Source organism: Onychostruthus taczanowskii, unplaced genomic scaffold (genome assembly GCF_017590055.1).
Source record: "Onychostruthus taczanowskii isolate IOZ18803 unplaced genomic scaffold, ASM1759005v1 scaffold3, whole genome shotgun sequence".
Classification (NCBI taxonomy): Eukaryota; Metazoa; Chordata; class Aves; order Passeriformes; family Passeridae; genus Onychostruthus; species Onychostruthus taczanowskii.
Window position 1 is genome coordinate 6,170,914 of NW_024500349.1, and position 59,413 is coordinate 6,230,326.

The 59,413-nt window shown below is 36.9% G+C and overlaps 1 protein-coding gene across 2 annotated transcripts; it reads left to right on the forward strand.

Annotated features, from left to right (window-relative positions):
* The first annotated feature begins 1,190 nt into the window (after nt 1-1,190).
* SLC39A12 (solute carrier family 39 member 12) lies at nt 1,191-34,649 on the forward strand. Of its 2 annotated transcripts, XM_041408624.1 has the most exons (13): nt 1,191-1,371; nt 2,436-2,788; nt 6,141-6,422; nt 8,944-9,151; nt 10,948-11,150; nt 15,591-15,762; nt 19,021-19,193; nt 20,933-21,085; nt 22,288-22,398; nt 24,625-24,688; nt 27,966-28,124; nt 29,445-29,632; nt 34,004-34,603. In XM_041408624.1, the coding sequence occupies exons 2-13, from the start codon at nt 2,519-2,521 to the stop codon at nt 34,130-34,132; spliced, it is 2,112 nt and encodes a 703-aa protein (XP_041264558.1). In that variant the 5' UTR covers nt 1,191-1,371; nt 2,436-2,518; the 3' UTR covers nt 34,133-34,603. The 2 variants fall into 2 exon arrangements, with proteins under 2 accessions (XP_041264558.1, XP_041264559.1); XM_041408625.1 differs by lacking the exons at nt 22,288-22,398; nt 27,966-28,124 and having other exon boundaries at nt 34,004-34,649.
* The last annotated feature ends 24,764 nt before the right edge of the window (nt 34,650-59,413 follow it).

The window sequence follows — 59,413 nt, forward strand, 5'->3', positions numbered from 1 at the left end:
TAGTGGAACAAATCTGGACATGGTTAGCTTCGTTTGACAGAACAAATTATATGAAAGCCAGAGGAAATGCATATTATCATGTGTTTCTGCTTTTCAGTCATTCTTATAAAAATATTTATATGAAAAATTTCTCTAATTCCTGTTTTTTTAAAGTGGTATATTTAGAAATGTTAGATTGATAAATACATGTTGTAATTTATGAAGTAAAATAAAATAGTATTTAAAAGTAGGACTGATTTTTAAAATAGCCTTCATCACACGGGAATCTTTACATGTACTTGTACTTTGTGGTTTTGAGAACGTTTGTTTACATTTTGTATTTCCCTCAAGCTGGCGTTGTCAGTTGAATTCTTTTGTAGTCAGCATCAGTTGTCAGTTCTCAGTCTTGCTAAAACAAGGCTGTTCCCTTTGAGCTTACCACCTTACAGACATTTTAGAACCCTGGATTTTTTGTTAATCTAGCTTTAAAGAGAATTATAATGTTTCTATTACTACAGGCTTACTGCTTCACGGGATTTCTTGAGCCAGCTGATATGATAGTCCTCCATAGCAGCACGGAACGTTTGGAAGGTGGGAGAATGATATGACTGGTGTGCTGGTCTCTGTAGAAATCTGTCAGTTGTGACAGTTTTCACTAACTTCCAGTGCAGTAATATTGTTATAGTGTGGTGATGTAAATGTCAACTTCGTAACAGCGTCCCTCTGGAAAATCTGAGTGGGTGGACGGCAATTTTTTCACCACAGGCTGAGCTATCTCAGCTTTTTCAGTTGGAGCAAATGTGACACAGGATAAGTGGGAATGAAAGAGGCTGTTTTCTATGGGCAGTGTTTTGCCAAGAAAAAAATATAATTTTTCTACGGATGTGCTTGAAAAGATTTCTATTTCTGTTGTGTTCTCATATTTTGAAAAAGTAGTAATATTTTAATAAAAAAAAAAAAATTGAGGTTTGTTGTAGCATTGATCAAATAATTTAGTAACACAGAGAACAGTTATGAGTGCTTGCATATATTGTCCATCACAATGAAATGCATTCTTTAGTAGATTTTATACATCTTGTATTTCTAAAATAGACTGTTTACATAAAAAGATAACTACTAGAAAATGTGAAATAAATTCAATAATGCAAGGCTTAGAACTTGCAAGTACAAGAAGAACATGTACTAATTCCTATCCACCTCCATTGTTACCTTAAGGGCAGCTCTCTCCATAGCAACTGAAAACTTTTCAAGGCAGCAATAAACTAATCCTCTCCAGCTTCCAGAGCACCATCAAGGAATTTTAAAAACATTGGACTTCCAGCAGCTAAATACTTCTGAGGATTCAGAAGGCCACAAACCTAGATACTCGAGCATTCTTTTTCCCTTCAGAAGGTAAGGAAATAACATTTAGAAACAAATGCTCATAATATCCTTGTAACTATGATACATATTCCTAACAGTAAAATATATTTAAACACCAAAAGATTTCCTAATATCTACAAACATACTAACTTTTTTTGGGACTAAATGCCCATTTGAATTTGGCAGTTCTTTTTCAATTTTAAATAATTTGTTAGCAAAGTTTCCTTTAAAATAAGACGTGTATCATATTGCGGTTCAAAGATGAATGTACATGTGGCTGTTTAACATGTGCTTTACTATCTGAATATGTATGTCACTGCCAGCATCTGCCCATCAATAAAATCAAAACTTCTGTGGAAAACAGAAGTGAAACTATTTTATAGATTACTGTTAAAGTAGAAGGAGTGGTTTATTAGGAAGGATTGTGAACAAGAGAGATTTATAGTACAAAATGTCTTTTGCACCTAGAGTTAACAAGTTAAGCTTGTTTGTCTTGTTTATTCACTGAGTTCTTTGAGTGAAATTATAACCTCAGATTTGTAATTCTTCCATCTGAGTAACAATCGCTAATTTTTAAGTACATCTTGTTTTTTCTTTTTTTGTGCAGTATAGCAGGAGTTCAGTGATGTTGGTAAAGTGTTTTGACAATATAACCTTCTTTATATTATTTCTATGTAACATAATTACTGTGCATTCATAATAGTATTAGACTAGCAATATTTATTTACAGCTATTTTTGTTACTAAAGACCTGTTTTCATGATGAAATGAAAACAAAAGCTATGGTGTTTTCCTATTAGAATTAGTAGAGAATGCAATAACATAACACTGAAATGAAAGCCATAGACTTTATTTTTAAGAAGAGGGAAGGGCACTTCGAGACAACCTCTTATTGGTAATTCTAAAGAAGTTTTGAGGCCATAGTTGTCTTAGTTTCCTGCTGTTCTGTGCTGTAAAGTCCTTACAGGCTCCCTGTTGTTCAAAACCAGCTTGTCACTGCAAATCAGCTTAGCCGACCAATTAATAAATCCTTTCGAACATATTGCATTCGCACTAATTAAAGGGTTGGGGTTTTTTTTCCCCTTTACCATTCAGATTCTTCAGATTTCCAGTTTAAGCTGTGCAGCCCAAACAACAATCCAACGTTCAGTGCAGATCACAAACTGCAGGAAGAGGAGATGTGTTTTCTGACCAAGTATCCAGCTCTTGGGGTGGTATGTTCTGCTTTCATATTCAGCGTGCTCATTGCTGAAGGACAGCCTGGGGAAGAGCATGGGCAGGATGGCAGCAATCCTCCCAGCAGAGGCTCTCTGGTGGAAGTTTTACGCATTCTCTCAGCTGAAAACACTGAGCTCCACACGAACCACTCACGAGAACTGGTCAAAATGTTACTGGAGAGAGCTGAGTGCCCACAGCGGATTTATGGCATGCAAGAGGATTGTAACCTGGTTAGTGCTTCAATTAATGAGGGATATCTTTACAGGATCATCAGTGAGTTCTAACATTTGTTTGAGTGATACTGTCCTGAATACGACACCTAAACATGTAAAAATCTTCTTGTTGCAGCAAAAAAAAAAAAATTGTTCATGCTTTGTTTCATTTTGAATTATTATTATTTATTATTTGAGCTCATGAAGAGATATTCCAAACATGACAGACATTCCTTTTAAAGTTCCCAAGTGTTTGTTTTTGAGCAAAAGTTTTTCTGCTGAAACCTGGTGTAACAATAAAAGCATGAGCTTGAATTTGGGGCACAGGATTTCCACTGTGGAAAGACATAGGTAAACACTGGGGACCAGTTTTTCCACTTCTTTTGTTGTTGTTCTGGATTTTACTTCATAAAAATAAAACCCAGACAGGATTGTCTCAGATTTATGTACCACTTCACTGAAATATTCAAGATTAAGGGGAGGGTTTGTAAGCAGTTCAGGTCAAGGAAAATGAAAGGCAGAACAATGAATCTACAAATCAAAATTGAAACTGGAAGTAGTCCAGGGTACAGTTGCACAGAGGGATTGGTTGTCTACTTGAGAATATTTTAAGAACTCAGTCCTGATTCAATGAAGAAAGGACAGGGACAGTGTTACTGAGCAACTTAGCTAAAAGGGACGACAAAGGGCTTGGTCAGCCTTGGCTTTCATTACTCTGGCTCTGGCACTGTTCAGTGACCTACATACAGCAGTGTCATTTTATACCACACTTACGAAGATGGTCTGAAAGGTGAATGTTTTTACAAGGTGCTGTTTTCAGCAATCTGCCAAGCCAAAAAGTAGGAATCTTTTTATCCTGTGCAGTAGGCAGCTGCTCACTTTATTAACCCTTTCTAAAAATGCTCCCATTTTTCATACGAACCCAAATGTGAAATTTCATACATAAATATTGTAGGTGCCTCTCATTGCCTAAATGGATAATTTTTCAGAGATTATTCACACATGGGCAACACATATGCATCAGATACAGGCCCAGACTAAAAATTAACAACATCCTCCCAAACTTCACAAAACAGGGGGCTAAGTTTTTGTTTGTCCTTTTTGTTTTTCTTTTCTAGTGGCATGGTTTTTCCTTGTATTTGTGATGTATTTCTGGAGAGCTTGCTGGTGTCCTTGGATGGACAAAATCTAAGGGAAACTTACCTGAGGCTTACTTTGGTCAGTAATGAAGTAATTATGCTCTGCTCAGGCTTCATCTTGGAAATTTTCTATAGGAAGACTTTGAGGACTCCTACCATTTTCGGTATTCCTCAGTGTAATCTGAGTCAGAAACACTGCACACATCCTGCACTGTCAGTGTTTCTGTGCCAGCACCACAGGCACGTGGTTTTCTGTAGGAAGTCCTTGAGAGAAATGTGGCACTTCAGTCACATGGTGCCCACGTGATACTGTGCTGAAATCTTCCATGATGATTTAACAAGATTTGGTAAACCAAGATAGCAAAAACTGTGCAAGAAGCACTATCCTTCAAGTTCATCAAAATTTGAAACAGAATGTCCCATCTTATATTGGCATTTTCTTCCTCATACTTGCTGCGAATCACTAATTGATTTCAGATTCAATTTCCCTTCTAATTCCAGGATTGGCTTATACCACATGACTTTGTTTTCAGATTTTTTTAATTTTTGTTTTTATGATATCTCTATTGGGCATTTAAAAGCAGTGAAGTTTAACATTTTCTTTAGACTCTCTTCTGGTTTGTTGTTATATAGTGGCCCTAAGACTCTTTGGGCAGGGGCTGGCAACTGTTGAATAGCATCTGACATTTTTTTATCTCCTAAGCAAACAGACGTCATATATTTCTTGCATTGGTAAGCAAAATTTTTTTGGAACTTCTGGCCACTTAAAGAAAAGAAACTCAGACTTCAGTGCCAAAGTTCTGGGCTTCTTTTTTTGTTTAGCTTTTCTAAATCAAGGACAGATGTTTTTTCCTGTAAAAATAATAGTAGCAGCAAAAAACCCCCCAAACTAAAAAACAAACAAACAAAAAAAAACCCCCAACCTAATGACTGACTACTTTATATTCTCTTAATATCACTTCAAGGGTCACTCACCACGGGCTACCCATATACTATGGAGTAACTGCATCTTTTACAATGCATCTGCTTCCTTCTGATTAGCAATTTTCTTTTCAGTCATCTTCCTTGCAAGAGCAAACAATGGACTCACTGATTGCAATTTATCCTCAGTGGATTTTAAAATCTTACAGAAATCTTTGAAAATCTTCCACTTCATGCCATATGTTTATTGTATTACTACTGAGTGTTCATAAAGGCTGGTTGACTGACTTGAGGTCTTTGGGACAGAAAAGAGAATAGACTCCTCCTAGTTGAAAGAGTAATTGTCAGAGACTGAATTAGGAAAAGTTAAAGACCTTAATAAGCAATGAAGGCAGGACAGGACACAGTGAACCATACTGTAATCTAGCTTATTTATGTATATAAATAGTTAATTTGACTATTAGTGTCTGCAATTTTGCACATATTAAAAATCTGTGCTCAGATGTAAAGCCTGCACAGGGTGAATATGTAATTTCAGTCCCTCTTGAAATGCTTTTGAAGGACTAAATGGGGTTGAGACCTTGTGCTGGCTCTGCACTGGATCTCATTGTTGCAGTTAACAGAATTCATTGAGAAACATAAAAATAGCTGTGTGATTACAGGCTCAATTATGTCTCTCAGCAGTGCATTGAATATGGTATAACTTCTGTTTACATAGCCTCAATTAACTACAGTTCAGCAACTGTTTTTATCTCATAATGTAAACACGTATAGAATGCACAGATGAAAATATAAATAGGCCTAGCCCTTATCTAATATATTTGCAAGCAGAAGTATAATCTGCTGAAGCCAGTGGAAGGTTTTCACTCTCTACAATGATTGATCAGAATTATTCCTAATTGTAGCGAGTCTCAAACCACTAAATCATAGAATTACGGAATAGAATCATAGAATGGTTTGAGTTTGAAGGGACCATAAAGGTCACGCGGTTCCATTCCCTCTACCATGAGCAAGGGCACCTCCCAATAGACCAGGTTGCTCAAAGTGCCATCTCTAGGACACTTGACTTTCCTTAAAAATAAAAGGGGCTCTGGAAAAAAAACCCCATGGTGTGATCTTGCAGTCATAGAACTCGAAGAATTACCTACCCCCTCCTCCTGCCATTCTGCCAGCCTGCATTTGTGAAGTTTTGGGTTCGATCCCTTAAATATAGAACTTGTATTCTCTCGTTGTCCTTCCTATCTGTATTTGCAGATGCCTGGCAGGGTGTCAGTTGAGTTGAATTTCCATTTATTTTTATTTCTTCACAGTGCCTTGAACCAGATGCTTTGTTACTGATAACTGGAGGAGATTTAGAAGATCATCTCAGTGAAGAAGTATTTGAGAGAATTTCTCTTATTCTTCTCTACTACATTCTTCATCGTAGAGATATGTGTTCTTCAGAGTTCAGCTTAAATGATAAGGATTATAAATTTTACCTACAGAGTATGCTTAGTTTAAGACATGATGAAGACTGTTATTATTTTTCACGAAATGAAACTGAAGATGTTTTAGCTGCAGTAAGGCAACATTTTAAAACTTCTGAAAACCAGGTAAAGAAAACATATGTAAAAATAACTTCATCTTTATTACAGGTATAATGCCTTTATGCTAGTACAGAGACTGTGCCAGTACCACAGTCCTCCAGAAGACTTGTAGGTGAAAGTGTCCTAGCACAGCTTGAACACTGGGATTGTGTTTTATTTGCTGCTTAATGCTTTTCTTTGAGTTGTTTCTGGCAGGGTCTGTGGAAGTGGTTGGTGAAATACTGCACTTTAGGTACCATTCCTAATGGACAATTCAGATGCAGTTGCTCTGCTTAGGGCAGATGGAAAAGAGCACAGCTGTGTAGATGCAATATTTTGCACGTGGCTCCAAGGACAGAAAATAATTTCTCATAGCTGATATTTGTTAGCATGGATACACTACCAGTGATCTATGAGATCTATTTGAGATAGATCTAAGGATCTATTTAAGATCCTTATCTCAAATAGGATCTATAAAATAACAGAACAATATTATAGAGTTCAAAGTTGAAGTATTCAATGGTATAAAGCAAAACAGTTCCATTACTGGCTGGTATAGGAGAAATAATGAATTCTTTTGCTGTGATGATAATCCCTGCCAGGTTCTACACTTCCCTGTCTATCCAAAGCTGGACAAAATGAGGAATATGAAGATGTGATGGCTTCCTTCAGTAGGAACACATTTGTGACTAATTATCTACCAGCATGGATGTGCCTTGTAGAAAGATTGTTAAAGATAAGCTTAAATTTAAAGTTGAAGAAAAAAAGCATGTTGAGGATTTTTGGCTTAAATCGTCATTTCTAAGTCAGGGAACATGTTGTGAGTTTTCTCACTGCTGTTTAGAATTCCTTATTTCAAATAAGGAATTATTATAAAAAATAATAGAATAATATTCTGGAGTTCAAAGTCGAAGAAGAAACTTTTTCTTGTAATGGGCAATAAAATAGGTTTTAGCCAGATTAGCTAACTCCTAAAGTACAGGTTGACCTCCTGTTTGTAGCTCCTTAGATCTGTTCAATGGATTGAGTTAAATTTGGTTTATACAAAGCTCAAAATTTTCATTTCATTAGATTTTCATTTACAGCATGCTGTAGTAGGTTTTTCTGCGCAAGCAGAAGATGGGTAGGAGACCTGGCTGTGTCCAGAATGTTGAGAGCCTCCAGTTCCTCTCTCTGTCTTCTTTGTGTGGTCATTTCCCTGCATAAATTATTCATTGACCAGTGCTTTTGATTCTGAGTCTTGATGAACGTGCCGATTTCCAAGGACTCCAATGGTATCTGAGCAACTGTAAAGAGGCATTGGAGGGTATTTGGAATGTCAAGATAGAATAACAACGCTAAAATGTTTTACTGAGGGTTCTGTTTGTTTATGCTGGCAGTACAATCAGTTGTCAAGTCTGTCCAGTAACTGAGACTTCACCATTCACTGACTTGAGGGAAAAGAGGTTTCTTTTATGAAAGGTACACAAAACATAATAGCATAATACTTGGAATCACAACACTTGAGTTGTGGAAAAGGGCCAATGGCACAGGGTAGTCATAGAAGAAAAGCATTTTTAGTGGCTCTTTATGTGTTTTGGTTTCACAGAAAATATTCTCTTCTTTAGTCATGGCACCTATTATCTTGTTGGAAATGAGAGATTAAGTTTTGGATTGTGAAAATTTTCATGTATAGTGAATGAGCAGGAAAAGAAATGGCAGCCTCCTCTCTGAAGTGTTTGTGGCCTACATAAGGAGAGATGAGTATGTATGAAATAAATGGCTACTGTGCTGGCTCATCTAGCTGACCTTTTAATTTTGCTAATATGAGTTAGAAAATAATTAAATCAAGTAATTTTTTATTTTTATTGTAGTTTCATTCAAACCCAACTATTTGCAGTGAAAATAAACAAGAAAGGAAAAAAATGGAAGAAAATATAAAAAGGGGGGTAAATTTCCAAGCAACTAAGATAGTTTGCAGACCTCCATACACAGTTGGTATACCACTGACTACTGTTTTTATTTGGTCATCCAGCAGGAAAGTCACCCTTTATCAGCAAAATTATATCTTTCCATATTGTACCCAGATAACTAATCCATAAAAAACTATTGATTCCATTGAATAGGTCAGGAACTAAAAACATTTAAAGAATTCTTTCTGAAGTTTGAGATGAAGAGTTACAGTCTGTATTATTTGAGCCAATTTCTTGTGCCTTAACAAAAATTCCTTCCCTTTCTTCCACTTTCTAGAAGTAGATGTAATTGAGGAGGACACTTGGAACAATAGAAACCGCAGGAAAATAACACTAAGTAAAAATAACCTGAATGAAGGACTGTACTTTTCCCCCATTAGACACTGAGTAAATGTTCAAGATTTTTAATTCTATGCCTGTTCTCCTGAAAATGTCCTTTGATTAGCTGTCCTGCTGGCAATTACAGCTTACATCTTAGCATTTGTTCTACTCTGACTGTCTGTGAAATTGTTCTCCACAGTTTCTCCTCCTGTCACTTTGATTATTTAAATGAAGGTGAGAAGGACTGTCTTCATGCTGTTTTCTCCTGATTTCAGTGTGTTGATGTGAGCACTCTGGAGAAAAATGCTGATATAGTGGACAGAGATGGCGCTGATGAAAACACTCTTCCACGCCTGGCTGCTTTAATCCTTACTCTGGCTCTCCAAGGAGTCTGTATGGGGAAAGCAAGTTTGCCTTCCCCAGAATTCTTTATAAAATATATTTTCAGTTCTCTAAATAGTACCACTGAGCTCCAAGTGACAGGTAAGCTGGAGTATGCAAAGTTAATTTTATTCAGGAAAATTTATTGCTGGACTTATCAGAAATGCTACTTAACCATAAATAAATAGAAGTATAGGAGTGCTCTAACTGGTCCAAAAATAACAAAACAAAAAACCTGAAACAAAACAAAACAAACGCCAAGCTCTCAGCAGCAGCAGCTATTAATTTCTGTAAAAGGTTGTGCCTGCTTGGCAGTTTAAGAAGCTACACCATCAATTCAGAGGCCTGGTATGGGTTTAGAAGATTGTTATAAGACATCAACTTTTCCTTTTTTTGTGGCAATTGCTAACAGCAACAACTTACAAGCTTTTCAGAGCACTTTCTTAAAGTTACATTAAGTATGGGTTAAAACAGATTAAAAAGTTGAATTGAGCATAGCTAAAAATATTTTTAAAATTCATAGGTTACACAGAGGTATATTGAATTGCAGAAATAAATACTAAAAAAATAATAATCCTTAGCCCTAAACTGGGGCTTATAGATTGTATTTAAAAACACTGGTTTGGCAGCAAAGCCCTTCCTTTAAAATTGCCCAGCCAGATCTTGTAAAATAATTCTCACAAGAATGGATGGAGCCATCTCAGCACAGTGCTACTAAATAGCTATATATGGTGAAATCTGGGCCCCAGTGAAGATAACAGCAGGACTGTATGCTTGGTGGAGTTAGGATATCATTGAGAAAAACAAAAATATATTCTTAAGCAGTTTGTTACAGAGTAAGTATATTTTAAGTCTAAGCTCATTATACTGTCCCTTTAAATTTATTTAAATTCTTAACAGTAACTTCAGGAAAGAGTAAGAATCTGAAGCATAGAAAAAGAAAATTAGATTTTACTACATTTAGAAAACAAATATACCTGCAAATATAGCTCCATTCAGATCTGTTTGTTTAAGTAGCCAAAAGAAAGTAGTGAAACATCTTATCAGAAACTTTTTTGTGAGATTTACCGTTAAGATTACACCATTTGCATTTTCTGAGTAACAAGATTAAAAAAATTAAGGATTATTATATTGAAACATTCCCATTAATCTAAATTTATTTAAAGTTAATTTGTGGGCCCCTTTTTAATGGACAGAAATTATCACTATGGTTTTATTTGACAGTGCAGGGGAGAAGGAAGGTGATAAGGAAGATAGGATAGGGGCTGCCTCTCAAATAACCGGGCATTCCATCAGCAGAAGCACCCATTGCACCCCAGCTGTGTCATGATACGTCTGTGCATGATCTCAGATTTGGATTAGGGATCCTGTCTCTCTCCTTCCTGTTTCAGTGCTGTGAGCAGGCATCCTTCCCAGTTAACCAAAGGAGAGAAAAAATTCACTGTCCTGTGCTGCACTTCTGAAGTGCAAGGACAGCACAACATCCTGAAGATTCATTTCAGGACACCCTATGGAGGATGTGTTTTCTGATCTGAATACCTGGCTGTGGCAACTTAGCATGGAGTTCCATTTACACAGGGAAATTTTAAGAACAGTGAAGTTATTTAGCAATTACTAGAAAACTTTGTCAGAGATGCTGATTAAATGAAAGATGAGTTGCCTTCCAGTCACATCTGAGTGTGATATGTAAAGAAGGAAAGGCTGAGGATCTGGGTGTCTGGAACTTCCAGAGTTGTTAAGCAGAAATTGCCTCCAGTACCAAACTGAGAAAAGAGTATTAAAATGAGGAATTGAATCAATGTTGTAACAAACAAAAAGAAAAAAAATGTTTTAAATGTTTTGTCTTTTAAATGTGCATTTTCCTATGGTAACATATCTGTTCTCTAATTAATTACTAGAACTAGAACAACTGCTCAATGTGCTTAGAGCCAAAAAGGCCTGCACTGTAAATGGACAATTTCACAGTCACAAAAGAAGACGTTACAGTATGGCAATCAGAGATATTGGAAGAAGAAATACTTCAGTCAAAGGAAACCATACAAAAGGAGACTATCTGAAAGGCTATTTTGAAGATCGTGAAAGAAACACAGATTGGGACCAGGTTAATTTATTTTTATGTTATTATAATGTTGGTGACAGAATTTCACTGTCAGAAGTTTAAATTGATTTGCAAACCATGCAATATGTCTGAGGTAAAATGTATTAGTTTCAAAAAGGCGTGTAGATATAGATGAAAATATAGATTTATATAGCTATATTTGTTTAAATATTAATTGGGAAAAAAACCTTTGTGGATGTTGAACGTACAATTGAAGTCACTGGGAGGGGCTAACAATGGTTAGTGTTATGTGGCATCAGGTGTTTCTTCAAGACTCAGAGGAGTGGATTAACATGGCTTTGATGTTTCCTTACAGTTATTAGAGATTCCTTGTGGTTTTATATCACAGAGTTTCTAGGACGCCTTAAGTGAACTGGTAGAAAGAGGTATTGTTTTGTACTAAGGAAAACAAAGTAAATTAAAGTTTTTATGTAAGTTGCTTTTAAAAGGCTTCTGTAAATTGAAGATTGGACATTTCCAAACTCTTTTTATAGCCATCAATGGAATCCAGAGGCCTTCTTTAGAAAGTATAAGGTCTGTAAAACAAAGCCTTAGGTATTCAAAGTGTCCTCTCAGAGAACTTTGAAGGACACTGGCTTATTGCAGGCGATTTCATCCTTATCCTAAGAATCTGAAAATAAATAAAATTTGTTTATAACAATGATCAAGATGGTAGTTGACTTCCATCCTTAGAGTGGATATCATTCCTTAGACAAAAAAGGAGACTTCAAAGTATATATTTTGGTATATATTTTGGTGTATACATTTGAAATATATCCTTCAAAGAACACTTTTCTATTGTTTTCAACCCTTTACCATTTATATTAACTCAGTGGCAATGTTTCTTCTCGATTTAGGAGAACTGAGCAATGTGCAATTGACTTTTTCTGTGTGGTCATTTTATCATGGAAAGCTGAGACAAATTTCATCTGGCTAAATGCTATAGATATTTATCTGTGTAATTGTATTGCATTTGAAATGCGTACTCTATCAATACATTTATTTCTTTGCACCACAAAAAAGGATCACTCTGATCAGCATGATGAGGCTTTTAATGGGGTCTCAAAATAATCTTAAATTAAGGTCATTTTAAATGTGTTTCATAAGATTTTTAAATCATGAAGGACAGAAATCAGTAGTGATTCTATCTGTAAAAACAGTGAAATTCTCCAGCAATTGAAGTATTTTTAAAGCTCAGTTTTTTGATGTCTTGAACTTCTAAAACTGACTGTAAATCAAAGGATAAGTGTGCAGGGGCATTATCTGAGTCTTAGGAGTCAACTGAAAGCCAAATATTCTGTATACATTAAAAAAAAATCACAAAGAAACATCTGGACAGAAGATAATTTCTCTTCTTTATGAATATTAGTAGTTTCTAAGGGTATTTTTATTATTTCTGTTCTTTTTAGCTATGTCTATTTTCCTTTACATATTTCATTAGAACACTTCATATTTCACTGCAGTGTTGCTCATTTTCTCTCCTGTTTTCTGCACCTATGATAGCCATTGTGTTTCATTAGTAGCAGATTCTGCTACATACAGGTCATTGACTTGCCTATGGCTTGTGTTTGCTAACTGGTTTAAGATCTGAAATTTAATTTTTATATAGGAATAATTATTTAAAACATTACCACAAAAAAGGGTCACTGCTTTCTTTTAAAGTCATTATTTTCTCTACAATTAAAAATGTCTAAGTAAGTGGCAAATGATCTAATAAGATAAATAATCATAAATTTCATTAAACTATGTCACAATGTCTATGTATTCATTTATCCTTCCTCATTAAACAAACATGGACTTTGGAAACCCAAATCATCCATCCATCCATCCATCCATCCATCCATCCATCCATCCATCCATCCATCCAGTTTTTCACATTAAAACATGCAAAATCAATGTGCTTATTTCTTTGTTATTATCCTCCAGGATGATACACACATAATTGCTTTTCTAATGGAGACAGTTCTCTGCCTCCTTATGTTAAAAAGCTTCAAAGACTGGGGTTTGCAACTAGAAAAGATGCAGGTCCTCATGCCCCACATCTTACAAGAACATTTTACTAAATAGACCTTAATGCTATTTTTATGTAGGGGTGGACAGTTTCTTTTTACAATTGATATTTTGCTTTTCATTGAAAATTAGTGGTAATAAATTCACATTAAAATTTAGATTCATAGTAATCCTGGACCTCATCTTGTCTATTATACTTTTCAAAAAGAGCCAGCTTCAAAATCAGATCAGGTTTCACAGAGCCATGTTCAGTTGAATTCGGAATGTCTCCAAAAACAGTGTTAGACAGTCTTTGGGAAACCTTTACCAGTGCTTTATTGCCTTCATCTTCATGGCCTTCTTTATTATAACAAATTTGAGATTTTTGTTGCTGTAACTAATACCTTTTGCCTCTCATTCTTTTACTGTATGCCTTTGAAAAGATTCTGGTTATCTCTTCCCTCTAAACCACCTTAGACAGTTGAAGACTTAAGATACCCACCTACCCTTCTGTTCCCAAACTGAGCAAACCCAGGTCCCTCAGCCTCTCCTGGCACATCATGTGCCGCAGTTCCCTAGCAATCTTGGTGGCCCTCCACTTCCCTCAATTTGCCAGTGTATTGCACTGCTGGTTATTAAACTGGACATAGTCCAGATGTGGCCTCCCGTGTCCTGAGTTGTGGGCAATATTCTTTCTCCAGTACCTGCTGGCTCTGCTCTTGCTAATGCAGCCAGTGTGCAGTTAGGGGTCATTGCCACAAGGGCACACTGGTGGCTCATGTTCAAGGTTCCTGTCAGGACCCACCCCAAAGGCTTTTTCTGGAAACCTGCCTTCCTTCTGGCCAGTTTTGCCTAGCCTTCATTGACACATGGAGCTATTCTGTGTGAAGCACAATAAGTTTGTCTTGGCTGATCTTCAGGAAAGTCTGGTCAGCCCATTTCTTTGTCTTGTCAAGGTCCCTCTAAATAGCAGCCACACCCATCAGCATACTGACTAGTGGTCCCAGTTGAGTTTCACCTGTGAATGCCATCTGGTGCACTCTGTTCCATCACTCAAGTTGTTCGTGAAGCTGTTAAATAATATCATCCCTGCTCTTACTGGTCAGCAATTCTGCTCATAATGAGCCAAAATCCCAGTCTTCCAACTTAATACCAGATATCAGTGGTCCCTAGTTCTAGAGTCAATATCACTGCCTAGAACAGGCAAAATTAAGGTCTCTTCCAATACAGTAGGTCTTTATTGTCTTCATGCTCTCCTTTGGCTTGAAGGCAGGTCCAGGTGACAAGATCACCCATTGTCCTGAATATTTGAACGTGGTTTTCAGAAAAAAATATATCAGTGCTCAATTAATTCAGTTTCTTAGTGAACCACAGGGCATATTTTACTTCACTAATGGATGAGCAATAGCAGGAATGTGTTGGGTTTTAACTGGGTTATTTAAAGGTAATTATACTTAACAACTTCAGAAGAAGCTTAGGCTTCAGTAATGAGAGAAAGAATATTTAGGAATCCCTTGAGTCTCAGATGCAGACCAATTTAAATGAAAGAAATTTTTTTGTTTCCAAATATTGAATTGCAGCTCATCAGATGAGATTAAGAAATGAAGATTATTAATATGATAACATATTTGTTAAGTAAGATAACATATTTGATCTGAAGTTCTGTTTAAAAATGTATACAGAAATTTCCACTAGAATTTTTCTTGTGTTAACTGTTCATGTTTTTACTAGAAGTTTCATCCTAGAGAGAAAAATACAACTCTTCATGAAAATTTTGGCAATATAAATGCTTCCATGAAAAATTGCTTCTTTTGACAAAGAGATGGTCCAAGCAAGAACAAAAAAAGTAGATGGAATTCTGAAGTACCTGTAATAATACAATTATTAAGCAATCTTTAGACCAGTGTTAGACTATATAACATCTAGTTTGCTGATGTGCACTCATTTAATGAATTTAAAAGGCTAACTTATTTCCATATCTTAGTGAAGATCCAGTACAAGGACAAATCTCAGTGTTGCTTTGATGTAGGCAGTATCTTATATGAATAGCACAATTACTGCAAGTATAGTTTCACAAAAATAGCTAAGAATTTTAATGCTAATATGGTTCATATTAGCATTAAAACATTTTTCTTAGCACATATAACAATAAAATGTTGAGAGATATTATTTTTTAAGATCTTAATGACATTAAGTGGCTTCAATAGAAATTGAGCTGGTTTATCCCAAAGATTCTGGTCTTTCTGAAATATATGGTAGTATCAAGTTTACACAGAAAAAAAGTGAAGTAATTGAAGTAATTAAATTAATTTAAGCAAGAAAGAGTATAGATATATAGCAGTTTTCTTCTAGGACTGGAGTACCCTGTCTTCTTCTAAGATTCTGTATTTAACCTCAAAATTAAATGCAGGTATATGCAACATGTTTAGTAACTCTATATACTTTTCTACAAAGGTTTGTTTCTCTGCCAATGAACTTGTGAAGATATTTTTGAAAAACAGTTCTTCTTCCATTTCTAAGGACCACTTCAAGCAAATCAGTCCAGCTATCATTCAGCAACTTTTAAGTTGTTCATGTCAGCTTCCTGACTTCAAACAGACAAAGCTTCCACCAACAACTGTGGAAAGTAAGTTATGTTCTTGTTAATAAATTAATATTTAATTAATATTAATAAGATTAAAAAGGTGCAAGGACTTCTGGAGACTTTTCATTAATTAATAATCCAGAACATGGGATTTATGTCATCTGTAATTTATGCATTCTATCATTTCTTAGCATACATGTCAGATAATAGTATTATATTGAGAAATGAGGGGATTCAATGGTCAAATTTCATAGTATTTGGAATTTTATTTCCACGTGTAAGATTTTAAGCTTTATTTTCTTCTTTTGTTAGAGGACTGCTTGATATTGCCAGCAGGTGGGCAATAACAGGTCCTCGTTGTGGATTGCTGGGCAGTAAGGGCTTATATTGTGAAAATTGCACCAGGTTTCTGTTGTAATCATTGCATTGCTCTTACATAAAGCTTCAAAGTTACATTAGCTGGCATTTTATACAATGATGTGGCAAATGCTTGATACAGACAAGTTGTGCAGGAGCACTACTGGTGTTTCAGCTTGTGATATTTTATAGCAGAGAAGCTTTGAGGATTTTATTGGGGTTAGAAAAACATCCAGAAAATCCAGGGCAGCAGGACCTGTGTGATAGAGCTGGAACACGAACTGACTGAGGGTATAATTGAGTTGTTTCTTGCAGTTGTAGCCCTCACATGCCTCTGCTTCCAGTGTTTTCTGCTCCATGTGTTCCATGGACTCCACTTCTCCTGTAATCAATCCTTAGTCCACTTTATAAAAGAAAAATCAGAATCTGAGCTGACTCAGATTCAGCGTCAGCTGAATCAGAAATAGGGCTTCTTAATGTGTTTTCTGTTTTTTTTCCTTACTTTAAGCCAATGATATCTGGGTTACAAATCAAAGTGTATTGGTGTAATAACAAAGACATTAATTTTGGTAGGGAATTTGGGAGTCAGGAATGACCAAAAAGGAGTAGACATCTAACCATAATTGCCTGCATCTACAGGAGCACTTTTTAGGCTACAAATCAATGTCTTCAATGCCTTTATCCTAATATCTACTTGGTCAGCTTTAGATGACTAGGTCTTTCTGGAGCTAGTAAGTTTTCCCCACATCCTGCCGCGCAATGATCCTTATGGAACAGCACACAAATTAAAAAGCATGAAAGGACACATGTGAATATCCCAGAAGTAAAAAGCATGGGAGGATACTCATGAATATCCAAAGAATTGTTATAGTAGAAAGAGAATAGGAAGAATCATTATTGGTCTTCAATAGGCAGCAGTCCTTCTTTCTTATCTTACATCTCTGCTCATTACCTGAACACCTTGCAGTCTTTACTGCTTTGATCTTTTCTGTGCTTCACAGATATGACCATTTTTTAGAACAAGAATCAAGGGACAAAGAAAGAAAACAAAGGAACTTACTCAGGTCACATACAAGGTTCATAAAAATTCACTGTTAAGGGGGATTCTTCCAATCTAAAGCCATCAGCCTAATCAATGACATTTTACTGATCTCATAAAGGTGAGAGATGAGAAAAATTGAACTATTCAAGTGCAGAATGGAATTAATAAGAGCCCTTTCTGCAGCCCTTTCCCTGTGTATTTGGACAAAGGAAGGTTTCCATGACCACAGGGACACTTCTGCTGTCTTGATACAGATAAAGGACTCCATGATTGACCTGTGCGTGACCTAGTGACCTGGGCTTAGGCTCATTAGTCTTATTCTGAACTCTATTTTACTGATGGGCTGTGCTGTTTTGGCTGTCACCAAGGCCTGACATTCCATATATATCTACTATACTCTTGTATTTGGATGTGCAGTCTGTGAAATTAGCTGTCTGATTTTATGAGGTGCTAAGCACTTGCAGTGCTGTTGAAGTTTAAAATGTTAAGTAACAGTTTTCAATATTTTGGCATTAATTCCTTTATGTGTGTTTCTCATCAGTGTTTTACCTCCCATTATAAGACTTCCAAAGAAATTTATCAGGATTCATGTTGTGCAAAAGGTTGGAAATGTGAACAGTGAGTAACTCTGAGGAATTATAAGACTAACATTCAAAAACATTCCAGTAATCTGGGAAAAATAGGCTGGTGGTCCTGGTGTGTTAACTGAAGGGATGTATTTCCACAGCAGAATTTTAAATATAATTTGGACCAAAATGTTTATGCTTAGAACCTAAATTAGATCACTACATTTATTTGAGGTTTTAGGCCTTTGTTTGTTTACAGAAAATGATTTAGTTAAAAATGTGGTGTTGACTGTAAAGATACACAGGTGTGGCATGTGAGAACATAGAATCTCAAGCATAAATCTTTTAATAGAGGAAGCAAATGCAGAGCAGTGTTCACTGTGCTGCTCTGAGTGCCTCTGATTTGCATAGCCACAGTCTGTTTAGCTCTTAAGGTCTGAAATTTGGAAGTACTAGACTATTACACGCAGAGCCTGAAAAATGAATGTTTTCTGGGCTTCTAATTCTGTCATCTGTTCACACATTACTAGAGAAATCTATGTGGCTGTTGTGGCTTAACCCCAGACAGAACCTAAATATGAAGCAGCCATTTTTTCACCCCTCACTGCCTCCCACCCAGGGATTGGGGAGGAGAACTGGACAAAGGTAAAACCCATCAGTTGAGCTATCATCAGTTTAATAATTGAGATAAAGTAAAATATACAATTCATGCTACTCCTCCTGCTACTGCAATTAGTAATGGGAAGGAAGATTAAAAAAAAAAAAAAAAAGAGAGAGGGAAATAAACCTCAAGATGAAGAAGTGACTGGCAACACAATTGCTTACCACCTGCTGACTGATGCCCACTGATGCCCAGCTCACCCCCGGGCAGCAGTCAGCCCGTCCTGGCCAATTTCTCACAGTTTCTACACTTGGCATGATGTTCTGTAGTGTGGAGTGTCTTTTTAGCCAGTTTGGTCAGCTGTCCCAGGTGTGTTCCTCCCTCACCTCCTCAGATTCTTGTTCAGCTCCTCACTTTCAGAGCATGAGATACTGAAAAGTCCTTGACTCAGGGTAAGCACAGCTTAGCAACAACCAAAACATCAGTGTGTTGTCAACATTATTCTCATCCTGCATCCAAAACACTGCACTGTACCAGGTACTAGGAAAATTAACTCAATCCCAGCTGAAATCAGATAGTGTCACAATGAATCACTTCTCCTGCATGTTTGTATATAGGGGTATGTAAACATGCCCTCAACAACAATTATGAATACAAAAAAATACTCAAATACAAAGATGAATATTGGATGATTAAAGGTGCCCTTGTTTTGTTTCATTTGTTTTCCCCTACAGAATATGGTTACAGCACTGTTGCTGTTTTACTTATTACTATTGGATCTATGTTTGGTACAACTCTCATTTTATTTAACTCCTGTCAAGAAATCTATACACTCATTTTACAGCTGTTTGTCGGTTTGGCTGTTGGAACCCTTTCTGGAGATGCATTGCTGCATCTTATTCCTCAGGTAAGTAATAAAGACTTCTGTGCTTTTTAAAATGTTGACATATATGAAGAGAAAGGTTTCATTTAAACCAGGATAATGCTCATCAGGTTATAAATAAAGCTTTCCTTTAAATCCTCCCAGCACCCCAATTAAATTTGCACTCTGTAGCTCAAAGAGAGGTTAAAAATAATAATAAGCAGAAATCCATAATTGATGAATTCAAAGAAAGAAAGGTTCCTATTTTTCAAAAAAAAATTCAGAAACTCCACAAGTCCGTTGCAAGGCACATTCTAGATGGGTATAAATTTATTTCATGAGGCAGATTCTGTAACACATTTTAACAAAAATTGTTCTGAGGTTGTATGAGCCATCCACAGTCCCCTCCTCTGATTGTTCCAGGGAACCAGGCGCTATCAACGTAATTAATCCTGATGCCTAGAACTGTAATAAAATGGGGAGCATGATCTTTTCCTAGATTTATAATCTAAATTTTAAGAACAGGATAAAATGCAAAACAGAACCAAATTTTCCGTTGTGTATTCATTTATTTTTAACAGTCTCCTCTGATATGACACAGATGTTATGAGTAAACTTACAGTGGTCACAGAAAGACCTTCAGAGCTTCACTTCAGATTCTGGTTAAAATTTTCTTTATGCTCAATGCATCATCTCTGGAAGCAAAACTGGGAAAGTGGTTTAAGGAAGGCAATTCTCACTGAATGTGAGACAAATGCATTTCTTTCAGCAGCAATTTTTAAGTGTGGAAGTAATTTCCTTCACCAGTTTTAAGTGATGTATCCAGTAGTCTTTAGAGCCCTCACTTTCAGAGCAAAGGAGGGCTGCTGTGCTGTGACACTAAGGAAAAGAAGGAAGCATATCCACTAACAGAAATGCATTTTTGCATTATTTATGCATTAATTAATTTATTATATGCATTATTTTCACAGAATCACAGAGTTACAGAACTACAGAATAGTTATAGTTGGAAGGGACGCCTGCAGATCATGTAGTCCAACCCACTGCCAAGGCAGGATAACCTAGAGCAGGTTGCAAAGGAATACATCGAGGTGCTTTTGAATGTCTCCAGAGAGGGAGAATCCACAGCTGCCCTGCACAGCCCATGCCAGTGCTCTGCAACCCTCAGTGTAAAGAAGTTCTACTTCATGTTGAGTTGTGTTTTAGTTTATGGCCACCGCTCCTCATCCTGTTGCTGGGAACCACTGAAAAGAGTCTGGCACCACCCTCTTGGCACCCACCTTTGAGATATTTATATGCATTAATGAGATCCCCTCTCAGACTTCTCTTCTCTAGACTGAACAGGCCCAGTTCCAGCAGCCTCTCCTCATAAGAGAGATGCTCCAGTTCCCTAAACATCTTTGTGGCCTCTGCTGGACTCTCTCCAGTAGCTCCTTATCTATTTTCAATAGGAAGTTTGCATATTAAGATAATGCAAGTATTTTGTATAGAATTTTAGCATCAATGTATTGCAAACAAAATATATCTCATATATATAAAGGGTGATTTCATAAAACTGTCCCTAAAAATAATGTTACTTTCACCACTGAGAGATGAAAAAGTGTAGCTGTGCTCCTCATGATTCATTTCATCCTCTATTATTCAGCTGATTATTTCAAAACACAATTTAACTGTGACAGAACTGGAAAAATAAAATTCTGAGAATAAAATGAAGCTATGGCTTGCAGCAGCAAAAATTTAAACATTGCCATTTTAATTTTTTAACTTTATCTCTTTTATTTTAGACTCTTGGTTTGCATAAACATGAAGCACAAGATGTAGAGCATTTCTATGAGGGAAAAGAATATATTTGGAAACTTTTGGGAATAATTGGAGGAATTCATGGATTTTTTCTGATAGAAAAGTGTTTCTTTCTTTTGGTAACACCTCGTGACAAGGTAAAGCTTTGTACAATTCACCCTTTAAAAAAACTCTTGTATTTTGAGATTTTGCAGTGCACGGAATGTTAAAATGATTGTGGAAATGAATTATAATTTCTGTGGGTTAAATGAAACATTGATAATTGCTTTCCAAAGTGGTCCTACCAGACCGACCTTCAGTTTCTATTTTGCTTTGCTCTGTGGATTGTGCTTGCTTCATGAGTGTGTTCCATGTATTTATAATTCCAGAAAGGGAACAGTTAATCAAACATGTTCCACAAGCCTGCATTCCTGAGTCACACTGAAGCAGGTGAAAAGTGTGTATCCATATGAAATAGCAGTGACTATTGTTTGCTCTAGGCTCTGTTTGAAGAGGAGAAAGATGCAATGGAAAGATAGATGCAAGCATAAGATATTTTCAAGAACGATATCTTAAAATTTCCAAGTTGTTTTTGATCCCCATCCCAGTGATGTGAAAATCTAATATGTGTGTTGCAGTCAGTAGGACCCAATTTTTGATAATAAGATCTCCTTGCTCACAGCCATGCTTACAGTAATTCTATTACTTTATTTCAGTATGGCAGGAGCCTGAAAATATGATTATGCACAAGGATAGAATGTAGCAGAAAATGTGAAGGCTCATTAAGTTTCTCAGCATGAGAAACAATCCTAATGTCACTTAAGAAGGCTAAACCTTTGCTTGTTCTGTTTACAGAGCGTGTGAAGATTGATTTAGGCATCAATGACTCCCTAATCCCACTACCTTTGAGTCACCCATAAGAATATAATGTGAGATTAATAGAATGAGAGTATTTTGATGATGGTGGTATTTTGTTTGCTTGGTAAAAAGGAGTCCTTTTTATTCCTTGTTTGAGAGAAGGGTTTTATCATCATCCCACCAATTTTTAATTTTTTTCTACTGAGAACTAGATGAGTCCTGAGAGTCAATTTTTATATCTATCATAGCTTCAAATTTGAATATGATTTTTAAAATAAATTAAGTTTTATCAAACCTTTGTGATTGTCACTGATGTACCTGATTCACTTTTCAGGGTTTTTAACAAAATAATCATAAGGAAATGTTGATGCCAGTGATCTTTTTCAACAGATTTTGTTTGGGATAAAAATCATTAAAAATGATAAATTTTCACAAAATACTGAGAATTGCTGCACCTATGTTCATTGGGTTTCAGAACTAATTGCAAAGCATCTTCATTCAGCAGGGTCTTTCTTTAGTTAATGGGCACTGGGGACATTCCCATGATCTTCCAGTGGAGTCTGAATTAAATGAACATTCAGGCAGAGGCAAATCTACTTCAACCATACAGTTGGTAGGTTATCAATATAACATAATTTCCTAAATTTAAATTCTTCTTTCTCTGTTCCTCTAAAGAAATGAACAAAATTAATGTAATAAATCAGTATTATTGTTCAGTCTTTATTGATTTGTTGTTTATTACTTGACATGATTGTCAAAAACCTCTAAATTCTGAAGTTTATAATGAGCTTTCTCAGATATATCAAGAACAGATATTTTACAATAACTTTTCTGAAGTGTGTATCAGATTGTTATAACAATACACTTCCTGTATTGTTATACATTTTGTTGATAAAATTCTTGAAGATATCCTTCTCCCTTCTTTTTATACATTGATCATATGTAAAGGCAGACTAGACTCTCCCTTAGGAAAAACTTCGGAACATCCTGCAATAAGAGTTAAGTGCATAATTAGTGAACAGATTAAATCCTGGACTCTCCCTGGGCATTTTTCCACAGATTTGAAGAGTAATGTAAACACTTTAGATATCTGGGAATGGTGCTTACCTACAAGAAGTTACATACTTTTATACTTGTCTGTAGATAGCATCCAGACAAATAAACTTTTGCAAATTAAATTGAGTCATAAATTTTACCCTTTTTTTCTCTTTCTTTCAACAAATGTCTTCAGTTTATATCCAGTATCTCGATGCACAGGTGAACTCCACTTTACAAATCTAGTTGTGGCAAGCAAGAGCTTCATGAGTAACCACTAATCTCTAAAACACAGTTGGAAAATTCTCAATAAAAAACAGATCAAACAGGGGAGTGAAGCATGTTTACTTTTTTGTGAGACATGTCAAAGCTTCCTGTTTATGATAATGAATAAACATGTTGTTCTCCTCAGATGCAAGATCCCCCCAAAATTCTATATAGATCACAATATCTACATAAAATTAGCCTGGCTGAGCTGGTTTGTACAAGAGCAGCCAATTTTTCAGAATCATGTGAGTAATACTAAGACAAACACTGGTTGACTAAGAAAAACTTATAAATCCTTCAGATCAGTAATTAGTCTTGCAGATTTGACTCACAGTTCATAGAAGTGGCATATGAATAAATATAGAAGAAGTGGAACAATTACTGGAATTCATATGACTGGCTGCAGTCATGGGAACTAGAGACATTTATATTTCCTTTAAAAAGTAACATATGAGAAACAATTCTTTTTCCTTCTCTCCTCATGCTTCTACAGAACATATCCTTCATCACAACCAAGCTAAGACCAACCAATAAACATATATCCTATTTTGTAGCCAGGCACATCCCTGGTACAGTTTTTGGAGTGGGGGCTGCTGTCCCTAACACAGAGCTCTTGTGCTGTTGTTGACTCTACTGGCTGTCATAATAGGTTTTAACATACTTTTTTGGGAAAAAAAGCCCTCAGAAACTAAATTTCAGTCTTTCTAGTTTTAAGCAAACAAGTCTTTTGGCTTCTCTCTCCCTCACATGAATTTCCAATAATTTCTCCAATAGGGGCAGTGAGAGATTACTCATGTTCTCCTTTATTTCCCAACAGTTGCAATATCTATTAATATAATGTTTGGGCTGGTGCATCAATTTCTCTCTCTAGGATAAGGAGGACGTCACTGTCTCTTTCTTCACTTGAAGTACGGGTAAATTTCACCATGGAGTGTACTCAAGTGCTGCTATGCCCAGCCAGTGCTGCCTGATGCTGAGATGAAGCCCTTGCTAAAAGCCAAGACAAAAGACACTGGAGAAAAACCCCTGTATTTTGAAAGGGGATGAAACCTACTGATGATCATATTTTTTAGTCTTGTGTTTTCACAGATAAACTCTGAAGAACATGAGTTACTAAAAGACTCTACCTCTTTTTCCCTGGAAATTCTATGGACACATTCTCCAGGAAAATACAGTTATCCAGTCATGACAAAATGACAACATGCAGTTTTAATTATAATGTCCCTTCTAGTCTTTGGCTAAGATTTTTCTGTATTCAAGCAGAAGTGTGGCTTTCTTGGGTTACAACAATGCTTATGAATGTATTTCTTCCTGCCTGAATAAGACTTAACCCTCCCTGGCAGAGGTAGATTTCTTTTTTATGTGTTTCTGCAGTACCAATCATACTGCCAGTGGCCAGTGAATTATTCTAATGACATCTGTGCAAATAACCATTGACTATCTTTAATTCAAATAGCTTGAACTTTATTTTCCTGTATTTATGGCAGCAGCTGGAAGACACCCTTAACACTGACCCATTATCTTTGCTTTTAACTAGAGAAGCCCGGAAGATTCTGAACCTGCTGAAGCTCCTCCAGACAGCAAGGTGATCAGCAAAAAAAGTTAGTATCAATAAAAAGACTAGACAAGACAGGAAAAACCTTCAGACCTAAGATGGAATTGAAAGTGTGCAGCTGGCTTAGTTCTGTGTTTGCTGTGTGACACATCATCACATCTGACGGTGCCTGGCTACATAATTTAATCTCTGCTTAAAGACCTTCTCATCTGCCAACCCTGTAATTGTGAAGTTCATTAATCTCACACTGGTCCTTGCTTTAGTATTTGCTGTCTTACTGTTGCAGTCTATTTTTCTAAAGTCTTTGCTTAAAGGGAAATAGTCAAAAATTAATACAAGACATATTTTTATAATTTTAAACTTAGACCAGGCTTTTATTTCTGAAAGTGGTGAAATATTTTTTGTAGACTTGCTGTGCTAATATAATTCTGCATCCTTCTTCTCTTAAACAGTAAAGCAATAGACTCTTTAAAGCAGCAATGATTTATCACAGGTATGGAATTGTAGCCTCATGATGGCTCTCAGTTTTAGAGTAATCTGTTTGCTTCTGAGAACTTTGATAACTCCTGTCTTCTGTGGTTTTTTGATGCTTAGTAAAAATACAAAAATAGACTATAAACCAAATTTTGCCTTTAACTGTGCTTTGTGACCTTGGTGAATTCAGTAGAGCTGGAGTCATTCAACTGAGGGAATAATATTTTAATTTAAATCTGTTTATTTACTATAATTAGCTCCCCTTACTTCCATAAATGAAACCTTAGTAGGAAAGGGTGGGAGGTAATTTGGGGTTTTTTTGGGTGGGGGGGTGGAAATACGTAATTACAAAAGTTGGTTTCATTACAGTTCTTTTAAATATCTAAGAGCATAAACATACCTGGGTACCTTGATACTGAGTGACGTGTTTCTTCCCCAAGACTGAATGGAATCTGCATGTCTAAGAGAGAAGCCTGACAACTCCAGAACTGCAAGGCTTCACTGTAAATGCCTGTCAAGTAGGACTGCAAAAAGAGTAAATCACCATAGATAGTCAGGGAGTAACTTAGAAAGCAAGAAACTTTCTAAATAAAAAGATGTCTGACTGGCCCTCTCTGCATTTATCCATACTTATTCTATCAATATCAGAGAAGAACAGTAGCATTTTATATTTGTTGTACTTAGTGACACTTTACATTGACTAGAAATATTTTTTCTGTGTTAGTCATGGAAACATTGGAAAATATCTATTTATGGATAAATGTTTGCTTTAAGCTCTTATTCTAAACTTAAAAAGTGCAGTATATGATTGAGGTACCCGTTAGTTTTATGAACATTATAGAATAGAATTTGCTATGACTTCTGATCCTCTATTTAAGCAAAGAAAAAAAAAGGAAGATTGTTGAAGAAGAAGAGGCTTTGTAGAAAAAGTTAAGGTACTAATAGTTAATAGTTTGTGTTGGAATATAATGCAATGAGATAATTGCCAGTAACACAGTTGCTTTAAAATAGGTTGAAAGTGAAGTAGGATAAACATTCAGATTTGTTTATACATGCATCTTCTTAACTTTCTGTCAAGTAAGGTCACAAGGCTTATATCTGTAATTGCTCCACAATGTTAACCCAATCCCTGTGTTATACTGAAACATCCTGGAATGAGTTCCAGTAATCATGGAGTATATCTTCTCCAGCAATCAGATACTTGAACAAAACAGACTAATAAGACCTCAGGGCAGGCCATGAATTCATCCTGACCAGTGCTTATTACAAATCACAAACTTAATGTAAGACAGCAATTTATTATTTCTATGTAATTCACGCTCTGCACTATTGATTATAAACTGCCCATAGTGTTTAGAAAGTACTGTGCAAACTGGGGACATCCACGTCCTGCTCTGTAAGCTGGCAGCAAAATCTAACAAGCCTGCCAATTTTTCTGAACCCACAGAGCTCCCAGACAACCAAGGAGGATTTTCTGAATACGGTTGTTAGGCTTTTATGTGCTCTGCGTGTTTTTTATAATAGTCTGAAGACTTCAGTTCTAGCCAGTTTCTGTGAGAAAAATATCTCCACCATCACTATAAAATGGTCATCTCAGAGAAACATTACTGGACTGAGATCTGGTAATAACTGTATTCAGACAGATTGGTGCAGTTTGACATTTGCTCCTTAGTCTGTCATATTATGTCTATGTGGGGTCACCAAAAGACAGAAAAATACATATTTGGGGCCCAAATTATGACCCTGCTTCTTCAGGCATTAAACAAACCCTTTTCAAAGTGTTCTATCTGTTCTGTATAGAGGGAAGCTGGATGAGTTTCTTGACAGACATTAGGCAGCCCTGACTGTAAAACTGTAGATTAAATGAATGAAAAAAATACAGAATAGAGCAGCCAATTGTGTGTTACTAAGTTTAGACATTGAACCTATATGGAGCCTTCTTGCTTCTTGAAGATATAAACTGCCTCCCTGGGAATCTGTTCAGCATTCCACCCAGCTGTCTCTGTTACAGGCTGGGCAGAGAGACTATCCCTAATTCCATAGCTTGATTTCAGTACTTGCATTGCTGGTAGCACCTTTCCACTCATGCCAGGTGACATGATGCCATGAACACCCAGTATACTGTTCTACACTAAAACAAGGTCACAGAGCAGCATGGGAAAGACAAACAGCCGTCTACACCCATGAGTAATGCTCCAGATAGGAATACTATGAGCATAACAGACATCAATTGATTGGAACAAATGTTGGCTATAAGCATGCTGTAATCCTGTACTGTAAGTGATACTCTGAGGCTTGGTGTCTTTCATTTCTATCTTTCATTGTAATACAATTGCATAAAAAAACAGACCCTGCAAATACTATTCAGTAGTAGCAGGCTTTACAGGATTAAAACAATCAGCTGCATGAGACCAAATATTCATCTTCACTATAGCTCTGCAATTCTGTGAGCAATGGTGGAAGAACTCCACATACCAACTAGAAAACTTGTGTGAATTTCATCAAATAAAGAAAGATTAATAAAGAGCCTTAGGATGCTTCATGAGACAGGACACAAACCTAAATTTTTGTCTAATAGTTGACCTAGTAAGAATAAGGAAGTTATTTCTTGGCATTTGCATCTCATTTTGAATTGTTATGGAACCTGCTTTTTTTTTCAAATTTATTGAAGGAAGTGCCATAATAAGGACAAATCAGATAAACACTATTTCCTTCTGATTATTATGACTTTTTGTAATGTTATATGCAGTCACAAAAACCCCAAATCTTTTGTAACATAACAAGGCTGGCAATATCTCTTTGGGTTATTACTGGGCTATTTATCTGTTTGTTTGTTTTTCTTTTTTGAGGTAAAAAAATCAGCTTGTTAGCAATAATGGTTCTGGTGGGTGACAGTCTTCACAATTTTGCTGATGGCTTGGTAATAGGAGCAGCATTCTCATCCTCAACAGAAACAGGTGTGACAACGACTGTTGCTATTTTATGCCATGAAATTCCTCATGAAATGGGTAAGAAATATATGTATGTATTTTTCCTGATTGACTTTTTATTTCCAGGTTTCCCAAAAATTTCTTTCCTGTATGACATTTGTGGGAATTCTTGCTTATAGCATCATGAATTACAGCATTGCAGTGTGAGACTGATACTTTCTTTGCCCTTCACAAAAACCGGAGGAGGCTTCTGCACTCATTACTGGATGCCTTTCCATTTCACCTTCTCCAGATGCAAATGGCATCAGGTCAGGAGAGACCTGTTATTCTTATGTATACAGACACAAAAAATAATAAACCGTTGGCAGGACCTGTGTGTGTATTGGCCATGCCTGACACAATGGGCTATCCAAGAATTTCAATATGCAGCATAGCTATTTAATCAAGTATACCTCTTACTACCCTCATTCCTGCTGGACAGGACAGGAGGATTGTATACTGCCCTTGACTGACTGTTTCTGGTAAAACTTCCAGCATGGCTGAAGCTGCTCCTGACATTGTGTTGATGAATGTTTATGAATTGGGAAGTTTTATTTGAGAACTGCAGGTTCTCATTTCTATCATTAAACGACTGAAGATTTCACGTGCTATGTAGAAAACTCCTCCAAACAAAAAGGTGGGACGGAGGATTGTTGTAAATCTGGTAACTCTTGTTTGCATAGCAAAGCAAATTTAAATACCTGACAATTACCTCCAAAGACACCTTCTTAATTCTGGGGCAATAGTGCCCCAGTGTCAAAGTGACATTTTTACAGTCATGGAGCAAAACTTTTCAAATCTTCTAGTTTTGGCCTGTTATGAAATCTTTCATTTTAGAAGGCAAATGTGTGATGGGATTCTGATGTACAATTTACTCCATCTGATTAGGACTGAAATGAGTGGGATTATACTCAAACTGGGATCAGACTGGCATAGATTACTCTGACTTGTAGCACCTGTAAAAGACTCAAAGACCATGCTGCAAATATACCCACATGATTTAAGCTGGCAAGTTCCCAGTGGAGAAAGATTTAGAAACTCTGGGAAACCATGTGACTTCACTTTTGCATGTATCCAAGCTGGAAATGTCACGGAACACAGAGAACTAACAGAAAGCCACTCCCCAATACTGTATGCTATCTTTAGGAACAGCTAAACAAGTACAAATCAATATAACTTCTTTGTTTTGAGATTTTTCTTTCACACAGGACAAGTTTATAACTAATTCTACAGAATTCTAAAGGCAGGTATCCATCATTCTTTGTGCATATCTTAATTATTTTCCTTCATATTTTATTACCAAGAGTCTTAAAAATACATTCATCAACTAAATAATAAATGTTCTTCTTCTCTGTGCAGGAGATTTTGCTGTGCTGCTAAGTACAGGGCTCCCAACGAAGATTGCAATTTTGATGAATTTTATAAGTGCACTAACAGCATTCTTAGGACTTTATATTGGCCTTTCTCTGTCGACTGACCCATCCATTCAAAACTGGATCTTTACTATTACAGCTGGAATGTTCTTGTATTTATCTTTAGCAGAAATGGTGAGCACCTCAGTCTATTTTTATATTTTCTTTATAGCATAGCCACATCATAGATGAGTGTCACACAAATGCAGGGGGATGAACTTGGAGACAAAAAGAGCTTGTTGGGAACAGCATTTTGTCTGCCCTGTGTGTGTACAGTGCTTAGAAAAGTACTCTGTTTTTCTTCTGTGACTCTCATGCTAGGTTTCATTATAATGAACAGGGGAGATGAAGACCATTACGAGACTAAAATAAGAGAAAGGCATAATGGAATTTTAGAGTCTTTTAAAAAATCTTTTAAAGACTTTTAAACAATGTACTTTTAGTTATTTAGTAAAACATATATTTGAACCTTCAGGGGTTATAAGATCTTGAAAAAACTGGTTGGTTTTTTTTCTTTTTCTGCCTTTTTCTTCCTATATTTTTCACCCTTTGTTTCAATGCAAACTTGCAGTTTCAGAACTAAAATGTAAGATGCTTATCCTGAACACTTCCTTTTTGTCCTAGGGAGGTTTGATTTAGATCTTAAGTAATAAAAAAAGACTTCAGATTACCTCAACTTTTTAATAGTTGCCCAATATTTTTCATACTCCTAGTTCAATAGCAATGATCTGTCTATCGAAAAATAAAGTGTGAAGATACAAGGTAGGAGGAAGGTCTAAGTAAAAGTGTGGAGCAGTCATAGATCATGCAGATGCCTCAGGCCACATAATTTATTGAAGAGGTGGATAACTGTTACACTTGTAGCAATGCAGAACTTAAATGCCTGCCCAGCTTTGTCATATGGGTCTTTAACCATCATGTGTTGATGTAAAGTTCCTTGCAAGCTCCCCCACAAAGATGGAATGTTTTGATTGAGTAGATCATGAGGGAGAAAAAAAGAAGTCTCTTCAAAAATTATTGTTTTGTTTTTTCCCAAGACTGTCTGTCTCTCACTTGTGTTTATTACCACTTCATGCCTGAGATGCTCTTTACCAGGTTCAGGCATCATGCTTTAAACCTGATATGCCATTCCAGTATTATGACCTATTTAAAATTCTACTTACATTAACTGATCTTAGACCCTGGTAGTATTTTAGTCTGTTTTTGCTATTGTAACTAGAGTAAAATGAACATAAAGTTCACCTAAGAGTTTAAGAGGGAACGGCCAAAGGATTGCTGATGTGTCAACAGTCCTGACTGAGGTAGTAAATAACAGAGAAGAACACTTTGTACCAAGTTGCAGCTTGTTCTGGCAGAGAAATTTGGAAGTGAGGCTGCCTACCAACTGTCTAGGCATGGTTTTACTAATGGGGCTGAGAACGATGTACACATATTTTTCCTTCAGTGTAGGATCGGCATCCATCAAGAATCCACTAGCTCTGAGAACAATACCATGTTTTTCCCTGAGTTTTCAAAGCAATGTGCCAGCTGTAAATCTCAAGAGAAAATATAGTCCCAGGCAGAGACAGGGACATGTTTTGCCTTGTTCTCAGCTTGTCATCATAATCCTAGTCTTGATGTGAAGGGAGGAAAGAGGGGAGAGAGAGGGGAGGATCTTATTTCTCTCAATCCCTTTTATTAATAAGACTCTTATCAGCCTTTCTCTGCATTTTGTCAAAGGAACTGCCATTGGGTGGCTCACCTGTATATCAGTGTCAAATATCTCAGAAATTATTTTATTTTAAAAAAATATTTATGTAGCACTGCAGGCATCTATAGGTCTGAAAAGTTCTGTGTTTGTATAGTACATCTCAAGATAAAATGATACATCTCAAGAGAAAATGAGCCATTCTTTTTGTATTTTTCTACTTTCTGCACAGAAATAGGTTCTATACTCTGCTGCACTCTCATATATAAACCGTCATCAGTTCTCCTGCCAATGGTGTACAAACACTTAATAGTACACAAAGTTTGACTGTTATTTTCGATACTTGTTTTATGGGCTCTCACATATTTATGTGCTTGTCCGAATTGCAGTTAGATAAAACTGAACAACCTCATTGGTTTCTGCACTGAGGAACATTGAGGGGTGTGAGTGGTGGTTTGTTGACAGAACTGCACTGTGATACTGCCACCACAGACAAAGTAGCACAAATCTACTTCTGTGGTTAATTAAAGGTTTTTCATTTCTACAAATGGCATTGTAGCTCCATTAGCAAGCTGGGTAGACTAATAATTTCAGAAACTGAATAAGGAACGAAAGATAAAATCACTTATCTCCATTATTTTTCACCAAGAAATCATACAAAACTGGAGTTTACTCTGATTAATTTTAAAAATGTTTTCAATTTTTAAGCTAAGAGGGTAGTTTTTAAGTGATTTTCTGGACTGTTGCAGTGCAGCAGCCATGCCACATGTGCCCAGCTTGGTAAGAGCTCTTTTTTAGCCAGTACATGCCTGAGAGCCACTCATGCCTTCTTTCAGCGTGCTGCTTCCTATTTATTCTTATCTTTTGTGCACTCATGATAACATGAGCTGGAGTAGAACAGAGCAGTCCCTTGATTAGCTGTACCTCTTTTGCCTCTGACAGACTTGGAGCACTAGCAAGTGTAATAGCTTCCTACAGCTTGGATGTGGTGCTGCGTTCCCTTAACTCGTGAAGTGTGGTTTGCATCTGCCTGTTGAATAGTTATGGTTTTTAACAATGACATTCTCTCTGCTGTACTACAAGCTTTTTTGTTCAGAGAGAGCTGGGAACCATGGCTGATATTGTGACAGCAGCCATTTTATTTTAACAGATGAGCAGGGATGTCACACTAGGTACAGCTATAGAAATGGTTGCTGTGTTGATTACATGCACGTAGGTGAGATGGAGGGAGCAGACATCAGCACTGGATGTGGGAAGGGTACTACTTGCTAAAAATTCCTTTGAAAACTCTCTTAATTACCTATTGTGCATGTGTATAGCTCCTAAATTGTCGCTGACATCAGTAAATAAATTGTCACTGACAACAATAGAAATTAAATTTTGCAGTGGGAGGAGAAAATTTTCTTGTTTGGAGAACTTTTCACTCAGACACTGGGGAAGAGAAAAAATAGACTGATTATAAGGATAAATAAGAAAGACTAAACATCTAGACTGTAACTCTGGATTCAGGCTAGGTCTTAATTAACTGTTTTTACTTATATACACAGAAAACTCAGTGTGCTCTGAGCACTTAAAACTGTCAGTTCAGAGTCTGATTTACATCAGAACTTTGAGGTGTTTGCACTTGCTTTAGATTAAAAGTTTATGATTATCTTTAAAAACTGATCAAATATGACTACATAAGTTTCTGTACTGTAATTTAAACCACTGCCTTGTTGTAATGAAAATCCAGGGCATTTGAGTTTCCCTGTTTTTTTCAGGCAAAACTTGAAAGCGGAGGCAGATTTTTCAGCACAGTTTTGTTTTGGGCCCAGGCCAACTTTGAGACCAAAGAAGAATGCAGAAGCAACAGCCCCAGAAACCTCCCTCTGACATAGGGAAGGACAAGCATAGCAAACACTCCTGTTAACCTCCTTGGTCAGCACCACTCCACTGTCTCCCAGTGGCTGCTGCTGTTACAGCTACCGTGAAGAGCCTCCAGAGTGCACAGGAACTCAGTAGTTTTAGTCAAGCACAGAAAAAAACACACAACCAAAACCAGAGGTCAGCACCAGGCTATTGCTCTGTATTTATTTCCAGAGTTGATGTGACAGTATTAGCAGTCATCAGTGTTTCCCCTGAATAAAGCAGAAATATTAAGAGAATTTGAGCCTGAGGCATCATTTCTGCAAGCTCTGTTTAGACACATATTTAGTTTAAACCTTTGATAAAATACAGTGTGTAGAGTGAAAGGTCAATGCAAGTTGCTTTTATTTTGATTATAAACAAGTGTTGTTCCATTACATGATTTAAAACTCACAGAGAAAAACACTAAACACTTATTTCAAGCATATTTTAAAAGTTCTGTTTTCTACTTGTACATTTCCTAAAGCCCAAGTAAATAGGAGTGTTGCCAGTTATTTCAGAAAAAGCATGATTGACCCTATATATAGTACTGAAGCAAAAAAAATACTCCAACTAGCTTATTCCCACAAAAGGAAATCACTAATTTTACTAAATAAGCATTTTCTTGCAGACAGCTGTATAAAATTACTACAAAATATTGACACGTTAACAAATTTCAGAATCTTATTTATAATTCTTGTCAGTGCTAGTAAAAGAATCAAAGTGGATAGAATTTGATTAATTTAGATATTTCATTGTCAAGATCAGCTTTGTCAAAATGTACAGAAAATGCTACACGTTAATAACTATAGTCAGAAGCTCAGCATTTTGAAAATTGCCTTTTTTAAATGAAGTTTGCCTTGTTTTCCCATAACTTTTTTTTCCCACAGATGAATGTATCTGGCTCTCATTCTGCTGTCTTATTCTTTTTTTAGCTTCCTGAAATGACTCATATTCAGACACGGCGACCCTGGTTGATGTTTCTCCTACAGAACCTTGGATTACTATTAGGCTGGCTTTGCCTCTTACTTTTGGCTGTATTTGAACAGAAAATTAAAATATAAGTTTTCTGTTGGAAATCTCAAAGTACCACTTATGACAGTGGATAGCATTATTCACAATTTTGTTATGTCTGCCATAGTAATATGTAAATTAAGTTGCTGGGATTTTATATCTGAATAGTAGATAACTATTTTACTTTATTAACTTATTGTCCAGATTTTTGTATTTTTTTTTGTAAACATGAATATTTAGAATTCTGTTTTATTTGTTACTGAGTTTACCAGATCCCATGCTCAAACTCACAGGAGCTTTTGATTAGCTTTTATTGAGACTGTTCTAGTTGAATTCTCTAAGTGATCTCTGCCAGTCTGATTGAAGAAAAGAATAAAACACTTTTATATGCAATAATTAAAGTGGACTAACCATAGTTTAATAATTCGAATATGGAATGTTTTTTTTGCCTTTTAGTACAAAGAATTATTTCTTTAAATTTAAAAAGTGTAGCAAAGCTAAACTGCTAAGTGGCATAAAGCAATCTCATAAAGTCTGCACTTTCTACTTTGTCAACATAAAGATTCTCATCAGTTGCATCTTTCTGGACCACTGTGGCAGGAAAAAATGAAAAGTGTAAATGTTGAAGTTTATGATACAGAAATTTGGGAATACTCTTTTTGGACTATAATACAATTTCTCATATGTGATGGAACCTGTGCCAGTTAAGCACTGGACTAACCACCTTTTGATTATCTCACCTCTGGTAGTTGCTTTTAGCACCTGCTTATGAAGCATTCCAAAAAATATGCTTAAATTTACCCTGATATTCCTTCTAGGCTCCTCAGATAAAGGGATTTCTTGCTGCTTCTGAGACATCACATTCAATAAACCCTTGCCTTCCTGTCAGCAATTAGCTTAATCATAGTTATATGATGTGCATTGTGGAAATAACTTTTTCAATTGTCTAGAGGGCACGTAGCCTCACTGCAACTCCTCCCATCCTGAATGATTTTTGTGTAGTTAGTCCTCTTGATTTCAAGTTAATTCTGCAGAAGTTGAGATGATTAATTTAATTTAGTTTTGCAGAACCCGGTCTGAAAAAAATATACAAATTCTGTCCTGATTCTGATATGCTGAGCAGCTTCCAGGAGATATTGGGCAACATTCAGCTGTGTGATTTCAGCTTTTTACATGATCTCAATTTCTGGTGCAAGGACTTCACCCCTACCTTATTTATACTTTTGTATGAGAACTAAATTATGTTCTTTCTTTCCTCTCTGATGAGCTATGTGGAAATAGGGAGGGCAAGTTACAGAATAGACATACATTCTTTATGAAGCAACTGGGAGTTTTCTTTGTCGAAACTCTGTCCTGAATATCTCTACATTATGACACAACATGACTGTCTCACAACATGCCCTGTGTTATTTGATAGCTCCTAGTGAAGGTACAATTATTCTCATATTACAGAGTGGAACAGAGTTTACTCTCCCCCAGCAGACTATCAGACCTGTTAGTCTCCAAAACTTCCTGGGCACCATACTAACTTATCAAAATACAAAGTGAAAAAAAATACGGAATGGCACTGTTTAGGATAGCCCAGGCTCATGGGCTTGTGAACCTCTAGTCAACCACTCAAGGAAAGAAAACCAAACTTAGAGATCATTTTAAAAGTAGTCATGCATTCATTTTCAGTGCCTGTTAGTTACAAGAAGCAAATACCCCAATGCAAATCTAGATAAATTTAGACATGTACATGCTTTCAGAAACCTCGCCCCAAACAATTTATCCAAGGTAACACAGGAAGTCTCTATCTGACAAGGGAGTGAACTGAGCTCTTTTTAAGGTCCGAAGTACAATCCTAGCTTCTTTTATTTAGGTGTGCAACTATTACGATTGCTTTTTATGTTGATGTAATTTTGAAAGGTGTGTTGAGAAGACCTCTCTAATGCTTCTGTTTTAGAAGTTTACATTTTTTTTCTTTGAGCTTCTGCTTGATTTTATTAAGGTAATATTTTTTAAAAGGGATTTCTCAGTATTTCATCTGTTTGTATTGGCACTGAGTCACTTTATGACCTTCAGCTGTGACAGTCAATTCAAGCAATAGCAGGGCATCACTGGACGTAAGCAAAATCTATTCCTGTATCAGATGGTGCAAATGAATATTGGAAACATTCATTATTTCAAAAAGAAGAATTACCATAGTTTAAATGCTTATGTATGCCTAATGTTTGCTTCCACAGAAAACAAGATGACCAACATGATCATGTTTTAGTAATGTTCTAGTATTCTGAAATATTTGTCTACTATTTATTAATGTGTCTGAAAGAGGGCAAGTATTTTGTGGCAGTGTGTACTTTAAAGTTGCATATGAGCATAGGTTCCCACAGATATGTTCTGTGAACATATTGTGTCCACATCTATTAAGAAAATGCTGTCTTTTGGCTATATATGCTTATCAGGCATCTTGATCACATTTAACAACCAAATGTATTTATACAGCTGCCACCACAGGCACAGATATGTTGATCAGAAAGCCAGTTAATCTTTATTTCTGCAACAGAGCTCTGGCTTTTGTGATGTTGGTCAACAAGTGAGTAGTTCTATGACCATTTTACCCTGGTGTCAAACCTGAACATCTGAAGTCTCATCAGCATATGAAAGGTTGAATTCCTGTGGCACTTAGAGAGAATTTATCTCACTACTTAAGGTTAGTGCTTCTGCTGTAAATCTCTTTACATTAGCATCTTAAAAAAGATATTGAAGGTGGAGTATTGTAAATCAAGACCTCTAGCCTTAAAGAGGGCTGGAAACTGTTCCTCTAGATCATTGAAACAGAAAATTAAATAAGTTTTACATCAAAGAGTCGAATTACAGAGTTGATTTACACCACTGTCAAATTAATCGTTTTAGTCAATGTTCTCTAAAAATTCCAGGAAAAATAATAGATGTTTTTGTGTACTTACAAAAGAGAAGACTGAGCACAAGTGTTTTTATGATGCATTCTCTTTTAGTTTGTTTTACATCTGTAGAGTTTGTTCATAGAGATTTGAAACAGATCTGTTTTTAGAGCCAGGTACATCTTTCTGTTGCTTCAAACCTAACAGACGGAGAGCATAATATGCCAATGTTTTCATTGAGTCAAATCCTGAGTAAGGACTGCAGAACTTCATCACTTGCAGCCCTTAAATCAGGACTAGGTTTCTCGGTAAGAGGTGTGCAATTACTCAAACAGATGTTATGTGCTTGATGGAGAGATTACTTGGTGAGGTTTTGCAGCCAGTCAGGCAGTTCTAACTAGATAATCATAACGTTCCTTTGAAACTTGAAATACATGAATCTATAGATAAAGGCATTTTTCTGGAAGAAGCTGTTTAGCATTTCTCCCTTTCATCTATTCTTAGTTTTCAGGCACTCTTAAGATGAAATAATCTTGCTTTCCTAAACAGAAAACTAGAGAGAAAAAGAAGGGTTGAAAGAATTTGTTTGCTACGGTATTTTTTCTTGGAAGTTAGATGGCAGAGGGCCTCACAAAGAATACTTCCAATTCCAAACTACCAGCGCTCCTGAGAGCTGAACTTGTACCTCTCTTTTCTGTATATGTTACACATTATCCAGTGACTCCTAAGATAAATAGTTCCTTCTTTGCACTCAGTTATAGTAATGCCCTCAAGTTTCTGGAGCTCATCTGCATGTTTTAAATACTGCCATCTATTCCTTTACTGTATTTTATGCTTTAAACACGAATGTGGCATTTTCTGCAGTTTTCTCAAGTGCCATTGCACTTGAGAAAGCAAATTATCATTGTAACAGTTTTAAACATGTTTATACCTGTCTGATGTATGGATTAGGGCTGATACCTTACCAATGTCCTTAGCTTTTCTTTCTTTACTGTAACCTTTTGTCAAGCTTTCCTCTCATTTTAAAAATAAGCTGCCTTCTATTGTGAGTGTAGCTGTAGGAATGTGACTACAGAAAATACAAGCAGTAGTTGCACAATGGCTTTAATCAAAACAAAAAGTCCTGCAATTTATTTTAGTAGACCCACCTACATTCCCTTCTCCCCAAAAGAACAAAAAAATCCACACATGGAGCTGTTGCTCTGGGTCACGTAGGGGAGTGTAAGTGCCTCTTTCCTTTTATGTCCCTGATAACAGGACCCAGCACAGCGGGAGCCCCTGCACAGACGCGTTGAAGTCCTTGCCAGGCTCCCGTGGGCGGCAGCGCAGAGCATCGTCCCGGGGCAGGGAGCGGGACCCGGGAGGGCTGGTGCCGCTCCCCCGGCAGGGACAGGCACGGAGCAGCCGGGGAATCCCGACGGGGAGCCGCAGGGTGGCACTTGGGCGCTTGCAGCGGGAGGATCCGAGGGTTTACAGCTGTCTCCCGGCAGGGCACCTTGGTGCACGTTGCCTGCTTTGGAAGTGAAAACTCTTGCGGTCCGGCCGATAGCCGGTGAGCGCGGCAGTCAGGGTGATCCCATCATGGTGATCCCAGGGTCTCCCAGCGAGGCCCTGGTCCGGCCGATAGCCGGTGAGCGCGGGCTCCCGCAGGACAATGGGAGCCCAGCAGTCAGGGTGATCCCATCATGGTGATCCCAGGGTCTCCCAGCGAGGCCCATCTCCACCCTGCAGCTGCAGGGCACCCAAATGCAGGGCCACGTGGCAGGCTGTCTCTTCCAGGGTCTCAGCTCTGTCTTTGCCAGAGAGCATTAAGCACAGGATTACCTGGCAACCTAAATCTGCTTAGCAACCATTTACATATTGGCCCAAGATAATGCCAAGAAGCTCTAATGCAGTGCTGTAGATGTGTCTATATGTGACATCGTTTTGTTCCACTGCAGCTGGCTGGGGAACCCTCCTCCTCTTCCCAGGGGCCAGAAGGACCTCATCTGACCCGTCCAAGAGAGGTTACAAGAGATATGCATAGGGAAATAGACTGGTCAATTATTATGATGTATTCCAGTCTTGATTGTAGATCACACCAAATTGTCCTCCATGGACTCTCATGTTGCAGGAAGGGCAGCAGACAATGCCTGCACTGCTCTGTTGGGTAGGTGCCCAGGCTGTCCTCATCAGGGTACAGGGCAGGTGAGCAGCAGCCATAGCTCAGGCCTGGCAAGTGTTTCAGAGCATTCCAGGTGTCCCTGTATTGCTGGCATATCCACCAGCACACCACCTCAGGAATACTCTTTTTAGCTTTTCTGGCAAGGTCTTTCTAGTGTTTGTCTTTCCACCTGCTATGCAAATACCACAACTCATATGATACAGGCTGATATCTGTTCTTGTCCCCCACCCATGTGGGTGGTTTTGGACAGGTTTTTGTGTTGCCACAGTTTATTTCTTCAGAAAGGGAAACAGAATGTTGGAGAATTAACTGAGAATCACAGAGAAGGAGGTGCTGGTACACAGTGGTACCAGTAATACATATCATTTTTGGAGAGACACTGCTGTGAGTACTGAGCACACAGACAAGTAAGTCATCTCTTGATTCCACACTGAAGTGTGTTGGTGTTATCTTTGTGCTCTTCTTGGGTGGTTTTATCACCGACAACTGGTAGAGTTTTAAGACTTCAAAGGCCATCTACGTATTCCTGTGCAAAGGCATATTATGAGCTCTGGAGCAAGAGTACACCTACTTTTTGTCTGTCATCCCAGTCCAGAAGGGGATGGGTATTGAATTTAAATATACAACTTAATGCCAGCTATATGCAGAGTACAGTGACTCAGGAGCAGGTATCTATTATTTTCAGCAAGTTTAGAAAGTTGTAAATGGACAGTATATATCTGGTTCAGTATGCCCAGGACAACACAGCAGCATTCAGAAAACATCCACACTGTGCTATAGACATGAATGCAATTCTTTTCCCAGGTACTAACCACATGAGAAGTCCCACACATGTTAAAATCATTCTGTTACACTCCGGAACATCACTGATGATATTTTTGCACAAGGTTTCAGAGAAAAAGATAAAATGGACAATAAGGTCTCTTCTGTAATATGGAAAAAACCTTAACAGAAATGGCAACACACTGTAAATTGCACAGTGATTCCTCATGCTGCACACATGCAAAGCATCTCCCTTTTCTCTTTGAGAAAAACAGGGCAAAACTGATACAGAAGAGGAAAGTCAGAACAAGGAACTGTCCAGAAAAAAGTTCTTATAGATGTGTAAGCGGTACAGATGCAAAACAAACAATAAATACTTGAAAAAATTACTCTCTCCTCATTGCAGTACCTTCTCATTGACAATCACAAATCCCACATAATTCTCTCAAATATTGTTGGAAAATGTTGTCGCTAAGTCAAATTTTAGCACTGGAAATAGTTCACATATTACAAAATAGATGACTTTCAATAACTTAAACTTCAGACAGGCATTGAAAATATGATCTATATGTTCATAGTCATGCAGTTTGGAAACTACATACTCACAGTTGATGAAATCAGTGTAATTTTCTGCACAGGATGTAAATTCCATCTCAAGTAATGAGAGGGAAAAAAGCTTATGAGAGCATAGTCCATTTTCTATCATTTTCTGCTACCATAAAACCTAGTTTTCAAATTGGCTTTTTGTGCTTGCAATTAGCAAGAATATGCCATTTGTCTAGACAACAGAGTAGCTGAATATCTGATGTTTCTAGCATTATTAGAGTAGACTAAGAAATCACATGACTATTTGTAAATTCCTTCCTAGCATGTAATATTTTAATACACCATTAAAATTCTTAGGTTGGAGTGCACCAATTAACCCTTATTCTTGACTATGATTCCTGCTCATGGAAATGTGTTTTCTAGAAGTAATTAAAATGTATTTCACTTGAGGGAAGTGGCTTTTTCTGTTTCTTTCCCTTTCTCTCACTTATTTTCTCCCATCAATATAATTCCTGCTATGTGTTAAATTTCAGTTTTGGTGGAGAAAATTTGATTTTTTTAGAGGCATTTCATTACTATAGTGTGTGTTGGATCATGGGCAAGAGAGACTTCAGAAAGGATGGTTTGAATTCTGAGGAAGAATACATAGAACAAAAGGTTCCTACCTTTTTTTTGGTTGGTTGGCTGGTTGCTTGAGGTTTTTCGACTTGTTTGTTTTATTTTGGTATTAGAAAGTATACTTCAGCTTTAAAAGAAAAAGAAAAAAAATAAACAATTAAAACCCCAACAAAAAATTTAAATGTCAAGGTGTAAATACCAACTCTGGTATTCACCAGTTTACGTTAGACTGCAAGTGATCAGGTCTTCTGCACATCTGCAATCACTCTTTTAAAGCTATTGCTTCCCAGCTGAGACATATTAGCTGACCCTGGCCATGTGCCTAATGTTTTGAAAATTCTCAGTAAAACAATTGCTAACCACTTTCATTTCTACAGCCTACTAGTATTACAGATGAAGACACAGAAAAACAGTTTCTAATAATGGATAAATATTGGATTCAGGCAATATAAACTGAAAATTGCTGGTGACTTGAAGTAGATATGTACTTGCAATAAACTCTTGCAGTTTATAGCTCTGGTATGAATGTAAACTACAGCAATAACAAGAGTTGCTTTTGAGTATCTCATATTGATTTCAAGTAAGAAATATTCCATAGTTTTCCCTTCAGAATTCACAACACAAAGGGAATCTCAGAGATTAAGAAGAAACCTTCAGGTCCCTGGCTTTCTCATTAATTACATTTTTGTGTGTTCAAAATGGCAATTTGAATAGTAAAAAGGCCCTTTCCTGTCTTCTGCACTTTTGTCCTTTGCTACTTATTTCAGAAATAGCCACCTTTTACAAAGAATTGCCAAGCTTATTCCCCAGGGAAATTGGTAGTTCACATGGTAAGACACACAAAGTTTTGGCAGAAGAGACATTTATATTCACTATATTCATGGTTACAAAACAGAATCAGATGTCAGACTCAAGACTTTGCTCTCTAATGCTCTTTAAATCAGTGAGACTTTGCAGTGAGACTTAACGAATAAACCACTTCTGAATTCTCAGGTTTTTTTGTTTTATATTGGAAAAATTTTACTAAAAAGCAGTAATTTCTGCTTCATTCTATTTTAAACAAAAGACAGCACGGGCTTTTGGATTCTTTATAACAAAACTCCTAAGTCTGCACAGTGCCTCTGTTACTGAGATCTACATGATAAGGGGATCATCTGAAATACAGCTGGCAACCAGCACTGTTTCTCAAGTACTGAAAGTTCCTAGGCAGTATGTTTGATGAAAAACACACTGCATGTTCATTTATCCTCTATGTCTATTTAAAATGTGAAATATAAACATCTCTACTACAGACCAGCTCAAAAACCCTATATCTGGTTTACATCCTTCAGTCACCACAAGGACACTTCATTAGCTAATCCATTGTGAAACTGATTTTTAACAAAATAAAAGCAAATTCAATTTGTTAAGTTTAACCAGATCACATGTAATACCCTTCCAGTAAGTCTACCACCACAGTTCTAGCTGTCTTGTGTTATTATTTTCTGGTGACAGATAGGCTGTTACAAATATTTCTACCATAATTAATCTGCTCCAAGGGGAAAAAAAAATAAAAATAAAGGGTTGAAAGTAAACTTCTAAATTAATTGGTGCTGCACCTTACAGTGTGAATTGGTCCTTGGGGTTTTGAGGTCTATGAATGTAAGACAAACAAGACAAAACAATTTCCCATGCAGCTACAGGGAAGAAGCGATATTTGATATGTCTGTGATGCCAGATAATAATCATCAATAATAATGTAACAGTTTTGGCACTAGTCTGCTTGTCTTTAACTCTGTCTGTGGGCTACATCTACTATTTTCATTCTATTTATACAGTTTTCCATATTACTTACTTAAATGAGAGAATAATCAATCAAGTTCTCTCAGAGAAAATCAAATGAAGAAGAGTCCCTTCACAGATGAGGTTTTTTCCATGTCTTGTCTCTCACATTATCTCATCAACTGAATTCTGCAGAATGGTAAGGAAATTGAAAGAATTTCTACTAGAGTTCAACAGAAAGCTCAAAACATGGAGTTTTCTGGTCAGTTTTAAGCAGCATCTTTGGGTGCTTCAAGTAACCCCTAGGTCTTGGCAAGTTTGTCAATTTGTAGTTAGATACAGCAAAAGAAACTTCCTTAGCTCTGTGGTCTTATCTTTGCACAAGAATTTGTAAGGGAGCACAAGGGCAGTAGGACAGAAAAGAATTGTCAGTGAAAAGCCCCACATATCTGCACAGAAACCACCTGTTTCTAGGTATGGCTAATGCAAAAGGAAGCAAAATATATTAATCCTACCTTTTTCTCTAGAGTTTAGAGACCTTTGAGATTGCAGGGATAATCCAGTCTGGATGTAAAGAATTGGATGTAATCCTCTCCAGATAGTGCACACATTTTCTGTCAAAGATCTGCATCTGATCACTCCTCTTTGTTAGAGTTGTATAAAATGTAATTGCAGATCAGAATACTCAAAAACTAATCCAAAACTAGTTAGTCCCATTTCCAGACAGCTTGTGCATTTTCTACAGGGCCTACTGTTCCTTGGAGCAAAGACTAGAATCCCCAAGTGATAAATTGGTTGCCAGGCTGAGGAGTAACAGCCAAAAAAGAGCTGAGGTGGGCAAATACCTCTGGAGATTCTCTAGTCCAAACACCCTAGCTCAGAGCAGGCTCAGCTAGACAAGGTTTCCCACAGTCATGTCCAGCTAAGTGTTGACAATCTCCAAGGATGGAGACTGCACAGCCTCTCTGGGGAGCCTGTGCCAGCACCCAGTCACCCTGTTTCAATTTGTGCACTTCACCTCTTGTCCTGTCACTAAATACCACTGAGAGGAGTCTGCCTCTGTCTGCTGCACAACAATAACTTCAAGTATCCATGCTCAAGGATAGGATGCCTCCAGACCTTCTCTTCCTGAGGGTGAACAGTCCCAGCCCTCTCAGCTTCTCCTCATGCAGCAAATCCTACAATCCCTTAAGCATCTTTGTAAAAGTTTGCCGGCCTTGTATTTCCATGTGTTTCTAGTCCTGGGAAGTTCAGCACTGGGCCCAGCACTCCAGATATGTCTCATCAGGGCTGAGCAGAGAGGCAATTCTGGCAATGCTGATGGACAAGCTGGACATGAGCCAGCAAAGTGTCCTTACAGCACAAAAGGGCAAAAGTCTCCTTTGCAAAGCTGATTTCCAGCTTGATCCCAGCCTGTACTGGTGCATGGGGTTATTCTTCCCTGGGGACAGGACTTGGCATTTTGACTTTTTGAACTTAATGAGATTCCTGTTTGCCAATATCTCCAGCCCATCAAGACCCCTCTAAAGGGCAGCACAACCCCCAGTTCTTTACCACCTGCAGATCACATTCCTTCTTTTCTTTTTCTCCAACCTACCACCTTAAATTAATTCTTATGGAGTTCTGAAGGGAACTGAGGAGTGTCATGCCTCAGAGCTGCCAGTAAGTGTGATGTAAGCACAGTCCTTTGGGGGGTAGGAAACAGGGATCTCGAGCTCCTCCTGATAAAAGCAAGAAGGCAATATCCCCAGCAACGTTCTTCACACATTAGATATCTTGCCTAAGAATAGGGATCTGTTTTTCCCTCAACCATCTCTGGAAAGGCAGTGATCTTACTCTTGGTCAGAGGATAGGTCACAAATTAGGCAATTTTGAAGGATGTCTTGGCTGGCCCCTAGAAAATTCTTAATTTATAGGTCTTGAATCCTTGAGAGATAACATTCTGAATTGCTCAGACTGTAACAGAAGCTGAATTTGAGGAGCTTATGAACCAAAGGGAGTTATTTAACAAGTTTATGTAACTCTAAAAATTATTCAACTTAACCATGACTTTGTCCTTTCCATTCAGCCTTACAGAGTGCCAAGAGTGCACAATATTCTCTGTCAAACTACTGCTACTGCTAGAGATGGGAAAAGAATGAGATGAGACAAATATTGCAGTTATTTTATTCCAACACTCCCAGCCAGTTCACATCCCTGCAAATTAGTACAACTTATGCTGTACAAAACCCACTAGAGCTACAGATTTATATGTTGAAAGTTTAAACAATTAAGCATTTTTGAAAAATAAAAATAAAAAGTTAAAACTCTACTTACTACCATCTTCATTTCTGACAAAGCTATGTCAATATGTGAAGTACCCAAACATTGTCTAAGCTTGTTTGAAAATCTGAAATTCAAAGAATGATGTTTTATATTCATATGTTAACAGTTTACTTGCTATCAATAAATTCCTTCAGCTTCCTGCACTGCACAGATCTGTCTGTACTTTCCATGCTTTTGTTAATGCCAAAATGTGCCCATCAGATAAAGTTTTCTATTTGGATAGAACTTCTTGTCTTTACAAAGCTGTTCACAAGTCTGGAACACAGGCTTTAAAATGCCAAGTTTGTAAGATGTCTCTTTATCTGAGTGAATGTGTCCTCAGTTAAAGCAACAGCCCCTTACCCTTCAGAGGTTGTCTTAGGAGACCAGGAAGAAATTAAAGGAAAATGTGGGTGAACTACAATAAAAAACTGAATATATTTCAAAGGTGATCTCAGTGCATTTATTTAAATTAAAAAAATATAAATCACAAATCCTTTAATTAAAACAGTTTTCAGAGCCCCTTAAAGAATCACTGTAGGAAGCAGTTAACCCTGAATCTCAATTGCTTATTTCTTGCTATCAAAAAATTATCAGTATTTATAGTTGCAAATGTAGAAACTCTGTAGAAAATGAAAGTTAAATCTTTGGAAGTTCACAAATACATTCTCCTGTGCTGTTTCACTTACTTTTGCTACTTTGATCACATTCTTTTTCAAAGGTTTTTTGATGCAATTACAACTAGCTGGCATTCACAAAAGTGCTACATGATCGAACAGAGGGTATTCAGTAGGCTTACTGTAGCAGCATTTGTTCCTATTGACTTTTTTCCAAAATGTTCAAAATTTGTTTCCTCCAGGGAAAGCTTTTTTTGCCTTAATACTCATACTTTGCTGTGGTACAATGAAAGGCAATCTTTTGTGCTGTAAACAGCTATGGAATTGTGAATTACTTCTATTCACCCAAGAAATGCTGTTTCAATAGTATTTAATCCCATGTAAATGTTTAATGTGAAGTCCTTAATATGCATTTCTTTAAGAAGTGTAATTCCTATCTTTCTCATGACACCAGTTAGTGGTTTAAAATAAAATAAGCTCATTGGTTTGCAAACCATGGATTTTTTAGATGTTGTTTCTTGACATCTTTTAGTTGTAAACAATAAAACAGGGATTAATGATATGGCAGCTCTAGGGAAACTAGTATCTTTTTTCTAAATGTTATAATTTTTTCAGACATATATTGCACATAAAATCACAGAAAATAACATTTCATATCATAAACCATATCATAAATTATTTGAAAATACCAACACTTGTAGTGGTGTTACTACCTGTATATTGCATGATATATTGCATATATTTGCCCTGAGAATGCATTTAAGGTCTGAAGAAAATCTAGAGGTAATGAAAATGATAGTAAATGCATTCTCATGAATATTGTATACTTCATACTAATCCCTTATTTATGGTGCGGGCCAGATCCAAGATAGCAGAAATTAAAATTAATAGGTATTTTTCTGGCAAGAAAATTTACTCCATTATTATGCACGGGATATTACAACAAAGAAGGGCTCTTCCTTTTTGTGCTCTCACAGTGGATTGACAAGAGATTTGGCTGTCATCCTTAAAATTTTTGGATATAAAAAACCAGGCTTTGCCATAAATATTTACATTTGGTTGTAGTTTTTTACACCGTGAGGACCAAATAAGAAAAAGGCTTGAAACCTTCAAAAGCTGTTGAAGTAATACCTATCTCTTCTCATTTTATAGCATTTCTGTCTTTTAAATGCATTTTTACTTCTCATTTGGGAATTCCTAGCAAGATCAGATTTTAGCATAATGGAAGAGAAAATTTGGAAGCTGCTGTGGAAAACAGGTAACTAGGGTTACTAACCTGTTAACTTGTTTTCTACCCAAGATCTTGTAGGGGTTCAGAAGCTTAAGGTATTTCAGGTCTCTTATATTTTGTGAGTAAATAATATTGGCTCCCTGAATAGATCTCATTTTAAAGGTTTGATTGTTTAAAACAGTGGCTGGTCCAACACCTTGAAGAGCAAAAGTCTCAGGACAAGAGCAGTGGCTTTGCCTGGAGTGCCCAGCTCAGGGCACTGCTACTTCACTTCCACAGATTTCAAATTTCCACCAGCTACAGCAGTTCAGGGGAGTTGTATCCATACAGGGAAGAGATGTACACTCGGTATCCCAACCTGGTTTTCAGGCTACTGTGCAAAAGCTCTCAGTGTTGTAAATCCTCTGAAGAACAATCATCTTAGCAAATTTAGTGAACTGCAATAAACCAACTTCATCTTATGGCAGTGTTAATACTTGATAGAAGCCCAGAGCGCTGCAACAATCAAAGTAGGAAAATCTGATCTCCTCTCTAGAGTGACTTATCTGGCAATTCTCAGAGAACCTGACCTAATTTGAGTTACTCTTCTTGCACCTGTGCTAACGTGAAATGTGATGAGAGCACTTAAAAACTATTCCCGAAAAGTCCTCATGGGGAAAGGGGGGCTTGTGTGTGTATCCTCCCTCATATACCCCAGCTGGCAGCTGTACAAACTGAGATGCCTTAGCTGAAACTCAAGTGACTCATCATTTTAAAGACAATTGCGATTTAAAGTGTGCTTCTATAATAGCCTGAAATACTCCTTATAAATGAGTAAATGAGATGACTGTTTATAAATGAGTGCATATTGATAGTGGTAATATTTTCCTTCTCTCTGAAAGATTTATGATAATAATTCCAAAATAGTACATCCTTATAAAATACATAAGAAGAGTTTTGTTGAGAATAATTGTTTTAAATTATTATTAAAATAACTAGGCTTGCCTAGTCTCTGCCTCAATTCAGAGCTCTGCTACAGGAGTTTATCAATCAAAATAACAACTGACTTATCCCAACTGGCTGTTACTCAATTTAGTAATTTTAGAACAGCTGATGTCACAGAAAGGGATTTGTAAAAAAATATTATTGCTTTTATACTAGCCTGCTTGCTAAGATATCCTTTACTGGACTGGATTTGTATTTATGAAGCTGAAATAAAATACTGACTTTTTCAAAAGTTTTGTCTAGACCTGGCACATTGTGATGTGGTTGTACAAGACATGACTACTGATGTGGGTGTGATGTTTACAAGCCTCTCGGGGGAGTTTTGTTGCTCAGAAGTAACACTGGTGAAACACTATTTTTGGAAGTGTTATCATATGGATTGCTTTTACTAGCAGCATTCTTGTACATGAGGCTGGTGCTCTTAGATGTGTGTTCACATCAGTATCATTAATCTGAGAAGCTTCAATGATGCTACAACCAATATATGCTTAAAGTAACCCTGATACAAAAGCTGCTGTAAAATTCTAATAATAAAGTCACCAGGTAGAAATGCACTGATAATTCCCATTACAATCAGAATAAATACCAAAGTATTTGGAATTGAATTGCATGGACTAATAGGGAACAACCTTGAGCAACAGAGGTACTGTTGCTTTGATGAAAAGGGTAGGAGACACCAGAGAGCAGATGTTGAACTTTTAGCCCCAAGAAAGTGATAAGATTTATTAGGCAACCAATTTCCATTCTATATGGCAGCTTCAATAGCTATTGAATCAAACAGTATTTCAACACCACAGATATTTGGTTGATTGGCTCTTAATATGCCAGCCTGGTAGGTATGTATAAGCAGTCAAAAGATAAATTCCAAACTCTGAAATGCAGAATCATACTTCATCTCTATCAAGGAACTTATTTTTTGATTCTGACCTGCTTAAAGCTAAACTTTTTCTGTGGTGTCTCTCAGCATAACGTAGCTTTTTGACATTTTGACCTTTTTCTAAGTGGGTTGTACAGCTCTACATAGGTTTTTGTCTTAAACTTCACTAAAAGCAACTGAGGAGCCATAGAAACAAAGGTCTCTTGGCATATACATACTTACTAGAGTGAAATGGAATACGTTATATAAGCCAACATTTTACAGTCCTTCCAAACTAAGACTAATTACCAGATGTTCAAGAAACTTTATCATTAGTGCTATCACTCCTGATGTCCCTGCTTTATGGTATATGTGTTTTTTGCCTTTCTGACACGTATTATTTCCTGTAGGGCTTAAAATGGTGCAGTTATATGGCTCTTTGTGTGAACTGGTTTTACTGCACACATTTTTAGACTGGTTTCTCTTGGTTACGGTGCAATCTGAGAAGTGTCAGCACAGGAGTCTCACCTGTCTGTGCTCCAAATGCATGGGAATTAGTGTTAAGAGAAGATTTGTGTGGAACTCAGTCACAGAATCCAGAGAACAGCCAAATAGCACTTCCCATTCATGACATTCTGCTGTGTTTGTCTTAGGGCATTTTGGTCTCAGAGTTTCCACGTGTGAAGTCATATCCACATGGAGAAATCTTCAGTTAAATTACCTTCCCTCTAAGACCATAAGGAAAATGAACAGCAGAAGGGTTAGAGACTCTGACAGCCCTACATTTAGCTGGCCTGTGAGGGTGCACATATCCCACTCTAGCCAAGGCTGAAGCCATAAATCAAAGGCAGTTTTACAACAGCTGGCCAGCTTAGAGGCAGCACGCTTCCAGCAGGACAGAGCGCAGTGAGTGCCAGCCACCTGAGCACTACCAGCTTGTTCAGGTGGAATGTGCAGCCCTGGCTGGATCCCAACACTCTCCTGTTTTCCCTGCCAGCTGCCTTCAGCCTTTCTCAGTACAGACTTCTGACTGCCAGGGATGTGCTGGGACACAGCTTTACACTCATGGAGTCACAGAGCCACTGTTCCACACCAAGCTTTCATCTGTCATTGGCTTCAGAAATCTCTGTGGACCAGCAGTAGTTTTTAAAAAAAAATTTGAAGCAGGGGAGAAGATGATGAAACAATTTGGATTTCCAATCTTTAGTGATTCGCTTTCAGCAAAGCTACTGACTGACAAATATTTAACAATATATATGTTTTGTGCTAGAAATGTAAAGATGTAATCTATCTGCAGATGTCTTTGTTTGCAGTATTAACACCTTGAGGTATTTTTCTGGAGAGCCAGGGAAGTTGAAATAGAGATTATAAAAATGTCTCTTGACAAAGCAGGTTCTTGTTAATCTAAGATCCCGCAGAGAACTGTAATTTCCTACTGACAAAGATAATATTCAAGGATCACGTGGCCTTTGTCATCTAACAAACACTGAAGGGTGCTGATTTTACTTCTGCAGCAGGTAGATTTTTTCTGTACTGTACAGCCTGAGGCTTCACACCTGAGACGTTACACTACTGCTCTGATACCAGTAAAATGAGGTAATTTATGGCAGAGTCCACAGCATGTCTATGTTAACAACATGAGTTTCCTTTTTCTAGTCTGAATGGCTAAGTAAAGATCAAAACTGCTTAAAAAATATTTTATATTCTATAGAAAACAATTGTTTTTCAAACACCTTTCTGTCTGTGCTTTCACTTTTCAAAATTTTCAGGTTTTTAATATTTTTATTTTACCAGGAATTTTAATTTGTCTCTTTCTTTCTTTTGTCTTTCTTTATTTTCCTTTTTTTTTCCCAAACTTGGCCTTGGATCCCAGACAGAGGAACTTGTGCTATGGGTTACAAGTGGGGTTTACTATATACCTTTGCCAATGAAGCTGGCCAGTCAAATCTAGTCCTCCTTTTTTGTACAGACATTAAACACATTTATAAAGTAACTGCATTGAATTATTCCAAGTTTGGATTCTACTTGTCTGGGAGATAAAAATTATAAGATACTAAGCCTTGAAAGCCTTCATTTTGGTTTGGTGTGGGAGGATGTTTGATTTTGTACTAAACTGATGCTATACACTTGTTGCAAATCACTCCCAGTCTGATCATTAACTTTGAATGTAATGCAATGCTACTTCTAATTCTCTGAGCTCTGAAAATATAATCAAAATATATTTTCATATTATACCTAAGTTTATTCTTCAGTGTTTTCCCTACTGAAGTATATGTTTAGAAAGGAAGATGTGGAAGTTAGTGAATGCTGAATGTTCCATTTCACTGGTAGGTTGCAATATAACATTTTACCTCCCAGACATTTTTTTACAGATTTTTTTCTGTTAAAGAAATTCTTTTAAAAACACTTTGCATTTATAGTTTTTGTACTTGTATGTTACATTTACAGCCAGTCTACCTTTTTAATATTTATGTTGCTTATCATTAAAAAAAGTTGTATGCACAGACCTACTGAGCAAACAGTAACTACACTGAGAGAGGATATTTTGGTTTGTAATCTGATATCTGTTTAATTACCCAAAATCTAAAAAAAGGTCATCTTTAGGATGTCTCAGATTAGGTTTACCAGTTGTGTTTTCAATACTTTTTGTCATGTTTTTCTGTTTGGAATTGACTTTGCTTTGTTTGATTCAATAAGTTTGGATTTTCTCTAAAAGATGTTGTGTAGTATCTCTGAAATTTTAGCTACTTCTAAAATGTAAGGGCTGATCTAAAAATAGGATTACTCTCATAAAATGGGATCTGAATTGAGGTTCAGAAGCAGTAAAGAGCAAACCTGAAAAACCCTCCTGGGGTGCCAAGTGATCTTAAAGGCACTCAACTCCATGGATTTGTGTTTCTCTTTCAGGTTGCACCTGGGACCAAAGAGTAGGTAACTTTTTTCCCTAAGAAACTCCTTGTCCTTATAGGTAGGGATTCTTATATCTACAATATCTATCTGTCAGGAAGTTCCTGTAACCATCCCAGGCAGAGGATGCAGCATCCCTGAAAGCTTTCAAAGTCAGATTGGACAGGGCTCTGAGCGGCCTGATATAGTTGAGGATATCTCTGCTCATTGCAGGGGAGTGGACCAGATGAGCTTTAAATGTCCCTTCCTACTCAAACTGGTCAGTAATTCTGTGATTCTGTGATCACAAATGGTCTCTATTCTGAACACACATTTTGATAGGACAAGGAATAAATATTAATTTTTAGTCAGAGGATTGAGTATTCCAAGAAGTTTGAAATATCCTGAGATTTTATTCCTGTTCTCAAAGAACATCTTAATTTATCCAATGCCTATGTTGGTTAAAAAGCCAGTACAGTCTCACCTTGGAAACACTGAACTGTTCTGTACTTCTTTTTCCTGGCTTGCAAGTTATAATTTCACTGGCTAATTACACTATTATTTCTAATCAATGTTATATTTTAAAATGTTAAAAAAAACCCCATTCAAATTACAGTGCAAGCCATTTGGCAAAATTACTAATTCTGCAAGACATTCAGAATAATGAAAGTGTTAAATGTACTGGAACACATATTTGTGCAAGAAAGACACCTATCTTGGAGTTGTTGCTTTCCCCTTCTAATTGAAGCATGGTAGCAAATGCAAAACAGTGATGAATTTTCTTACAACACGCAGAATGTAGCTATGCACATGGAGATTATGTATAGACACTATCGTAGATTGTGGCAAATGAACTTTCATTGCAGTGGCAAACAGCAACATGAGTGCTAATTAAAAAGAGTTTACAGGCTTGTTGCACAACAGCATATGTGCAATCCAAGAAAAGCAGAGCAGACACCCAGCCACGTGGTGATCTCAACTGCAGTGGGAAGGAGCACTTATGAGCAGCACCTAATCTCTTTATGAGCTCTCAGAGCAAGGAGGATATAACAAGTTTCTTTCTTCTACATTATCTTAATGTAGATACTTTGGTATCTACTCTGTTTTTATTGCTAATTGATAAAAAGACATGTAAAAGCCTTTATTATAACTTTAACCTTGTTTATTTAGGGGAAAAAAAGAACACAAAAAAGAAAAGAAAACACTTTGGCAATAATTCCTAGTAAAAGCCCTTTTAGTTTAATGTTAATAGCTGAAACAAACACTGAAAACAAACTGATGTTTCTTCCAGAAGGAACTACATGGCAAATGAAGCTGGAATTGCTGAGTGGGTGACCACATTCAGCTGGCCCCTTTGCTGTTTTAGAACATTGCTGCTTCAGCAATGCCTGCTGTTTAGAGAACTATTACACTGAACATACAAGTGAGAATCAAACATTAGTCTTGTTTTAAACTGGTATACTGGATTTGAAACAGAAGGAGTTCAGGAGTTGATTCCTAAACAATAGTTTGGCTACAAACAGCTGAAGTTTTGGTTCTGACTATCTCGCTATGTTTACTGTCATTGTTTCCTTTATGCTGGGTGACATATAGAGCAAAACTAAATAAAACAGTTTGTTTTTTGTAAAAGCATGCAACAGAGATTTTTCTCCAAGAAGCAACCTCACAGCGACTCAACATGAAGAGCCCAGAGTTTCACACTGGTCAGTAATATTTATGACATTTGCCATACTACTTATGTAAGGAGCCATTCACCTATAAGTTATTCTGTTGTTGAGAAACTTACTTTAATACACAGTGTTTTCTTTTTTTCATGTGTTTGATCTACTCTAAATGTTTTGTGTCAGCCTGTAGAAATGAAATCATGGGGTTTTGCTATTTTTTGAAGAGTAGGTGAGCATTCAGAAGGTATAAGCAGATTAGCTACAGTAAATATTGAATTACAGTAAATATTGAATTACTGTTTATAAAGTGCTAGAAAAAACTTCCATGAAGTAAGAATTTTGTTAGTGTTTATAAGCCATACTGAAACATGTTCAATGCAGGAGAAATCATGTTTGGGATTCTGGCATCCAGTCAAAAAGTGTAGAGCACTTTGTAACTCATGAAGGGTTCTATGAAACTAATGAAGCTATGTTCATGAATGATTTTCAGGACTCCTTTTGGTACCCTGATGTACAGCTCATTCACAAATCTTAGAAAACTAGGGCTTGAGTAATATCTGAAGAGGAATTGTTTTCTTTTTTGATGCTTCTCTCCTCAGGTTGATGTGAAAACTGGCAGGACTTCCTGAGCTTTGAGTGAATAAAAAGATGCACTGATTATACCAGGAAAAAAAAAAAAAGGAAACAAAGCAACAGCATGAAATTTATTTGAATATTGTCCAAACAAAGGCTGTAAAATCTCATCTGGAATATATTTTGTTCTCAGGAAAAATTCTTTATGGCTAATTACCAAAGACCATGTTTTGCTTCTTTTCTTGAGGAGGAAATTTTTTAAGGCTTTGCTCATTATCACTCTTTGAAATGTATTTTTCTTCCTGTTGTGCTAGAATACGCTCCATGTATCTTTTCAGAATGAGGTCTCTGGCTAACAGGATGTTTCTTTAGTATTTGTTGCCATGGAGCTGCCTCTGCCTATTGAATTCACCTGGGCAGACTTCAGATGTCTCACCAGAGCTGATGCAGTCTGCCACTAACATGTGTCTTCAGTGATCACAGAGTTTCAGAGGTGCCATAAGGAAAAGCAGTTCTGATCAGATTTCCTATTAAGGGATTGTTTTAAGTAATACTAAAAACTTTGGGTTTTTATGGATGCCTTGTGAGGTCACTGATGGCCTGAAATGCCCTCCTTGAAAGAGCAATGCTTCCTCCCTTTCATTCTTTGCTGCCTTTTTTAAGAAATAGGCATTCAGGCAACTAACCAAGAGTGAACAGGGATGTGTTTCATCGTGGCTTTCACCATGGCTTTCAGCAGCAGCTCCTGCACTCCCCGCTGGAGTAGTGCAGAGTGGTTTGATTTCTAAAGTCCTGAGTGGCACAGGCTTGGACACCAATACATTAGCTCTTGATTTTAATAGATATGTGATTTTAGAAATTGATCCCTTTCTATTATTTTTTATAAGTGTAATTCCATCATGAAAAAAAAAAAAAATTAAAAAAAAGTCTATTTCAAGCTATTCCTCCTACAAAATAGACCAGAGCAAATTTGAAGGGAAATTTATTTTCTTAGCATGCAATGATATAAGGAAACCATACAGATTTGAGGAGTATTTGAGGGTGTATTTTAAAATACACAGTTTCAAAATAATATAAAAGTAAATGTTTATTTTCAAAATGTATAGTACATTAGATTGATACTTGCCACTGTTTTCTTCTTTGCACATGACTGGGATCATCAGAATGTTCCTTTAGGCTTTTGGCATTTTCTTTCTAGAGAAGTCAGATGGGATGGCAATGTTACAATAGAAAATTATTATGTCTGTACTAACTTGGTTTTAGGTTTTTGAAGGACACTTCAAGGATAGTTATCTCAATAAAATTCAGGGCAGCATGGAGTCAGAGAAGATGGTGGAGACTTATACACCATTTCATGTTCTAGGGACACAAAGGTTACCCTTAAAAATTTTCTCTGGAAATAGATAAGTTGGTTTTGATGGCAATTAATTGACTGTAGCAATTATAGCACTTACATCACAGTAGTAATGTGACTGTTGATATTTTATTCCTCAGAATAATTTTTCTTATAAAACTTGAAGGGTTCTTTATTAAAAATCATTTTCTTACAAAACGAGAACTTCAATTTTGGTAATGGTTGGGTGAAAGTTGAGTAAAAGAGGCTTAGCAATATGTGAGAAAAAGGAGGAACAAACAAAAGCATGAAGACTTGTCTTTCCTTGCCTCCTTTTGTTGCATAAACTCAAAGTACTTACCAAAAATTACTTTTCTGAAATCAAATCAGCATTATTCTGCAGTAATGTTCTCAAAACTAAGCCTTTGCAGTTTGATGTTTATAGCCAGGCTGCCTTAAGTGTTGGTGTGCTGCCAGGAAGGAATTTTTCAGCCCTGCTCCAAGTTGTGTATCCCTGCTGTCTCTCCTTCCCCTTTCACCTGGCAGTCACACTACTCAGTCTTCATGGTAGGATGGCTCAGGGAGATAAAGCAGCAGATTTACCCCATGGAAAGGTAATTAATTTTCTGCTGCATTTTACCTTTAGTTCTAGAGTGGAGTCCCTGGTGCTCCAAGAGCCAAGCGGTGTGCCATGGAGGATCAGATTAGCGCAGCCAAGGCAAGGAGGGAGGGAAATGACATCTGGCAAATGCTCACTTTTAAAACTGACTAGATGGCAACATGGAGCGGTGCCATCATCGATTTGCACTTCAAATCTGTACATGTATAAATTGGCAAAGAATTTCAATACTCTCAGACGTATGAACTCTGCCAGCAGCCTTGGTAACGATGAGTTAACTGTCAACCACGTCGGTGGTTTTGCAATCCGCACACTGACTAGAGGTTGTCACTGTCTTCTCTTACACAATTTATTCTGAATGAAGTTTTGCCTCAGTGCCACAAATAAATGATTGTTGGGTTGAAAAAAAAACCCACCAACAAACTACCCAAAAGCAGAGAAGCCCAAACTGAGCACAGGGCTCAATGAAGGGTGGAGGAAAGGCCATCCTCAAGGAGCTATGGAGAGCTTGGATGCTGTCCTTGGACACAGGCCACACACGATCTATTAAAATCTGTCTCTCATGTCAGTAACTCACATGGGCTGAGCATATTTGTGGGTGAGAATGCTATAAAGCCTTTTTGTGTTCTTGTGATTCAAGTAGTTAATAAGAGAAAAAATGATACTATAAATAGGAACACCATAGTTGGTAAGGACTGGGGATACAAAAGGAGATATGCAGTCTCAGTTATGACAGGAGAGCAAAGAAAAAGCAAAGAAAACATCAACTGAAACCAGCAACTTCTGCAGAAGTGCTTAATCAAACATGAACTTTGTATACAACCCATCGACAGCGAATTTGCTCTCACAAAGTGAACAGCTTGCGAGCGGGAGCGTGCCTTTTTTGGTCACGTTCTGCAAAGGGCTGAAAATATGTGCTTAGTAGGTGTTGTGGCTTTTTCCAGTATTGTGAGCCTTTCTGTGCATTAAAAACATTTTTGCCAGTGTTTATATATTACTCCTGTCTTCCATCATGTGGAAACCTTCGTTGTTCCAATCCTGTCTTCTCCTGAATACATTGCAACAGGATCAATCAAGGCTTTCTTAGGAGCGTGGCACCTATATCCAAGAATAAAGCATAATAAACAGGAGCTGGGAGAATGGATCAGTTCATTAAATCCAGCCAGGTGGTGTTGTGCTCTGATACAGACTGATAGCAGGTTCAAAAGTGAGCCTGTCTGGAGTGGTTTTGTTCAGACTTGTCTGAAAGATAAAGTACTAAAATAAGAGGAATCCCTTTAATTTGCACTTGTGACAGGCAGCTTCCACTTTATCACTGAAAAAGATGAACTATGACTGTTTTGAGATATTAAAACCAGGTAATCAAGTGGTTTTTTATTATTATTATTCACAATATTGAATTTCTAGCTACAATTCATTTTAGGCAGGAGGTGGCACAGACTAATAGATGGCCAGCATTTCTTTTTAACTGAAAGTCCTAAAGAAATTCTCTATATCAGGGCTTTGAACGTATGCTCAGTTAGAAGCATTTTATATAGTTTCATAAGAATAATTGTAAGCTCACTGGTCTGTATTTCTGCAAGTTTTTAATGAAGTCCCTTGGGTTTAAGTTATTAGCTTTTAGCTGCACTTGCACAAATATCAGCCAACCCTCCTTGGCCTATTTTTTGCACATTGAAGTGATAGTTATAGGCTAAACCAAACATGTACTTGCCATATGTAGGTACAAAAGCTAGGACATGGTGCTGACACCACATTCTTATACTAGTGGTAAAGAACAATTAAACATGCAAAGACAGACCTCCTTGCTTTAAAAGAACATCTAAACTCTCATGCAAAAAAACCAGCTATTTTTGGCACCCAAATCAGGTTATCTTGTTTGTCAGCCTAAGCTTTTAGGTTTTTTTTTTTTTTTTTTAAAGACCTATGAAAAAACAGCTTGTGTTTTCTTCTGGTTTTCTAACATTTACATGTTTATAAAAATCCAAATAAGCATGCACAACACCTCTTCGTTGCAGATAAAAGTGTAAATAAATGCAGCAGTGTAGTTTTCTGCTGAGAAGGGGTTAGGCATACCAGGTTGCTTTTCCCCTTGAGAAAGAGCAAGCAATTTAGAATCTCTGCACACTGTTTTCACACACTGACCCTTCTCCTGGAGCAGAGGTGGCCAAAAACAGCATGCAGAGGGATGGCTGCATGCATATGTGTTCAGCTGAAGGATTTTCACTGCACATTTCAAGGTTAGAGAACTTGGATTAACTGCTGAACAAAAGGAGTGAAACAGAATAAAATACAATTATTTTTCTATGCTAATCTTTTAGCCACTCATTACATCAAGGCAATGAATGATGATTGCTGGTAAAGAACTGTTATGTAGAATATTTTTCCTCAAAATAAACTTACTGAAAATTCAGGTGTTATTGGGGGTGGGGGGGGGGGAACTTCTTTCTTGAGTCTTTACTTTCTACAGACCCTATTATGGGTGTACATAAATACACAAAATAATCACCATTATATTTTTACAGTGGAAACAAGCAAAAAAAAAAAAAAAAGACAAACTAATCATGAAAGATATGACTGAGCACAGAAAAAAAGAACTTCAACTGACATATTCAAGCTCTAATTTATAAGAAAGTAGAAATACTCTTTCAATCCAGATTCACAATTTATGGTTTTAGAAACTGTAAGGTTTCAAAAATGATCACTACTACTCTTACAGAAGGATGGTATACTTAAAAAAAATGCTCTTATTTATACACTCTTTCCAAAGTGAAAATCCAGAAGGCAATATGAAGGGCCGCTGTTACATGATTAAGTGACTTCCACTCCCTTCTCTGTGTGAGAGAGAACAGGCAATCCCTGACAGATGCCTGAAAATCTACCAAGGAGATGTACTGAATCATGGTGGATCGTCAAGCGCCTGTCCTAGAGCACGCCTTGCAACAGAAGGATCAATTGTTCCAAAGCCATAAAGGTGTTAGAAATTCAAACACAACGTCCTTCAGCAATAATAAGCCGCCCAGCAATCATTAACAAAAATACTGTGTTTAGGTTTTCCAGTAAAGTCCTTAATAATTATGATGATCACAAAAAGTAATTCCATTTAAACAATCTAATTTGTGCCAAAGAAATAACTACTTCAAAGCCTCTACTAGATGGTGAAGTATGCATTTTTTACACCAAATGTCTAAAAAGAAAATATCTTTTTGGTTATAACCACCTGAAGAACATCTGGATGCAGTCCAGACTCCAGCATCTTTTCAGTTTCAAGATTGTTGAACATGTCTATTGAGTTATTTGAAAGAAAATTAAGCAATAAACCCCACACTTTTCACTTTAAATTAAGGTTGTGTTTTGTCTTGGACAACACCTTAAAATTCTAGAAAATAATTTTGAAATGTTGTCTTCAAAAATAAATACGAAATTTTTTTGACAAATAAAGGTTCTTCAAACCTCAGAGCTCTTCCTTTTGCAGAGGCAGTAAATTCCTTCACAAAAAAAAAAAAAAAAAAAAAAAAAAAAAAAACAAAA

Bases quoted from the DNA above. Each gene is read 5' to 3' on its own strand.
- SLC39A12 (XM_041408624.1), top strand. From the start codon at position 2,519: ATGTGTTTTCTGACCAAGTATCCAGCTCTTGGGGTGGTATGTTCTGCT. The intron at 11,151-15,590 runs GTTAATTTATTT...TTTTCTACAAAG, and splicing joins GAAACACAGATTGGGACCAG to GTTTGTTTCTCTGCCAATGA. The intron at 29,633-34,003 runs GTGAGCACCTCA...TTCTTTTTTTAG, and splicing joins ATTTATCTTTAGCAGAAATG to CTTCCTGAAATGACTCATAT.